Source organism: Mytilus galloprovincialis, chromosome 11 (genome assembly GCF_965363235.1).
Source record: "Mytilus galloprovincialis chromosome 11, xbMytGall1.hap1.1, whole genome shotgun sequence".
Taxonomy (NCBI): Eukaryota; Metazoa; Mollusca; class Bivalvia; order Mytilida; family Mytilidae; genus Mytilus; species Mytilus galloprovincialis.
In genome coordinates, this window is record NC_134848.1 from 30,177,990 (window position 1) to 30,250,078 (window position 72,089).

The 72,089-nt window shown below is 34.3% G+C and overlaps 1 pseudogene; it reads right to left on the bottom strand.

Annotated features, from left to right (window-relative positions):
- Nucleotides 1-18,973: 18,973 nt before the first annotated feature.
- On the bottom strand, nucleotides 18,974-34,442 carry LOC143050714 (uncharacterized; annotated as a pseudogene).
- Between the last annotated feature and the right edge of the window lie 37,647 nt (nucleotides 34,443-72,089).

Sequence of the window (72,089 nt, forward strand, 5' to 3'; positions counted from 1 at the left end):
ATATATGTGTGAAATCTAATTTGGTTAGTGTTGGTTATATAATTTCTAAGTTAATCCAGATTTTTTAAAGAGGGGTGCGGGTCAACAAGAAACAGAGGGGTGCGGGTCAACAAGAAACATGTAAGCAATACATGGTCACACAAAGACTTTAATGCAATTTGTCTGTTTTTATATCAAATAAGGAGATGTAGTATGATTGCAATTGAGACAACTATCCACCAATTGCAAGTTCCAATGAAATAGCTTTATAATTAAGTAATTAAACTATAGGCAAATACCTCCTTTGACAATGAGAAAATTCATACTGAATAGTGGGCTAAATATGGCTTGGCCATAAAAAAAATCAATTGAGAAACTTAACAGCCTAATGTATAAAGACTTCTGATTGAATTTGTATTACTGATTTTCAAACATATTTTGCAACTGAATATGTCAGAACTGCTTGTTTTCTTTTATATAATATTTAATGCATACTATTAGCATAAACTCACATATCCACATTTAATAGCAAGGATTTAAATATGTTGAGATCAAGGATTTATTTAGCAAAAGATCAGTGATTTATATAGCAAGATCTAGCTATACCCAAAATAAACAGTCTGACATAGTCATTAATCACCTGGGGCTGGAGGAAATAAATGGTTGACCAACAGGACCAAGGCCAACTTATAACATACATTGGCGGATCAGTTGGGGAGGGGGATGGAACCACCCTTTGTTTGGACGATCCATGCATTTGAATTGGAGCATATGGTTGGAATCCCCCCTTTTATTCTGGGTTGGGACCCCCACCCCTTTTTTTAAAATGGCTGGATCCGCCCCTGACATATATATCTAGAACTCAGACAACCAACATATACACTATAAGACTACTTTTCAAAGTTTAAGCGACCAAATTTGCATAGAGATTGGTATTACAAATTATGTATAAAGGTGGAACTGCACATATTTTGTCAGTCTCTTTTCCGGGAAAATTCGATTTTCTACATACAGTTGAAACCTGAAGAAGTGCGGCAAACACGCACAACTGGTTTTACTATCGTCGGTTATTACAAAGGTCGAATGATTTCAACGGATATTGTCAATAAGATCAATTTATGTTGAGGTTTAATAATGTAAATATTCCAGAATCGTTAACTGTGATAACAGAGTTGCGGTTCTTTGATGATTGTTCGGGTCGTCAGTGCGCTTGAATGACATAGACAATTTATCGAAACCATAGTTACGAAATCTAAGTTCACAAAAAGCGGGTTACCAGAGACGATATTTCTCAAAAAAGTCAACTGAAATAGAAAGCTATAGTTATTACCTAATAGAAAAGTGCTGCGCGCTTAATGAATATGAAACAGTAATCAAATTAAGAACGAAACTGTGTACAAATTTATCGTTATATGCTGCCGGGTAAACTAAAAATATTATTATAATTTAATATGTTCACTTCTGGAAAATCGCGCAGCACTTTTAAGCAACGGGAAAGCACAAGGATTCGTTTAAAAAAAAAGTTTGTTGATTTTTATTTAGTCTAGTAACCCGTTTTTTGCCAATTTGATTAAGGCATTTTACCCCTGTGGAAGTCACGTGACCTAGGCGATCATGACCAAAATTTCGGTTTACTGATAGTTGTTGAATTTATATATTCATGTAGTAAGGATAAGATTGATGAATTGTTGTTAAAACAATTTTATTCTTGATGTATCACATTTTACCCCTATTTACGTTTAAAAGTGTATCACTGTTCAACGTTCCTGCAAGCTGGCAGTACTTCGAAGCAAGTCACGGCAAGGGTCCTTGTGATGGTGTAGGTGCCGTGGCAAAACGAATGGCGGACAATGCAGTTAAAAGGGACAAACATGTCATTCAAGATGCCAAGTCCTTTTTTGCATGGGCTTCGCAGTCTGAATCATCAATCAATTACATGTGAGTTGGGAAGGATTCAATCGCTCAAGCTGATATAGACATTAAAGCTACTGAACTAAAACCTGTTAAAGGAACAATGTTGTTGCATGCCGTTTTTGGACATAATGAATCTACTATAATTACAAGGGAAAAGTCCTGCTTTTGCGAGGAATGCTTTGTAGATGGCAAGTTGTGCCCAAATAGTGTTTGCGGGGGTTGGCAACAACATGAAATCAAGCCTGTGTCCGCACCAGTGGCAGTTGAACAAAATGTCCAAACAGAACCAACAAATGTACAATACCACAATGGTGACTGGATTGCAGCAGTATATCAAAAAGACTGGTATATTGGACAAGTCATTGATATTGACATTGATGAAGGAGATTACAACATATCCTTCTTAACAAAAACCAAACTTCGGGGAGCATATAGTTTCAAGCACCCAACGAAGTCAGACATTATGTGGGTTTTTTTCTAGTCAGATTCTCTGTACAGTAGACGAACCATCACCTGTAGGAAAAAGTGGACGTGTTTTCTCTCTGTCACCGGACACAGTTATCAAAATTGAAAGACTTTTTCTTGAAAATTCCTCCGTAACAGAACATTGAATTTAAATTGCTTTTTCTGACAAATTTATTTTCGATTATTAAATTTCTTTGTTTGTCCATGTTTATTAGTATGAAAACTTACAACGTTGCTATTGTATACTTGCAAATATATATGACTGGCATGAATTATTTGTTCTAAAAATAATATGAGATTCCTCCGTAACAGAAATTGATGTGTGAATAAATGAGTAGATACTATCAATCATGAAACATAAAATACATTTATGAACTTCATCATCTTTAATGTTCAATAATACATATATATAACAACAAGGACGTCATATTATTTCACTCTCAAAAATCTTAATTAAACTGAATTCCTCCGTAACAATATCATTGATTACTTATTGATTATCATTTAAGTAAAATATATTTAAAATATGCATACATTATATCTATATCAGATAGAGGTTTATAACCGAACTTAAAAATGTTAATAATCTCATATTGTGCTTTTAAACCAGTTGTGTACAGATAATGGCATATAAGGTTCGATTTATAATCTTAAAATACAAATTTAATCAAATAGTTATCCATTAAACTCATAAATTTCACTTTTATAAACTTCATAGCGTACCGTTTTCATCAATTTAGATCAGTTATATACATATATACAAGTTTAAAAATCAGAAATTGGTTTGGCATTTGTTGATTGTTTTAAAAGAAAAAAATGCATCCTTGGGAGTTGTTTCGTTGTTATGGAGGAATCTGATGATAAAAGTTTAGCAGAAAACGCTTGTCTTTGGATATTCGTATCTTTAAAAGTAGTTGAGATTTGATCAAGATATTTTACAATTTTAAAATTCAATATATTTCAAAAATAACTAGAGGCTCTCAAGAGCCTGTATCGCTCACCTGATTCTACTTGGGTTTTTGAAATCATATGAAAAAATATAAAATTTGGCTAAAAGTGACAACACAACCTCATTGATAAGGAAAGGAACATGTTTAATTTCATTCAAAAGTCCCCCACTGGCGGCCATCTTGGATGGCGGATCGGCTACAAAGTAACAACACTTGGTCAGCACCTCATAAGGAACATTCATGCCATGTTTGGTTTTATTCCATTCAGTGGTTCTCTAAAAGAAGTCATTTGTATGCATTTCCCATAGGGTCCTATGTTAAACTAAGTCCCCTGCTGGCGGCCATCTTGGATGATGGATCTGCTACAAAGTAACAACACTTGGTCAGCACCTCATAAGGAACATTCATGCAATGTTTAGTTTTATTCCATTCAGTGGTTCTCTAAAAGAAGTCATTTGTATGCATTTCCAATAGGGTCCTATGTTAAACTAAGTCCCTGCTGGCGGCCATCTTGGATAATGGATCGGCTACAAAGTAACAACACTTGGTCAGCACCACATTAGGAACATTCATGCCATGTTTGATTTCATTCCATTCAGTGGTTCTCTAAAAGAAGTCATTTGTATGCATTTCCCATAGGGTCCTATGTTAAACTAAGTCCCATGCTGGCGGCCATCTTGGATGATGGATGGGCTACAAAGAAACAACACATGGTCAGCACGGCATAAGGAACATTCATGCAATGTTTGGTTTCATTCCATTCAGTTGTTCTCTAAAAGTAGTCATTTGTATGCATTTCCCATAGGGTCCTATGTTAAACTAAGTCCCCCGCTGGCGTCCATCTTGGATAATGGATCGGCTACAAAGTAACAACACTTGGTCAGCACCACATTAGGAAAATTCATGCCATGTTTGATTTCATTCCATTCAGTGGTTCTCTAAAAGAAGTCATTTGTATGCATTTCTTATAGGGTCCTATGTTAAACTAAGTCCCCCGCTGGCGGCCATCTTGGATGATGGATTGGCTACAAAGTAACAACACTTGGTCAGCACTCCATAAGGAACATTCATGCTATGTTTGGTTTCATTCCATTTAGTGGTTCTCTAGAAGAAGTCATTTGTATGCATTTCCCATAGGGTCCTATGTTAAACTAAGTTCCCCGCTGGCGGCCATCTTGGATGATGGATCGGCTACAAAGTAACAACACTTGGTCAGCACTCCGTAAGGAACATTCATGCTATGTTTGGTTTCATTCCATTTAGTGGTTCTCTAGAAGAAGTCATTTGTATGCATTTCCCATAGGGTCCTATGTTAAACTAAGTCCCCCGCTGGCGGCCATCTTGGATGATGGATCGGCTACAAAGTAACAACACTTGGTCAGCACCCCATAAGGAACATTCATGCTATGTTTGGTTTTATTCCATTCAGTGGTTCTCTAAAAGAAGTCATTTGTATGCATTTCCCTTAGGGTCCTATGTTAAACTAAGTTCCCGGCTGGCGGCCATCTTGGATGATGGATCGGCAACAAAGTAACAACACTTGGTCAGCACCTCATAAGGAACATTCATGCCATGTTTGGTTTCATTCCATTCAGTGGTTCTCTAGAGGAAGTCATTTGTATGCATTTCCCATAGGGTCCTATGTTAAACTAAGTCCCCCGCTGGCGGCCATCTTGGATGATGGATCGGCAACAAAGTAACAACACTTGGTCAGCACCTCATAAGGAACATTCATGCCATGTTTGGTGTCATTCAATTCAGTGGTTCTCTAAAAGAAGTCATTTGTATGCATTTCCCATAGGGTCCTATGTTAAACTAAGTCCCCTGCTGGCGGCCATCTTGGATGATGGATCGGCTACAAAGTAACAACACTTGGTCAGCACCCCATAAGGAACATTCATGCTATGTTTGGTTTTATTCCATTCAGTGGTTCTCTAAAAGAAGTCATTTGTATGCATTTCCCATAGGGTCCTATGTTAAACTAAGTCCACGGCTAGCAGCCATCTTGGATGATGGATCGGCTACAAAGTAACAACACTTGGTCAGTACCTCATAAGGAACATTCATGCCATGTTTGGTTTCATTCCATTCAGTGGTTCTCTAAAAGAAGTCATTTGTATGCATTTCCCATAGGGTCCTATGTTAAACTAAGTCCCCCGCTGGCGGCCATCTTGGATGATGGATCGGCTACAAAGTAACAACACTTGGTCAGCACCTCATAAGGAACATTCATGCCATGTTTGGTTCCATTCCATTCAGTGGTTCTCTAGAAGAAGTTCAAAATGTAAATTGTTAACGACGACGACGACGACGGACGACGGACGCCAAGTGGTGAGAAAAGCTCACTTGGCCCTTCGGGCCAGGTGAGCTAAAAACGAATACAGTTTCTATTGAGATTTTATTTCTTATGCCTTTAATATATCCCATTGCATGACTTATATGAGATTGGACGTTCAGCGTATTTGTAACATAAAATATTGTCCACCATGAAAATTGTCTGTCGGACAAAATTTCATATAAAATATTTTATTATGAAATATTGTCCTTGTCCATGAAATTTTGTCACCTCCTGCTGGCCAATATTTCACTATGAAATTCTGTTCACGACAATACCTCACTTAGTCACTATGAAATTCCAGAGGTGTTTACTTGTACGGATTGTCCCTATTTTAATAAAATTACTCAATACGGATTTGTCATGAAAAAGTACGGATTTTCTGGGTTACACTAATGACTGGACCGACATCATTCTCGATGTTGGTCCAGTCATTATCAGAGTTGGTCATGTCACGTTTTCTAAAGTTTCTTACAAATTTTTTTAATTTTTTTTCTTAAATCTATTTATCAAATGATGAAATCTTATTACATTTCAAATTTGAGTTCAATCCTTTGAGAAATGAAAAAGTTATTAGCATTTTTCATTTGGTCCTGTCATTCGGTCCTGTCATTCGGTCCAGTCATTAGTGTAACCCGGATTTTCTACCAACCCGGAAAAAAAACCATAATTGCTTCCGTTTACGGCGATCGGTATCTAAAAGGCGCTTTTCTGACCGGGAATCGCCACTCTTTAAAGCGCAAAATGATAGCGATCAGGTTTATTTCATGGTCGGTCAAATCGCAGGAGGTAAGTTTTTATTCTATTTTCTATGTGTAGGCAGGAGATGTGAATGATCCATATCTTATAAATGGATCTGTCCCACATGTCACTTATTTTCTTTCTTACGAAACCCAACTTTATTGGCCTGGGCATTTAGGGAGGGGGGTAATGAAATGTTAAAATCCTAGGAGGGGTACTGCCAAATTTTTTTTTAGGGTTGGACTTAGTTTTTGTGGGGGAGGGAGGTAGAAGGAGGTCCTGTACTGTAGTGTTTTGAAATGAAATATTCCAGACCTGCCTATTTGTCTGACAGAATTTGAATGAGATTTTAAATGTACATATCTTGTTTCTTTATAAGTAGTGAATACCAGATTTGCATGTATTGACTTATTCCAAACTTAAGCTCAACTTTTTTTCAAATCATGCAAATTTTAGGTTATAATCTTTGTTGCAAAAAATATCTGAATAAGACTGCAGATACTGTCAGAATGCAGGGAATTGCATCTAATTTTTCAAAAAAAATTTGGGAGTATCACTGACAACATTGTAAAATTACTGACAATTCTACTGAGAGACATCATGGTGGGTAAACAGGTCTGAAATTCTGTTCACGACAATACCTCACTATGAAATACTGATCGATACTGGCTTTGAAATCTTTTTTAATAAATTATTACACAATAAGAAATAGAACACAAGCATGCATCATGCACATTTTTAGATTTATAAGTAAAATGATTTTGTATAGTTAGGAATTTATATTATTACTAAAAGTGAGTTTCAAATAGATATAGAAAGATGTGATATGAGTGCCAATAAGACAACTCTCCATTGTATGTTTAATTGTATGTATTACAATATACTGTACAAATATAAGTAATGTACTGACTCACTTATCACTTATTTTGTAAATATATACTCAAAAATTCCTATATACCTATTACCTTCTCTAACATGAATATATGTTGATACCTCCCTTCATGAGACAAAATTCCATAACAATCTGTCTATAAAATATTGTCTCAATACTCACAAAATAAAACCAAAATATAACCTCCTTTTAACAGGACAAAATTTCATAGTATTCATCTGTGAAATATTGTCTCAATTCACACAAAATATAACCTCCCTTTAACAAGACAAAGTTCCATAGTATTCATCTGTGAAATATTGTCTATATACAGACAAAATTTCACTATGAAAATTTGTCCTTCTCTGGACATTTTTCCATAGCGGAGGACAATATTTCATGATACATAGTTATAAAATATTGTCTTGTGGTACAATATTTCATAGGACAATATTTTGCTTTACATATTCACTGTCATCTTATTTCCAATCACATACAAAAAATTCAGATTAAAGCTCTTTCTGCTATAAGTTTTATGACATATCAAACACTGACTTCTTTCTGTGTTATGATTTGCGGAGTGTACTTCTTTAATGTGTCTCTTGTATGATTTGCTACTACGGTACAATTTGAAACAATGTTCACACATAATCCTTTTTTCTGTCACCTTTCTATCCATTGTTAATAAAATATTTGTGTATATAAATTTTGCGTATTGTCTTATCGATAGCGCAAAGGTTTTCTGACTATCTCCCGCGCTTTGTCGTAATTATAGATGGTGTCACTGGTTTTGAACGGTTCCCGGTACCGTTTGGGGGTTCCAATGTTTTATACACACAATTATCCGGCGGTTCCAATGTTTCATCTGTTTGATATTCATCGGATTGTATGTGGGTCGGCTTAGTGTCATGCGTATTTTTCGATGCACCATTATTCCGTAGTCCATGTTCACTGTCGAAATAATTTATTAATGGTGGTTGGGCGTGTAAGATTGTCTTCTCTGGTTTAAACCACGAAACAGACTTCACTCCTGTATACTTTTTCAAATTGTCTGCATGCACAACCACATTAGGCGAATTCTTAGAATGTTTAATTTTAAACAGGACATCCGTTAGTTTTTCGATAATTACCCATGGGCCAGTCCAGTTTCTGTACAACTTTTTCTTTCCACCTTTCACTACTTGAGGCTGCCATCTCCTTGCCAAATCGCCATTCGCATAATGTATTTCTTTCACATTTCTGTCATAATAATCCTTTTGGCGGATTGCAGTCCTTTTCAATTTTTCACAAGCTATATCGTGAGCTTTTTCTAACTCCTCTCTTATTTTAGCTACAAAGCTATGCTCATTCTTAAAATGAGTCTCCTCGTCATCATCTGACGGTGATCCAGCAATCAAATCTAACGGCAATTTCATTTCGTCACCAAACATCATTCTATACGGCGTAATACCAGTACTGTCATGGGGTGTTGAGTTATATGCCATCACCATATAGTCGATGTATTTATCCCAATCGGACTGATTTCGGTCAATGTACTTGGATAACATTTCTTTTATTGTTCTATTTCCTCTCTCCACCATACCATCAGATCTTGGATGCATAGCTGTAGTCTGCGTCTTTGAAATATGCAAAAGTTTGCAAATACCTTGAAACAACTGACTCTCATATTGAGTACCCTGATCTGAATGAATCTCCACTGGACATCCGTATCTTTTAATCCATCCTTTTAAAAACACATTAGCTACGGTTTCTGCATTAATGTCACACAACGGATAAACTTCCGTTAACTTTGTAAAATAGTTTTGAATAACCAATATGTATCGATTCCCTTGTTCAGTAGTGGGAAGTGGGCCTGCAATATCGCTTGCGAGTCTCTGAAATCTTGTATCCATAACATAACTTTTCATTTTATGTCTTTTTTATCGTGCAGGTTGTTTTTTTTTTTTTCTTCACAGATATCACAGGTTGTAACGTAATCTTGAATATTTCGATTCATATGTGGCCAGAAAAATGGGCATAGGGCAGCTCGCTTTTTAGTTCTGTTGATACCTTGGTGCCCACCAGTTGGGGAATCATGTAGATGCCATAGCACATATCCCTGTAAAGCTTTAGGTGTACAGATTTTCCATCTTTTAGCTCCAGTTTGGTCAATAGTAACATAATATGTCAACCTGAACAGATAAGAGTTCCCATTTTTAAATAAACGTACTTTTACTTGAAAAATTATCGAATGTAGGTTTCTCTGCACTATCCAACTTTAATTTCAGTACATCACCTAGTTCTGTATCTTGGCGTTGCATTTCGTGTATCAAGGATGGCGTCAAAGTAATATCTGGTTGCTTCTTAGCTTGTGCACGTTTAGGAGTATTTGGCTTACGACCCCTCTTTATTGGCACATTAAATGAATTGTCAACTTCTGCATTCATTCTATTTACTGGTGCAATAACAACTGGTTTTTCAGTTTAATCTTGTTAAGGCGGATCCTCAAACTCATAGTCCCATGGCAATTTACAAAAGCACAATTTATCGCTTGAACATGATGATGCAAGTATATAAATATCGTAGGTAGCTTTTTCCATGTCTTCGGAATGGCGGTAGACGGTATGGCGAAACAGCTGTTGTCTGTTTCTGGCAATAGGACACTGCGATGACCTTGTATGATTATAAAAAGAAGATGCCAGTTCTTTCCCACAAGAGCTTGTAGAAGCCATATCATCTGCGTTAGCTGCATAGTGGCTAATCACTGATAGTTGGAACGACGAAAAAGTTTCATCATCATTAGGGAATACTGTGCAGTTTAAGTCGTCAACTAGGAAGCAGGAACTTGATCATGGTCTAAGAGGGATTTGGCAAAAATATAAACAGATTTTTTTGCAAAATTAGAAAATTTGTTCAGGTGAAAAGCACTCAGTCCACCTACTTTCACACCAAAATATCCGGCGTACTAGTCTATGAATATTGTTGTCATTTTTGTATGAAACATACTAGACATGTTCTCCAGATGCATTGCGTGAAGTGGAGGAAGCAGCCTTTTGCCTTAATGCCAGGAAATACAGAATATGCAGCATTTCGGATGACGACTTCATAGTCCAGGAAGATAGTGGGAGGCTGAAGTTGTAGTTGATGGCAGGGATCTTTAAGTAAAATCAGGAACCTTGTATATTCTAGTTCACTCTTGGCTTGAAGTAAACTTTGTACGAGCGGTTACATTGCCCCGTCAAGCATTGCATGAAAGGTGTACAGTTGAAAGAATAGGCTCGGACAGGTGTAAAATTTACCATCACCATATATGATATCTGCAGCTGATAAGGTGTTGAGTTTTTTTGCGTACTGATGTGAGCATACGCCCTACTGCGTTGTCTGTAAGCAGAAATGGTTGTACGTGTCCAAATACCATCTACGTTGATGTGATCAATAGTTGTTGGTAAACCTGGAAGGTCATAGGGGTAAGCCTACGGGAAATCGTATACGGATTTTTGGCATGATAGAGAGAAGTTAAAACACAATAGGGATGTATCCAGTCAGTAGACAGTAGAGGTGCTGATGTTTTGATTCCGTTAATTCAGAAGCATGTTGAACCGGGAAGCAGGATATTTTCTGATAGCTGGGGGACATTCTGGTCTAAACAGATTGGGGTATGAAAATTTCACCGTCATACACATAACCTAATTCAAGCAGCTGTATATGAACACTGAAATATACAAATAGGTACGGTGTTGAACAAACAGAATAGAAGGTGCGTGGAAAATAGCCAAAGACCATTTCCGAAGAAGTTATGGTACCAACTCCAACCTGTTTTAGCAACATCTGTGTGATGAAATCAGGTCCACAGAGCTGCGCAAAATATATATTCTTCCTTCTTAGACCTAATGAAAAAAAGTATACACTTTGATATGCCACCTCGATTAACGTACCCTAAACCACTTTTTGGAACTTGGACTCTTACGTGTAAAGCATATGAGGCGACACACAACATCACAATAGTGAAAGGGAGTTGGTGTGAACTTACTTATTTATAGAACAAACGTCCGAGCGGTTAAAATCATACATGGGCTTCACAACAAATATTTGTCTCATTAAACAATTACCACAACTTTATACGGCAGTTACGTTTTTATGCAAACAACATGTAAAAATACAAAACTTTATTATAATACACAATAAATATACAACACAGTTTATTCACACAGGAATACGCGAATGAATAATAACAAATGAACAACCAACGTTAATGTGTTTGAATTGCCGATCGCGCTATATTTAACAGGGGAAACTACGATCTATAAATAGGGCAAAGTATATATTTAGAACCTGATGCGGAGATCAGTAAAATAATACAGTGTGTAAAATGTATGCTGTTTACCTTTTATAAAATATATATCAAGTCAAATATCAATCTTCTTATTCTTCGAGGTGTATATCAACTTCACTCTTCAAAACAATATAAACAATTGCTGGGCGGAAGTTGACGTCAACAATGGGAAAGTGAAAGTACGGGAATAAATATAACGTTACGTCGTGTAAATTGTACTTTCACAACATTGCCCCCCCTATTCAAAAAATCATTTCGCCCTCGAAATTAAAACATTACCTATATGTACCTTATTTACAGTAAAAAAAAAACATCAACAATAACGACATGAAAAATTAACAATATGCAAAATTTCTAAATTTCAAAAATCACCTCTTCTGTAAATGCATATTCATAACAATTAAAACATAGCAATATCAACACATTTAAATCATAAAGCAATAAATCATCAACATATAAATATATATTGTTCAAACATTGTCAAATTTATTTATTCAGTTTATCAACAGGTGACTTATACGGAAAGAAAACCACACTCTTTATCTTTCTATTTTCTTTTCCCAGTCTTCTCTTCTTCTGTGGCGATGGTTTAGTTATGTCCTCTTCTGGCTGTCTCTTCATGGCAAGGACCTTTGCCTTCCAAAATGTTGCTTCCTCTCTAAGTTTCAATACTTCTTTTCTTTGATCCTTTAGTTGTTTCTCAAAATCTTCCATGTTACATTTTGTATCAGTTTGAGTCTCTGCATCTGTGGTTTTAATTGGTGTTTCTGTGTTTGTAATAATTTCAACAACCTCTTCTTGCACATCAATGACGATCCCGAGATAGTTGATAGCAAGATCTTCTGTACCCTGATTACCCCATGTAACATTATAAGGAGCAGTGTTCTTCTTAAGAAATGTATTGTCTTGACTATCTTGAACATCAGCTGCTAATTTTGCATGTAGTTTATATTTTGTTACATGGTTCTCCAAACGGTTTAAACTGTTACATTTGAAATGGCATATGGTACAAAAATAAGGACAGTGATTATAAGTTGTGTGATTAAATTGAACATGCCAGATGGCCTCTTTTAATGATTTCATCTCGTTTCCACATTTCCTACAGTTAAAGGTGGCTTGGTCATTCTCATCTTCCATCTGCAATAAACAGAAAACAAAACACATGGTAAGTATCGGTTACTATGGAAAATGTTGAACAAGTAAATCAGCTACATGGACAAAAACTGTTTCTTTACTTTTTTAACCCAGGATGGAAAAACAGAAGATTCATATGCTCTAAGGTTATCAAAATGGATATTAAAACTTTTTCTGGAATCTCTGATTTGATAAACTACAGGACTAAGTTGTTTAATAACTACAAATGGACCACTCCATGGACTTTCAAGCTTTTTAAAAAATGGTTTCTTCCTAAATACAAGAAATCCAACTAAAATGGTTTATCAATTATTCTCGTATCATGGTCTCGTTTTTGCTTTTTCCCTGACTGTTTAATATTTTCTCGAGCTACATGGTATATATCTTCCATATGAACTCTCAAATTATCAACGTATTCATTTACAGGTTTCTGGGCATTATGACGGGGTAATGGATATAGTAACTCATGGGGTAGGTTCACTTCTCGTCTTAACATTAATTTTTTTGGACTAAAACCAGTAGAGGGATGAACAGTACTTCTGTATGCACTCATTAATATTGGAATATAGAAATCCCATTTTCTTTTTTTTTCATCTACATAAGATTTAATCATTTTTCTTAAAGTTTGGTTGAATTTTTCAATTAGGCCATTAGATGATGGGTGAGAAGGGGTTGATTTCGTTTTATGGATATCAAGGAGCCTACACAATTCTTGGAATAAATTGCTTTGAAAATTAGTCCCTTGATCAGTATGGATTTCAAGCGGAATTCCGAATCTAGAAACGAACTCATTAACAAGTTTCTCGGCAACGATATGGGAATATTGGTTAGGCAATGGATAGGCTACCATCCATCTGGTAATGTGATCACCGATCACTAATATAAACCGATTGGCATTTTTGGATTTGGGAAATGGTCCCATGACATTCAACGTTACTCTGTCCATTGGATATCAAACATGATAATTCTGCAAAGCTGCATGGTTATTATTGATTGTTTTCCGAAGTTTACTGTACAATGTATTCTATATTTAGTAAAACTATTTAATGTGTATTTCAGTTTTTTTGTAAAATTCAACAAAATGATACAAAGGAGTAGGTCCGGTAAGGGCCGATTTTGGCCCCAAATTTTAGTTTCATCTAACGAGATATTTAGGACCCTTTTTAAACACTTAAGTGTCTATTTTAATTGATTCGATTAGTTAATGTTAAAGATTTTAACTGATTCAGTCATTAAAAACGCTCCGATTGAAGCTAAAATATGAAAAATCTATCAAATATGCAAAAAAACGTCACTTTTCAGATGGTTTTCGTCAAAAATGAAAGTGGCCGCATCCGTGTTCATCCTCAACCTTTATATATGTTATGTGTTATCATCAAATACAACTTACATTTCAATATTATGAATGAACACGAATGCGGCCACTTTCATTTAATACGGAAACCGTCTAAAATTTAACTAAAATGCTATAATTGTGAAGATTTTAGTAATTTAGCATGACTTAATGATGCTAGTACACGATATATGTGCATTGTATTGTCAAAAACAGCACATATTTATGTAGCAGAAGCATTCTACTTTCTAAAAAATAGCTAAAAGATTACATTTTCACAATTTTGCAAAACTGCTTAGTTTTGGGGCCAAAAAGGGGTCTTACTGAACCTACTCCTTGATTCTAGAAATGTCACCTTTTTTGGTCATTTTTTTATGCATCTATTACCCCTATTATTTCAATACAAATAAACATTACTCTTAGAGTTACCATTTGATTTTAAACCAGGTCCCATACTTTTAAATTTTTTAACAGTTAAAGTGATTTGTATTTCTAAATTAACAATTTATTATGCCATATTCACCTTAAATTTATAATGACCAAAATGTATTTACAAGTTCATTTCATCAACGTATATTACCAATTGACAGTTTTCACATCTATATTGTAATGAATAAAAACTACAACACAAACAATCTTCAGGACTATTACTTGATTTTTTGTATTCAAATATTTCTAAGAGACATTCTCGGTAACAGGCTTTATGCCTACAATAGCATATAATGTCGTCTTGAATTCCTGGCAGGTTTGTATAGTATTAAGTGGCAGTGGAAATTTGACCTCTACTTCCAGCTATTCCAATTTCCTGAAGGTAATTTGTTACACTTCTTGGTGGTTTGCAATGTATAACCTTGGTCACTGAGGGAGGGTCAAAACCCATACCAACTACTGTTGTAAAAACAAGCCTAAAACGAGGTTGAACACTCTGGAGATCAGTTATAATACAATTCAAAACTTCAGGATCTTGATTTGAGTACAGGCAACCAAAAACAGCATTAATTACTGTAATTTTGCTTACTCAACCAAAAGTATGATAAGCATAACTCATAGCATGTGCAATGTACCCCATTAGCATAAACATTAGAGTAACAGGAAAATTATTTCTCTCAACAAGTAACTTGTCATAAAGGGCAATAATTCCTTGATAGGGTAAATTGACCATTTTGGTCATGTTGACTTATTTGTAGATCTTACTTTGCTGAACATTATTGCTGCTTACAGTTTATCTCTCTATAATAATATTCAAGATAATAACCAAAAAAGGCAAAATTTCCTTAAAAATTTCCAATTGAGGGGTAGCAACCCAACAACCAGTTGTTTGATTTATCTGACAATTTTGGGGCTGATAGATCTTCACTTCATAAACAATTCAGCTCTTAACGCTTTGGTTTCAGATTTATAAGCCAACATCTACATCTTACCCCTATGTTCTATTTCTAGCCATGAGGCCATTTTGGTTGGCTGGCCGGGTCAAGGGACACATGTTTCACACTTGATACTCCAATGATAATTGTGGCCAAGTTTGGTTAAATTTGGCCCAGTAGTTTCAGAGAAGACTTTTGTAAAAGTTCACAGATGACGACAGACAACACCCTTTGGGCCAGGTGAGCTGAACAGATTAACGAAGTCAGTAAACAGACTTGCAACTGACTTAAAATTAGTACGCATGATTGGGACCCCATTACGAATTTGCAACTTGTACTCCGAAAAATAAGTAACTGTGAAAAGTAGTTTGACAAAAATATTACAAAAGTCTTGTTTCAGACGGAAGGAGAGACTAAGGTACCCCCTTTTTTTCGAAGTGGGAGTATATCTAAAAGAGGGACGAAAGATACCAAAGGGACAGTCAAACTCATAAATCTAAAACAAACTGACAACGCCATGGCTAAAAATGAAAAAGACAAACAGAAAAACAATAGTACACATGACACAACATAGAAAACTAAAGAATAAACAAGACGAACCCCACCAAAAACTAGGGGTGATCTCAGGTGCTCCGGAAGGGTAAGCAGATCCTGCTCCACATGTGGCACACTATTACAATGTTATTTACCTTTCAGTCTTCATTATTTTGGAAGATAAAGCATTATCTTCGTGTCTTCATTTTCTTTGGAAGTGATGGCTGTGATGTATCATTGTCTTTTGTTCCTGTTCAAAGAGAGAATGTATTCATTTATCAACAAAAAAGGCAAGAATATCAATTGTCCTCAAAATTAATTAAAATTGAAGCCCAGCTTTTTTCATCTCAGAAATTATATGCAGTTCAAATTATATGTTGACAAATAAAAATTCTAGAGTGCAAGAATTCAGATGGTCATGAATGCCCTGTATTTATTCTATATATTTTTTAAAAATTAAAAAAATGTACAATAGAAAAAAAATCTGATTATGGACTACTTGATATACATCACTTTGCTGCTTTCCAAAACAACATTTATAAAGTTTTTATCATATGACTAAAACATTTCTTCTTTCTTATTGACTAAAAGCAGACAAAAAACCCCTCCCCCCCCCAAAAAAAAAGTGTTGAAACAGCGCTGTAATTCTAAATATTCATATTCTAAAACAACGACAACATCATGGGGTCAGGACATCATTGCTCAAGTAAATTTCATTTAGTTTTACTTGTTGTTTTCTTAATGTTTTCGGTGTACTTGTTCTCTATCGGGGTATGTCTGTTTGTTATATGAAAAACACAAATACAGAGAATATTATTAGTTACACAACGTACAATTTCCTCATACTAGAATTTATTTATTCAATAAAACTCATATTTGGTGAGGTTTTGTGTTACATTCTGTACAACTATCCTTGGAATGTGGTCGATTTAAGGCAACATCAGAATGAATTATAAAAGGGGTGTCATTTACTGAAAAAATATAATATTTAATTTTTTTTTTTAAATTGGTTCACTTTTACTTCAGATACAATTGTCAATACATATTATACAATTATCTTGATCAAATGACCGATTTAAGGTAACATCTAATACAATTATCAAAAAAGTTGCTAAATTTACATTAAACTGTAGAAAAATCATTATTAAAACCGTTTGCAGGTTTGGTGTTACATTGTATACAACTATCTGTAGATTATGGTCGATTTAATTTACCATTATATTTAACATTGCCATTAAAGTGCGAGGTTTGGCATGCCACAAAACCAGGTTCAACCCAATCTAATTAAAAACCGATCTCTCATCGCTCCTGTTTCTGATATGTCGCGTGGGAGATCTAACGAAACCCGCTTTGAGGTCACATGTGAGTGACCTCGTAGGTGTGTCTTTTTCGACCAATGAAATTGAGTCTTCCACGATCTTGGAAGTTTAACGTAAGGCAAAGGGATGTAACTCATTTTATTTACGACGAAATCGTCAGTCAAAATAATTCATAAACTTTTTTGATTGGCTTATTAATAGGTCGTCAACTCATTTGCATATCTTTATAAATTCATAACTTTTAGTTCACTCACATGTGACCTCAAAGCCGGTTTCGTTAGATCTCCCACGCGACATATCAGAAACAGGAGCGATGAGAGATCGGTTTTTAATTAGATTGGGTTCAACCCACCCTTTTTTCCTTTAAAAATGTCCTGCACCAAGTTAGGGTTTTTGATATCACAAACTAGTCAAAACATTTACTAAATTTATCATCGGTATAAGGACATCATTCGTAAATATAGCTCAACATGCAGACTTCTTATACGTTCAGGTATTTCACATCCAATTTTTTATGGAAATATTCTTTATAAAGCACAAAGGTGTCAGTATTCACCTCAAAAACTAACAAAACCTTTGAATAGACTTATTAAGAAGGGATATAGTTACGATACTGTTGTCAGGTCATTAAAGATTGCATATTTTGGCCTTAATATTGATTCACTTATAGGGTCTTTGCATCGGAACTAAACACATTTATTCAAAAAACAGTTGTTGGCATGACACGGGTTATGATCTTCTCATATATGTTATGATGGTATGATATCCAAGGTGCATTAGCATCATAGACTGTTTCGAAGTATTCATCCAAAGACCAGCAAATTTTAACAGCAAGGACACAAACCTGGTCGAATTATAAACATCACAACACCATCAAGTTTTTAGTGTCCATAACACCTACCGGTGCAATATCATTTGTGTCAAAAGCCTTTGGAGGTAGAACATCAGACAAAGTTATAACTCAGCGAAGTGGTTTTTTTGGATAAATTAGAGCATGGGGACCAAGTTCTAGCCGACCGAGGTTTTTTAATCGCAGAGGAGTTAGCTAGTCGCCATGCATCATTAGTAATTCCTGCTTTCACCAAAGGTAAATCCCAACTTAGTGCAAAAGAAGTAGAACAGACAAGAAAAATTGCCCATGTGCGCATTCATGTGGAGAGGGCAATTGAACAGTTAAAAAACTTCAACATTTTAAGTAGTAATATGAGCATTTATTTGGTGCCTCATTCAGACAGTATTGTTACATTATGTTCAGCAGTGTGTAATTTACATCCTAAACTTGTGTCTTGATTTACTGATTGTACTTTTGATATATAATGAAAAAGAAAAATACATATTATATACTTTATGTAAACATTTCAAAGCAGTTACTATTTCAATATTTATATGGAATAACCTAAAGTACAAATTTAGTATGAAATAAAAAAGAATTGGTTAAATAAAACAATAGTTTTGATATATGTACATTGAAAAAAGTTTACCCTTCTCAAGAAATGATACATGTATACCATGTTGCCATTACACTAGAACTGTGCAATGTGAACTTCATTAAAAATGTACATGTATTATGATAAAATAAATGTTTATTTATTATTGGTCTTTATCTTTCTTGATAAGTTTTATCACAATAAATCTTGCAAGCAGTAATGAGACAATATGTGTACAGAAAAATTAAAAACCCACAAAATACATTGGTTACAACCATTAGCATTAATCTTAACATAACAAAGTCAAAATAACACAATGTTCAGTACAAGTCTATTCACTGCAGCTCAAACAATACCACTTTCCCTTTGGCTTTCGTCGGATATTTACACACTTATAGTGAAACCACTGATACGGACACTCAGATTTGTCGCACATGATCATTCTGCCGTATTCTGGTTCGGCACATAAACACCATGTCTCTTTTTCGTTGTTGTTTTCTTCTGGTGGTTGTGTTGTGGCTTGTTGTTGGTTTTCCAGCTGTCTGGTGACTAACTCTCTTATAACATACGTTTTCACAAAGAGTTCACATTTGCTTATTAAGGCATGACAAAAGTTCACATCAATGGGCACTCTTACTATGACCATACTGGGTGAAGGCTTACACTTAGTGTAGACAACAAAGTCACAAAATGTCAGTTGGAGGATGAACATCTGGCATTGAACCTGTGTGTAGTATCTGTGGTTGGTCTTGAGGTGTAGAGACTTGTCCAAACAAAAGTCTTTATCAGATGATGCAGATTGCATAACAGTAATGTCCTTATGCTTGTATGGGCACTTAATCTCAATTATTCCTTTACCACAACACTGACAGTTAGTAATGCCATCGGGACTGGCTCCCAAGAATGGGTGTTGATTGTTAATAGTAAAACCTGACAAATTACATTCAAAATCAATGTGTTGTGTGCTTTGGTTGGTGATATAGGCTTGTCTGCATTCTTCTTCATGGTCGACTCCCCACTTGACAGCAGCTTTTTTGGACAAGTCATATGATGAATACCCAACAATGCGCTTTACTAAAACGTCAGGTGATGTGGTGTCTTTGCGTGTCCAAACGTCATGGGCCTTAGATGCTGTAACACGCCCCATACGGTGTTGAAACCATAGTGGGCTAATGGCTTGGTTCCTTGTTGCGGCTTCTTAATTTGTAGCTTGGTAGTCGGAACACAAGTAGCCAGAGAAAATGTCTTTGCAATGACAGTCAATGTTGATGTCTGAAATATCTGGATCTTGTAGTGATTGCAATAGCTTAGGATACTTTTCTGTGTAAGTTGCTACTGGTTGACTCTCTACAATCTGTGAGAGTGCTGTCACTGATGTAAAAAATGCAGCATTTGGTACCAGAGCATATAGTTCATCAAGGACTTCAGGTTGTGGAAGAAAAGATGAGCCATCTGCTTGAATGGAGACAACTTCTTTGGTTCTTTTGCCTTTGATTTTGTCACAAATCTCTGTCACTGTAGCAGGTATCACCTGAAAGATTAAAATAAATGATAAGTATTTAAGGTAGATTTTTGAGACAGAATTTTCTTATACTTAGCCAGAATGAAGATTTTAATATGCTCTTTTCAAAAATATAATAAAAAGGAGGGGTCACCGTGCTATTTTTCAAGCTATGAGTCGTTGAAAATTGCCTAAATTTGGTTAGATTGTTCATGGAAAAACACATTTGTGTGCATAAAAAAAATCTATGAGATAGAATTTTGAAATAAATTGTGAAAAGATAGGTTTTGTAATATGTTTTAAGAAAATAAAAAGAAAAAACGGTGTCACCGAACTTGTTTTCTTGCTACAAGTAAAAAGAAAAAAATTCCCTATCTGTCCGGTATAATTTTTTTACTAAAAGAGTTATCTTCCCTTAAATGGCTTGTTTAAAAAAAATTATTCTTAAAGCAAGAAACATTATATTTGTTTAAATATTTTGGATTATACAATAGATTGCCAAGTTTTCTTTATATTATTTAACAGTCTAACCATTAAATTGCAAATCTGTCTTCCAATTTGCAGATTTAGGCAAATAACTAGACCGATTTTTTTACTGTGATTGTTCAATCCAAGATGGCGGTATACCATGAATCTACCTTAAGATCAAATAGTTTAAAAAAGAGAAATATTTTTCCTTATTCACATCATACATTGTAACTGACTCAGCACTTTTGCAGTGTGCACACACACTGTTTATAATTGTTAGGAAAATATGGTCCGGAATGGAGGGCTGTTTCCCATCTCACCTTATTTTTTTATAATCAACTTATTATTATTCATAATTGCGGAATGCTTTTAAATATATAATCATGATTTCTAGTAAAAAAAAAAGCATTGTTTTGATTCATTATTTCATTCATCTCAATCGATTAAATACAATATTGTAAAAATATAATCATGTACATGTATTAATAGTCTCATTGGCTATCATACCAAATCTTTGTTTTTATACCTAAATTGATACATTGTACATGTATATAACTATAATTCCTTTAATAGTGATTACACTTTATTAAAATATAATTAAATAACCTCTTTTCTAAATGTACTATTCCACTGACATGCCTTGCTTGTCGAGCTTGACAGAGTAAGCCCCATTTTTACTCCCATTTCAATCTTGAAGAGAAGTGCACCAACATGGCTGCATACTTCACCTAACCTACAAAGCAAGAACAAATATAGATTACTCTGTATTTCAATAAACTTATATCTTACAAATAACGCAGATATGTAAACATCATTCCCATAATTTGGCTGTAAACTGCCTATTTTGCTGTACAATACCCTTAAAGTATTGCTCCAAGTGATGAAATCGAGACAAAAGAATAGACGAGCGATTTTTATCGCTTTGAATCTGTACCAGATAGAAAAACTGCAGATAATTTTTCCAGTGTATCGACGATCTTTTAGATGCATTAGAAACACAAAAATGTAAGGCCAGACCTACATACATTAATATAAAGCTTATTTTGAAAAAAATCGCACATAAAGAAACAATTCAAGCTCAAAAAATCGTCAGTTTAACATTAAATATGATAGTATTATGTCTGTTTTGGTTGTTTATACCTTTACTTTTATTACATTATTTTTATTTTAAATACAATTACCTAGTCGTGATTAATAAATGAGGGGACCATTGAAAGGGACGTTTTAAAACCTCTTTTGGACGTTTTTTTTTTATAACACCTTGTATTTTATCAATTCTATATAAAAAAAAAATCGCAGTACCCTGGGGCGTAACACAAACTTCTTAACTAGAGCGCTTTTGAAAACTAGCTGATTGACTATTAGATTACAACTGTAAAAGAAGAAACTACATACTTCAAAACTAGGAATAAATCAATTTGGGAATATATTAACAATGCAATAATTAAACAGTTTGAAACTGAAGGGGAAAAGATTACTGAAATTCATCAAAGGCAACGATTTAGAAAATTAAAAACAGTTACTACTTTTTCAGAGCAAGCTTTGGCATTTGCTGAAATTTTAAACCACTTAAAATCTAAAAGATTAAATGTGTCTCTGTTGTGTTAGTCGAAGATAAAGCCGAAAAATTAAATAAAACTTCTAATGAAATAATAACTGTGAAGATTAAGACTTTACATCATGTTGTGTTTTTATTTGCTAACTTTTGTATAAGTGATGCAGCATATCACGAGTTTTCCGTGATCGTCCAAGGAGATATTTGGTAGTTCAGTGTAGGGAAAACATCAATAAAATTCATCACATAGAAAGACTGCCAGGAAATTATGATTAACGTAAATAGTGACATTGAAAGTCTAATAAAAGATGAATTCAATAAGGGGCAAAATTCAGATAAATATCAAATTAGATTTTCAGTTGATGGTGCTCGAGTCTAAAATATATTTAATTATGTATTTTTTTCACTACCCATTTTAAATGATGATTAAAATCTTTCTTATTCATAATAAGTACAGATGTCAAAGAAAAGTGTGATGAAAAGTATGACAATTTAAAATAACATGTAAACCTCTTTCCGATCAATTAAATAACTTGAAATGCATAAGTCTTGCATCATTGCAATTTTCGTAGACGGGGAGTGAATTTTATCACTATTCAAGGCTCAGGCAGTTCAGTAGGTGATTATGCATGTCCCTGGTGTAAGGTTCATAAAAACGATACAATCCTCTTTTCGATCATTAAATAATAAATTTTGAAAGTCTTATGAAATTGAAGTTTTCGAAGTAGGGGACATGATATCTTTATAGGCTCTTTCATGCTCAGGCAGTTCAGTAGGTGACTTCGTATCCCCGGTCTAACGTTTATTTAAATTACAGAATTGACATCAGGAAGTGTTTGCAACCTTTAACTGGACATATATATCAATACGTTAGCAGTCCCAAAATCTACAAGGAAAATCGTCAAAATTATTTCATATTTCTTTTTAGGCAGTTAAGCTGCCTTATGCGAGCACCCTGGATTTGTGTTCTACCTAATAAATGCTGAAATACATGCCATTGTTAATATCTAGCTGGATATTATGTTATTTATAACTTATTGGACAGTTTTTTCATAATTCTAATTCTGGATTACAAAAAATATGACCAGAAAAACCTTAAATGATCGTCGATTTTCCCAAAAGTTTTGAAGTTGCACATACGAAGTAGAGCACATTAAGAATCCTTATATAGTTTATTACCCCCCGAGCTTTTGGCTAAGATGTCAAAGAACAAATGTATGAAATATTTAATCGCCGAAAATCTCTGAAGACAAGTAGTTTAGATTTCCCTAATGGCAAAAGTCGTAGGAATATTGTTTGTCGTCAATACGTAGTCAACTACGTCAGTAGTCTATTAAAATAAGTTCATATGTTCACGCTGTTGGCGGCAATTTTGAATTAGAAGACAAAATTTTCGTATCTTTTCAATTTTAAGGCATGGATTCAAATTAGCGGTGGTCCGAGGTCTGCGACCTTCCACTTTTGCAGTCGGACTTTCTACTTGGTTACTAGCTACGCCCGACATGCCCGACGGACCTTGAAAGAAAATAAAAAAATAACTTTCAAACATTTTTACCAAAGTCTCCTAATAAACGATCTCTAAACTTATTTTCATCATTATTATTCATGACAGCGATGTTCATTTTGTTCAACCGCTAGCTTTATACAGAAAATCGCCGACAAATAATGTGTAAATCCGAGTAAAATCGTATCTCACTATCTGTCAAATTGGAAATAATATGGCTGCCGCGAGAAGACAATTACAATATCGGATCCGATTCCGGAAGTGGATAAGGGTAATCCCGGGTTTTGACGGTCAACAAAAAAAAATCTAGACAGGTGACAAAATACATCTATGCATGGTATTAATAAATAAATATAAACACTAGAATTGAAAACCAAAAGATATATGTAAAATAAATAAAAAGCAGAAAATATTTTGTACACAAACTCAAATTACTTTTTGACAAATTTTAATGTCAAAATCCAATACAATGTGACAGCTGGGAACAGTATATCTAACAATATATATGTTCCTAGTGACAGTATAAATTTTCTTTATCAGTATAAATGTTGGTAATGCATGTTAGATGCTTTTAAAGTTAAACATATTTATACTGCAATTTCAAAGGGTATTTTTTCTTCTCAACTTTGATGGGCCAGTTAAAATAGCTGGAAGTTTCTTACTTTATCAGTAACTATAATAATATATGATACCTGAATGTTTAAAGCAAATCATATGATATATCGGTGGTCAATTGGGCCACTCTACCCCTCCTGTTTGATGACTTTGAAAAGGATGAGATCCCCACCACTCGACCATATACATTCATGTATGAGACTAAATAACTAATCAAATGAAATATAGGGGAAGTCCCTAGGGTCACCCCACCCCCTCATGTTTTAGAACTTGGAAACGGTCGAGATCCCTACCCCTAAACCATATTTATTCATATATGGGACAAGATAACTAATCAAATGAAATATAGTGGGAGTCCCTGGTGATCACCCACCCCTCCTGTTTGTGAACTTGGAAACGGTCGAGATCCCCACCCTTAAACCATATATCTTCATGTATGGGACAATATAACAAATCAAATGAAATATATAGGGGGAGTCCCTGGGGTTCACTCCACCCCTCCTATTTGAGAACTTGGAAACGGTCGAGATCCCCACCCCTAAACCATATATCTTCATGTATGGGACAATATAACAAATCAAATAAAATATATAGGGGGAGTCCCTCGGGTTCACCCACCCCTCCTATTTGAGAACTTGGAAACGGTCGAGATCCCCACCCCTATAAACAATATATATTCATGTATGGGATAATATAACAATTTTAAATCATATGACATATAGGTGGAGTTTGTGGGGCCACTCTTCCCCTTCCTGTTTGAGAATATGAAAGCAATCGAGATCCCCAATCTTAAACCATTTATATTCATGTATGGGACAATATTACAAATCAAATGAATTATAAGGGGTTCACTATGGTCAATGTACAACCTCCTGTTTGAGAACTTGGACAAATTTGAGTTCCTCAACCCTAACCCATATTTATTCTTGTATTGGACAATATAACTAATCAAATGAATATAGGGGGAGTCCCTTGGGGTCACCCCACCCCTCCTGTTTGAGAACTTGGAAACGGTCGAGATCCCCACCCCTAAACCATACATATTCATGTATGGGACAATATAACAAATCAAATGAAATATAGGGGAAGTCCCTGGGGGTCACCCCACCCCTCCTGTTTGAGAACTTGGTAACGGCCAAGATCCCCATCCCTAAACCATATATATTCATGAATGGGACAATATAACAAATCATATGAAATATAGGTGGAGTTTGTGGGGCCACTCTACCCCTTCCTGTTTGAGAATTTGAAAACGGTCGAGATCCCCAATCTTAAACCATATATATTCATGTATGGGACAATATTACAAATCAAATGAATTATAAGGGGGTCCCTATGGTCACTGTACACCCTCCTGTTTGAGAACTTAGAGAAAAATTTGAGATCCTCATCCCTTAACCATATATACTCATGTATGGGACTATATAACAAATCAAATGAAATATAGGGGAAGTCCCTGCGGTTACCCCACCCCTCCTGTTTGAGAACTTGGAAACAGTTTACCTCTAAATTAAATATAGGGGGAGTCCCTGCAGTCATCCCACCCCTCCTGATTGAGAAACTGGAAACAGTCGAGATCCCCACCTTTAAATTAAATATAGGGGGAGTCCCTGCAGTCATCCCACCCCTCCTGATTGAGAAACTGGAAACAGTCGAGATCCCCACCTTTAAATTAAATGATATATATATTCAAGTATGAGACTGAATAACCAATCAAATGAAATAAAGGGAAAGTCCCTAGGGTCACCCCACCCCCTCATGTTTTAGAAATTGGAAAAAGTCGAGATCCCCACCCCTAAACCATATTTATTCATGTATGGGACAATATAACAAATCAAATGAAATATTGGGGAAGTCACTGGGGTCACCCCACCCCCTCCTGTGTGAAAACTTGATAACAGTTGAGATCCCCACCCCTAAAACCATATATATTCATGTATGGGACAAGATAAAAAATTAAATGAAATATAGGGGTAGTCCATAGGGTCCAACCCCCTCTTGTGTGTGTTTTGAGAACTTGTAAAAGATTGAAATACTAACTTCTAAACCATATTCATTCCTGTTTGTCATTTCAAAAAGATTGAATGACATACAAGGTCAATCTCATATGCGTCACATATGCATGTCACTTTGATACCAATGTGTACTAGACCTTACCCAATTTCAGGCGACCATTGAAATGAATAATTATGGGAGCTTTGTTTGGGAGACTTCGTAACAGCATTATGTTACAATCATGTTTTTGATTATTATAAAATTTTATTGATGGAAAAAAATTAGTAGGTTTAAAGAATTTACCTTAATTATAATTTGAATTATTTCTGGTCCTATAAAAATTTTCATTTTCATATGGCTCATTTTAAAGAAAACATATCTTCCAAGCCCAAGAATGTTTGACCAACTGTTTTTATAATTACCTGTCATTTTATTCCAAACTTAGACATCATAAACTTGGGGCGAAGGTGGGGGTCATTTACATTTACTATGGACAGGTCAGTCAGACCTAACCTTTGATCCCTGTAGTAGTAAACATTAGTAAACATTTGTTCTGATTTGTGTCTCATAACTTTTGTACTGTTGAACACAAATTCAGTTTTTTTCCAGGGAAGCAAGTCTATTCATACTTTTACAAGCTCGTACTAAAGTCAACGTGAACTACTAAAAGTCATATAATGCCAACGTGAACTACTAAAAGTCATATAATGCCAACGTTAACTATCAACTAGAAGAACTGCAACCATTGCAAACTTGTATCACTGCAGACTAATGACCATGAAATAAATATACTTGATATATGCGTTGCTTTTAAAAACTTTGACAAAATATGAATTATTTGCCCTTAATGATGAATTCATTAAATGAAAATAAATGTACAATATATGAATGTTTAATGTTTGTTCTTTTTAAAAATCTTTAAAAAAAAAAATTGAAGCAACATTGCCACAGTTTTCATAATTATGTTTGCCTTGGTTTTTGGTTAACTGCCTACAGCGCTTACGGTGCTTTGATTTTTTTTTGTAACTTCACAAACGAGTCTTATTTTTATTTCTACCAAGCAATGGAAAAAAACACCTTAAATCTCGAAGCGTATGAATCGTTGACCATTAAAATGTCATATTTTATTTCAGTTATTTTGAAAACGTATGGTAGCTAATTGGAAACAAACGTTACAAAGGTTTGATAACTACAATTTCACAACTAATTTTCCTATTTCAGGGTTCGATATCCAAGGATTACAGAAGAAGAGTAGTAAGTTTATCCACAAATAGATACAAACAGACATGGTATTTAACCTTTTTGGTAGTTGTGTTCGTTCATTGACTGATTGGTGTGTGCTTTCAGCCACATGAGCGCAAAAGGCTATTATTATTGGTTGACCATAGGCATATATAATGATAAGATTACCGTATCTTAGTTGGTCATCAGTTTGGCTCAAAGGTTGTGTCGTATTATCAGCGTGCTCATATTTAGTGAGCTGTTATCTAGATGAAACTCATTAGTGACAGAAAGTTAATTCGGATATGTTAATGGAACTTGCAAAGTTTCAAAATTATGTACATGTGTAAGAGGGAGGAATTACATGAATTTACTGAAGAATCCTTAGATACACTTGATCGCGACGATATCATCAAATCTATAACAAAACGTTTCGGTGTTGACATTCAAAGAGGAAGCAATTCAAAGAAAGTCACTAGAAACCAATGCTTTGGTGAAGATTATCGATATCATATCAGTTGAACAACTTCCACCAACACAGATAAATTAATTAAAACCAGTGGAACCACACAGCCAACAAACAACTACCAGTTGAACCAAACACCAATGCTACAACATATGTCATATCAGAAAAACCGACCGCATGTGAACATGTCTGCTTTTGTTAAAACAAGAGAGGTGACTGTCATTAATAGTTGCAGTCAATAAAAATGCCTTTCCATTCACAAGAGATTTTTTTTCAAAATGTATCGTCAATAAAAGTTGATGTATTAAAAATACATCTTAAATATATGTACACCGTGTTTTTCTTACTTTTAACTTTTCTAAAAGATTAAACATATATATCATATCTGGGAACACATCATATCTATGAATATTATGTATCTCCGAAGAAGAGGTGTGACATGTGAAACAGTTGAATTAAAAATGTGCAATCTAGGGCATATGCGTTGATCAGAAAGTTTTTGAAAGATAAACCAACATGAATTTACTACACGACAATGGTCTAATCGGGAATAAAAAACGTACACAAACAGCCGAAGAAAAAAAAGCTAAAGACGAGGAACAAGAGGTTGATGACCCGAACCATCATTTAACAAGAAAACTAGCGACGAAATTGGAGACTCAAAATCGTGTATATATCACTTTCTAGTCTTATTTTTCAAATAGAGGCAAGCATTGAAAAATAATGTCGGTACGATCTACAACTATTTTGATCGTACCTTTGAAACTTGTACCGGTCCTTTAGCTTTGTTTACAGATGGAAGTAACCCGAACAAATGTATAGCTACCTTAAAGTCCACGTTGCGACTTTATTTATGATGGATAAACTATTGACAATATCTGAATCTAAACTTTTTAACACCTGTTAAGCAGCACGGTTAAAGTTATCATTGTGATGTACCATCAGTTTGCAAGCTGTTACATGTGTCAAGTCAGACAGCATTACGGGGATGTTAATACTGAAAAAAAATTGGTGAATACTGTAAAAACCTGCACACAAATTGTTAACTGAAACAACAGATCATTTTACGTTCCAAACCAATATCAAGATTGGATACTTCAAATTATGCATTGGATTGAAGACACATCAACTGCAATCTTTCACCTTTGTACACTTCGGTAACTTAATAGGTCATACTAGAATTAGGGAGCTACCATTTGATTTTTATGGGGGGGGGGGGGGGGGGGCTAGGATGAAAAATTTTGTCCTGCATTTTTTTTTAGCAGTAATCTCTGTCCTGCCTTTTTATTTTTCACTCTGTTCGGTCCTGCATTTTTTTTTTTTAGTTTATCCTGACTTTTTATTACCTAAATTGTAGTCCTGACTTTTTTTTTTTGCAAGTGTCTCATCCTGCCTTTTTTTTTTACTCAAAACTCCTGTCCTGCCTATTTTTTTCAAATTTCATCCTAGCCCCCCCATAAAAATCAAATGGTAGCTCCCTTAGACACCTCAAATGTGAATTTAAGTGGAGGGTCAATTTTGTTCGCTATCATGCCTGTAAAGACCATAAAACCGTCATCTCCGTATTGACAGTGTAATTTGATGTTTTCTCTCCATTGGAACTTATCTAAAATATTTATTTATAGTACAGACAGATGTAAATCTGTGCATGTCGGAGAAAATATACCACCCATAGGCGCTCCTATAATTTGTTTGTATAATTGTCCATTGAATTCAAATTCATTGTTTCTTAGTATTAATTCAACAAATGCTGTTAAATCTTTTAAAGATTAAATATTCAAATTCTATTAGGATCTCAATACATAAGAGATCATGAGACATATAAGTTTAAAATTCAATTTTACATGTGTACATCTACCAATGCTATACGCAATACCAACATCAAACAGGTTAGCTGTAAATAAATCTGATTAAAGAATGGAGGACAGAAAATTACAGGACAATAAGTAACAATAATTTTTCGTACGTCACACAGGTAATGGAAAATTAATGTGTCGTTTATAGTATAATGACCTGCATGTTAATCTAAAAAAAAATCTATGCAGTTGTCCATTCGTTTGATAAGGTAAAGCTTTTGCCTTTGGTATTGGTCTTTCCGATTTGAATTTTTACTCTTGAGTTAAGTATAATTGTACAGTAGCTTTATGTTGTGGTCCTCCATGACCTCTTCAACTTCGTAAGTTGGGGCCTTTAACTTTTTTGGATTCGAGCGTACACCATTGTGGAGATAATAGAATAAGAATGGAAATATACTATACGTTAGGCTTTATTCATTGTTGAAGGTCATACGTTGATCTGTAGTTGATTACGTCTTTGTCAGTTGGTCTCTTTTGGAGAAATCTAGATATACCTCAGATTTGCAAACATGTCATCAGGAACTTTTCTTTTCTCATGTGGTTGTAATGACGTGAACAATTTATTTTTCATTACGACATAATTTATTCGCTCTCGGAAGATTTTTCGGAAGAGGTCACGGTCTTATTAAAAGGCAAGGACGTCAATGCCCCTAATTTTTTTTTATAGGTTTATTAAATTCAATACTATGAGACAAATACTAGGCTGGATCTGTTAAAACAGTTCATTTGAATTTTCAGCATAACATCATAAACAATGTATTTTAATATTTCCCATAAATCCAAACCATGTAATTCTAATTGAGATGCCTTCCGAACCCTTCTAAAAAAAATCAAGACCAGTTTGTAATCAAGGAAACAAAAATGTAGGTTTCTATTTATCATCTTTGTCTGAATGTCTAAATCTATTAATTTAAAAAAAAAAAATTATGCATCTGCCACGAACTGCTCAGAAATAGGTCCTTAGCGACCACGTCTTGTTCCCAGTTATAATTTTCTATGTCCTTGAGAACTGAATAGGTTTTTTCTAAAGCTGAGTGGTGCTTGTACTTGGCTAATAATCATCTGAAGTACTAAAAACGAAGAATTTAACTTAAGTATTAAATTGAGCATACACTAATATCTGAGGTTTATCATGTTTGTCACCCTTAAACCCTCCCATTATCATTCCTCTATTTTATTTTCCACTAGGTTAACAACAGATTTTTCACTCAAACTAAGATGTAATTATTAAGTATTCAGATCGTAAAAGACTTGCAAATTCAAGTATAAATCCTCCCATCCTTGTATCATTTCCTTCAGTTGAAGTGTTTTCAAAAATTACATGTGCAATCAATTTGTCTATCATTTGCCAAAATACTATTATGTAAATATTCAAAAAAAAAAGCTTCTATAAGGGAAAAAAAACAAGTAAATTGATAAAACTTGTCTTAACTAAATGAACATGTGATAATTAAGCTATATTAAATATATTAATTTTGATAAAAGTATGCTAACAATGCCTTATTACATTCATGTAGATTGTTAACCAATATGTCTATTTTTATATATTTATTTTTTCAGAAACCTGCAAGATGAATAATATATTAAATTAAATCCAATAAAGGAAATGTGCCATATACCACACCTCTGAAAGTGAAAGTTATGACAGTGTCCCTCGACATAGAAATTCAAAAAGGAGGGAAAAGATAAATCCTGGACAATTATGGGGCTTGCTGATGTGTCATCAGCAGTCAAGCTATTGTTAACGATGAGGAAAAGCTTAGCTCCATGAAGACAGGAAATTCAGTCATGTTAAGAAATTATATCTACAGGGATGAAACAACAATAATAACATAACTAGTCGCCAAGAACTTTTAGAGTACAAAGATAAGAATAAAGCAGCTAACAGAACACCCCTTGTACTCACTTACCATCCATTGTTCAGAAGCATTGGAAAATTATAGTAAATGATTCAAATCTAAAAAAAAATAAATTTCATCACCACCAGTCATGGCCTTAGAAGACCCAAAAACATCCGTGACAAATTAGTGACATCTGTATTAGCAAAGCAGCCTACTCCATCTCCCGGTTACTACCAACAATGTGGTCGAAGGAATTGTTTGTGTTGTAAAGCTGCCAATACAAGCAGTTTTTTCATCAGCTACGTTACTAAACAAAATTATACCATCTACTCTAATTCCAACTGTAAAACGGAGAAGTCAATTTAAATAATAACATGTGACACTTGTGGCATTCAGTATGTCGGAGAAACAATGGACAAATTTAATATTCGGCTTAATAACCATCGTTCATCGTACAAAACCAACAAAAACTGTCCTCTCACAAGACATCTTCGTTCAACGGAACATCCTTTTGAAAATGTTTCTTTCCAGATCATAGAAGTGAACACAGAGTGGGACACCACGGCGAAAAGGAGAAGAGAAAACTTTTGGATCCACCAACTCCACACTTTAGAACCTAAAGGTCTTAACGAAAAAGACGAGAAAAGATATAGGAAAAAATAAATAAAGCATCGTCCTTTTTATCCCGTAATATTAGCCAATGGACGTTGCTAACTTCAACTACCAATTATGTATTTTCAAGGCAGCTAAATCTAATTGCAACATATACATTGAGCTGCAAAAGTGTCTTATCATCTGCAATTCCGATTTCACCTAGATAGATGTACGTTGATCTAGCGAAATATTGCGTATATTTTCATCATTGTGTAAATATTTCAAACATTCTTATATTTACATACTAATTAGTGTGTTAAAACTACATTGATAGGCAATCCATAATTTTATTTGTGTAAGTAAATTAAGCTCTGTACTGATTAATCCACAATCCCATAGATGGGTATGTCATGTGCTGCTAATTATATATATATATATACTTAATTATTTTCCGTCCACAGTTCAATACTATCAACGACAAAGTTATTTTCAATCTACCTGTGTCACGTGGGCTATGTTTATTAGGATATTCAGGCATAACTTAATACAGGCAACGCACGTGGTCATTAGATAACTTCAATATGAACCGGACTACTAAACATTTATTTTGTTCACCCTTTTGTCCTAGAGAACATTTTAAACATATCAAATTATAATTCTAAAGCACAAGCGGATAAGTAATCAGTAGTCCGAAGTTTGAAAAGCATTGATTCTAATTAAGGTTCATGTGGACCCTATGGCTAAAATGACCGTATTTTCACCTGAAAATTTACTCTGAGTACAGACAAACCTGCGCATCTGTAAAACATTTAAGGCATAACATGCCCTAGATAAATGAATTTTAAGTATGTTTTATGTTTTAGAAAAATAAAAACTTACCAGGATTTTGCCGTGCACTTTTTTTCATTCCTCCAGAAGGTGCCAAAATAAACTAAGTTGGGAAACAGGTTTGAGAACTTCCCCACAGGTAAAAATTAAAGTGAGCATTTTTAATTGACATGGACATTAGATGGACAATAGATACCTGACAATAATTGGTTATTTAAACTGTGTACCTGAGTGGACCATTTCAAGGTAAACTCAACTGTTTGTTAATTTAATCATCTTCTGCAGAGACGAAAAAAGTGTACGGCAAAATCCAGTTAAGTTATGAATTTCTAAATCATACAATGCATTTGAATTCTATTTATCTAGGGCATGCTATGCCTTAAAACTTTTCCAGATGTACAGGTGTGCCTGTACTCAGAGAAAATTTTGAGGTGAAAATACGGCCATTTTAACCATAGGGTCCACATGAACCTTAAACAGGCCATATTCAGTATGTGATTGTGCTATATCCTTAAAGTAAAGTGAACGACCATTTAATGCATTGAAGGGGAGGGGCCACGTGTTATTTTCCTCCCTAATTTTACGAAAAACGCATTCATTAAACAGGTTTTCGCAAATACTATAAGCGTTTAATTTTGTAATTGAAATCGTCGATAAAACAAAGAGAAAGGCATTTGAATCCGAACCAAAAAAAAAATTATCGAATAACCACCGCTACCTTTTAGAAGTGAAATGGTTGCTTACTTGTATTGAATATTTCTATGAAAATGCTAACTAATCACAAAGTGCTTAGACATGTACCCGCTATCGTATACTTTACTGGTCGGCGAATAAACTGTTCTTTACACCTCAATTGAACAATTTTTATTACAAGGCCATGTTACTGTACTGTCATACAATAACTTTCGTAATCAATAATGGAGTTGATTGGTAGTAAATATGTGTGTTGTCCTTTATTTAAAAAAAAACACATATATTTTATAGCCTAACAGCTTCTTAGTTGTCAGTTTGTTTTTGATTTATGAGTTTGACTGTCCCTTTGGTATCTTTCGTCCCTCTCTTTTCTTCCTGTAAAATATATATTTATGCCAAAATAATGAAAGTTGTTGATCTACAGTTGAAAGAATGAGGTTTGAATCTGTGATCGCATACATATAATACAGTAATAACACCTTTTCGGCACCTACATGGATTGACAGTTTCGCGTGCGTGAATAGTGTCTTATCAGGGAGTAAGACGGTTCATCCTAAAAAATTTCATTGACTTACCATCATCAGTAGCCTTCTGTTGGTCCTGTGTAGACTGTGTAAAGAGGCTCATGTCTGCAATAAAGTTATGTCCATGTTATTATTGATGAGTTGAGGAGAAATACCCCAAAAATACAAGAGTCCCGAAGTCACGCGTCAGTGTACAGTGTGTTTGCTTACTACAATAATATCATAATAATCCTTTGAGGTGCCCCCCCCCCCCCAAAGTCCCAAAGGGTGACTGGGGTATAGAAATAATGTCACTTGGTGTTCTCCCGACCGGCAGTAAAACGCTTGCCGAAGTGGGGCATCTGTGCGGGATGTATTAAGTTCGCAGTCACGTACGGTCAGAAGGGGGACGATAAATCCGATGCCTCGTGTAAAGAAAGTGCCACGCTCTTTGCACGTTAAGAACCCTTGCAACAACTCTGTACTCTCTGTATCCAGATTTTTTGTAACAGGTCACCTACGGACCCCTCAAAGAGTTGTTGCATGGGGCTTTAACGTGTTTCAGTTGATAGTGACTCATGAATGTGTGGATCTATGGTTGATGAAAACGCTATTGATGGTGAATCAAGAGGTGCTGATGTTGAAGCTGGTAAAAATAGTGGAATGTCCTGCTCATGTGAACACTCATTGTCATTTTCATTGATTTCCATTGAAACTGGTACATTTTGGGTGTTTTCAAGTTGAATTAACTTTATCAAATTTTGCTTTAAAGAATTAATGTCCAAATTACGCCTAAATAGAGATTTGTCAGGCACTGATTGCATACTGTACATCTCTCCTATACATGATTTGATTTTTAATTGCACTGATTTTATCTTTCTTAAATTTCAAATTATCAATATATGATGTCATTTCTGGTTCACTTTTCCATTTATCTCCCATTTTATCTATTTCATTTAATAATTCTTTGCGCTCTTGATTAATTTTTATACATTTAGCATCTTTCTCATCAATTCTTTGATGAAGTGTTGCTCTTCTCTCGTTATTTAGATTAATTTCATCTGATATTTCTTTTTCTTTTAGTAGTTGGGACTCTTGTCTTGCTTTTGCCATAATTTGAATTTTGTCTTCTTCATTTTTCATCATAAGTTTTGTATGTATTGTTGATGTGTTGATATTTGGTGATATTGTCTTTTGCTTGCCTAGTGGCCCAACATTCGCTCTAGTGCAATGTTGTTTGATGGACAAGTCAAGGTCTCTTTTTTTTGCATTTTCGGATGGACAATGGTATTTACATTCAGGTAGGTAATCCATAAACTTTTTCTGGCATTTCCCTAAAATACCAGATGCCATTTTCTGAGGCATCGGATTTAACGCCCCCCTTCTGACCGGACGTGACTGCGAACTTGATACATCCCGCACAGCAAAACGGACGCCCCAATTCGGCAAGTGTTTTACTGCCGGTCGGGAAAAGACCAAGTGACCATATTTCTATACCCCAGTCACCCTTGCGGATACTCCATTTCATTTATTTAAATACAAATATATATTACTAGAACACACCAGTGATATCGCGGGTCCGTGACTGAATTAAAGTATATAACTATGCGCAAGCCTTATTTTAGTATTAGTATTGTCATCTGGTAAAGTCATGCCGATTATAAGATACACAGTTTTCTCTGCTTTCAAATCTTTCTGCTTGATCCCGGCGAACTGGAACTTATCAATTATTGGTATTACTAATATTAATTATTTGGAAAACAAAAGGTCCTGGAATAGAGTATTTTTTAATCAACAGCATTGTCCTATATATATGTTATAAATAAAGTTGAATTTTTTGATTCGCTGTTTTACGTCATGTCCGCTAACAAATTGAAAACTGTACCTACAAGCCTTATATTTAGTCCAGATTTTTAGTATTCGTATTGTTATCTTAGAAAGTCTTACTGATTAAAATACTACAATAAGTAACAATTTGACAATTTAGTAGTGTCAATCTTGTGATTATGACCCGTGTATATAGCTTATTAATCCTGAATACACCGTTTGTTGGTGCGGCGTACAGATAAGGGAATAGGTAACAGGTGAATATACTATTGGTATCGGTATCGGACTCGACCCGGAACTTCTTAATTATTGGCAATATTAATTACGTGGAAAACAAAAGGGCCTGGAGTGGTGTAATTTTTAATCTACACCTTGGTATTATATTAGTTATATATAAAGTTGAATTCTTTGATTCATCGTTTTACGTGATGACGGCTGACAAATTGGACCTCGTAATTTTAGTATTATAGATGTATCACCAGCCATAAAGCTTTGAATTTTCGAAAAACTAAGGAATTTCTTATCCCGGGAATAGATTCGATTATCATCAAAGGGAAATATATCCATTGTTTAACCGTAAACTTGTGTCATTGGTTTGAAAATAGACTTACAAATCTCGGAAGTGCTTCGGATCTTTATCATTATTCAACGCTTTTACTGTTTTCGTGTTCGGCAAGTGTTTTACTGCCGGTCGGGAAAAGACCTAGTGACCATATTTCTATACCCCAGTAACCCTTGGGGATTCTCCATTTCATTTATTTAAATAAAAATATATTCACATATTATGTATATAAGACACGTTTATCAGAAATAAATATTGAATGATTGTTAGTTGCTTTAATATTAATGAAAAAAGGAAATATTGTCACTTTTAATCATTAAATGAATAATGCGAACCCTACACTTATACAGCTCTCTTTTTTGTTCATTCTTGGGGACCACAAGAACATCATTTAAATGTTGTTGTATCATTTACTAGCAAGATTAAAATTTCTTTTTTTGGCAAGTGACTACAAATTGTGCAATTATAAACCTATTTTTTTCACCTATATTTTCCTATTTTTTTTTACCTATATTTTTAAAAATCATTTCATTTACAACACCTTACTTTTAAGTTTAATTTGCGCATTTTTTATAGGTTCATGTGTCAGGGGAGAATGAGGTAGCTGACCATAGTATAAAATTTGCTTTATCAAGTACTAAAGAGGAACACTTCAAGGATAAATGCAACCATGATCACAATAAGGTTTGTGAATCTTGTGAGCAGCTAAAGGATTTATTACAAAAATTTTGAAAGAGGTAGAAATAGCTAATTTTACAGATCAACAGACAAAAGATGATATTGTATATAGAGCTCAGCAAGCAGTGAAGAGCATTTTCTTTGGACGAGTCATATCTTAAGAGCAAGAAACCAAGAAGCTGCGAAATAATTTCTTTTCAATTCAATGAAAGAAGATGAAGTTTTTGTTGTATTTGATTGGGCCATGAAGTATCTACCTCGCAAATATAGAGAAGATCAACTTGATTGGTTTGGAAATTGCAAATTGATGGAAAAAGCTTACTTGGACTTTTAGGTAAGCTAAAAAGTTAATATTTTTTGTAACATTTAAAATCTCTCTTATCATAAGGAATTGGATAATTATATTTGGTATGTGCATACCTTGCATGGGGCCATGGAAAACAATACAGTCCAGCGTGATTATGTCTCTACATATCTCTGATAAAGAAATATCTAATATAAGTGTATTAAAGAAAACACCTTCAGTAATGGAATTCTGTCTACAGACTAACAAGAACATATTGGATGTATAAGAACACTTAAAGGGTTTTAAGAGGAGATTGTATGAACTGCATGACAGTGCTGCAAAACCAACTAGATTTGAAATTTAGCAGTTTGTAATCGAAGGAGATGTTCCTATTTTCACGAATGTGCATGGTAACACAAAGACGGGAAACACGCCGTACTTACATACAAGTAAGCGAGTACTGGCTGATATAGGTGAACATCTTGACGCTGGAAAACGCGCAAAAGAAACTTTCGATGTATTTTTGAAGATGCAGATGGTATAAAGCAGGTCAGTAGCCCTTGAGAATTGCCGAGAAACACTAAACAAATTTACAATGTAAAGCAAACACTGAAAAGCGCAGTTGCCGGAAAGGATAGGGACAGTAGTTTTCAGCTGATAAAAGCATGCAAGTTTCAACAATCACTTGCAAATCCGTACATTAGACTAGTAGAATGTGCACCTGAATTCTGCTGAATTTGTTCATCAGATTTGCAACTTATAGAAATTGATAAGTTTCTTACTTATCCCTTAGAGTATACAATTATGAATATAGACCCAACGTTTAACCTAGGCAAATTCGTAGTAACGCCCATTGTGTACCAGGATTTAAAGCTAATTCATCGCAGAACAGGTGAATGTCCCACGTTTTTGGGACCAGTGCTTATTCATCAAATCAAAACGAAAAGAGCCTTTGATTTCTTAGTCTCCTCAATTGTGTCCCTCCGAAACACTCTAGCTGACACACTCTTTATAGGAACAGATGATGAATGTTCGATTTTTAACAGTAATTTTAGTAGGTACATACCAATTTCCAAAAAATATGCAGTGCCAATGTCATGTGCGATTAAATGTTGAGAGAAAGTTGCATACTTTAGGGATAAATAATCCATATACAAACCAATTCATTAGATATATTTTTGATAAAAACGTTGGACTTGCAGATTGGTTAACTGACACTGACTTCGTAAATAATTTGTTGGAATTGAAGCCAATTTGGAACTTAAAAGAATGTGAATCGAGAAAAACGACGGAGCCATCGTTTTATACATGGTTTTCGAAGTCTACAAAAAACCTAGTGCGAAACTGCTGCGGTTGGTTCAACTTTGTTTCTAATACAATTGTCAATACATAATAGTATAAGAAAATGATCTTGATCAAATCACCGATTTAAAGTAATATTATATACAATTATCAAAATAGTTATCAAAAGTACCAGGATTATAATTTTATACGCCAGACGCGCGTTTCGTCTACGTAAGACTCATCAGTGACGCTCAGATTAAAATAGTTAAAAAGCCAAATCAATACAAAGTTGAAGAGCATTGAGGATCCAAAATTCCAAAAAGTTGTACCAAATACGGCTAAGGTAATCTACTCCTTGGGTAAGAAAATCCTTAGTTTTTCAAAAAATTCAAGGTTTCGTTAACAGAAAATTTATATAAATGACCATATAATTGATATTCATGTCAACACCAAAGTGCTGACTACTGGGCTGGTGATACCCTCGGGGACGAAACGTCCACCAGCAGTGGCATCGACCCAGTGGTTTAAATAGTTATCAAAAGTACCAGGATTATAATTTTATACGCCAGACGCGCGTTTCGTCTACATAAGACTCATCATCATCATAACAAAAAAATTGTCAAATTTACAGTAATATGTTGAAAATTATCAATACCCAAATTGCATGTTGGGTGAACTTTCTATGCAACTATCTATAAAGTATGGTCGATTTAGGTTTCATCAAATATAATTATCCAAAAAGTGGCTAAATTAACTGAAAAATGTAAAATTGTCATCAAAGCTGCGGTTGGTTCATGTTTACATCAGAAATAAATAAACTCATCATAGATACCAGGACTAAATTTTGTATATATGCCAGACGCGCGTTTCGTCTACAAAAGACGCTAGAATCCAAAAAAAGTTAAAAAGGCCAAATAAAGTACGAATTTGAAGAACATTGAGGACCAAAATTCCTAAAAGTTTTTCCAAATCCAGCTAAGGTAACCTATGCCTGAGGAAAAAAAGCATTAGTATTTCAAAAATTGAAAATTTTGTAAACAGTTAATTTATAAATATAACCATATCAATGATAATTCATGTCACAAAAAGTGCAAAAGTGATTACTTGGCCGGTGATACCATCGGGACAATAAATCACTAACGGTAAAGTTCTGCTTTGAGGCATATGCCTCGACAACATTAGATTGACTCTCAGTGAAAGATACTGAAATAGTGTGCAGATGAAAAGTTTAAAAATTCGAGTAACTCGTGTACCGTCTCCTGATATTTTAATTTTTTTTTTGTCTCTGATGGCAATGTTTCAAATTTCTTCTAACATTTCCCCAGCGCTGACTTTAGACTGACATATGCACCTGAAATATTGCCTGTTGTATGATATATTGCGAACGTACTATTCGTTATCTCGTCAAACGCACGATTGATTGGTTTTCCTTACTTTTTCATGGTTAGCCTGGTCACTCATTTTAAACTCGTCTAAAAAGAATAATACTGCCTTCATTTTCTCCAGATACATGCTCCTACGGGTTGACTATCTTTATTCGCTAGATGTAACTGGTTTGTTCCCCTGATATAATGGTAAGTTTCAAACTAGAAGGTTTCAGTCCAAAAGATTCGAGAAACCATGAAGCTTTGTCGACTTTGTGAGTGTTTTGATTTTTTCGTAGCGTTGAGTTTTACCAGCTTCTAGAAAGTTTTTTCCATGATTAATCAAAATAGGGTATATTTCATAACACATGTAGTGTAATTCGACAATGCTAGAGAGCCATCGAATATAATTAGTAAAGGGCTCTTTGCTATATCTTTATTATAAGTTGTCATCAAAGTGAGAGGTTTAGCGCTATAAAACCAGGTTTAATCCACCATTTTTTACATTTGAAAATGCCTGTACCAAGTCAGGAATATGACAGTTCTTGTCCATTCGTTTTTGATGTATTTTGTTATTTGATTTTGCCTTGTGAATACGGACTTTCCAATTAGATTTTCCTCTAAGTTCAGTATTTTTGTGATTTTACTTTTTACGTGAAAATATGGTTGCAGAATATTCTGTCAACCATGCAGTCCTGATATTATCGTAGACTGAATTTGACAAATGGTTATAGACGTCCAAATAATTGCCGTTAAATTCTCTTTGCAACTTGCAACTCCCATGCATGACAAATATCTGTCAATCTAATGTTGTATATTCTGTATGGCAGTTGTCCATGGCTTGTTCAGAAAGTGCTTGTTTCGTTATTAAATATGAATTGGTTTTGAATTCCACGACCGCAAAAAAAAAACTGGTTGCTTCAAAATTTAGCTGATCTCAAGCATCCAATAACATCTTTCCCCATGGCTTCCATGTTTTCGAGGTGGTCAGAAGATCCAGGTTTTAAATTTTTATGGACGAAAAGCTCTTTAGATTTAACTGGACCATGTCTTCTAAAAACCAAAGTTTTTGCATGTGCTATCTCTGCAGGATTATCTTTGAAATTAATTTGTTTAAAGGAGATTTGTGTGGCCTTTTTTTAAGTTGATGAACTTTACAAGTCTTACCAAGAGCATTCTTACAAGTGTACTTGCTGGTGCCTCAGATGGTCCATTATCTACTACAAAAATCTATTTTTCTTCAAAGTATGCGTTGAAGGATTTCTGAAAAATATATCTAATGCTGGAATTGAAAGCAGAAAAAAAAGTTCATGAAAACACCTACAAATTGTTTCTGGCTCGAAGAAGGATGTGTTTACTAATGTAACTGGTTACCCTGTCCTTGCAAGATTCAAAATAAGTTCAACTTTTTGTAGGAATACTTAATTATATATGTTTATCTGTTTCAATGACCAGATTCCGGAGCAGACAATTTATATGCCCAAAAATGGTAATATTAAAAAGCAGTAATTCATGAAAGATTTTCACCTTTTCCAATAATGTTGTATCATACAAACACGATATACAAAACGTGCGTTACATAATAAAATCGTTGTCGTGAGCACCCGTATAGATATTGTTAACTCCTTTACTTAGGTAATGGGAAGAATAGTTATTTATCTTTACATTACCTGAACCTCAGCTGGAACCTCGGGAGCAGCTCTTGCTTTGACAGTCTTGCTGGTGTGGGTCTCAACTAGCTTTCCAAAATCCGATCTATTTTAATATCCGTGTTCTTCACGGTTTGATCCAAATCAGTAACTTTCTTTGAGAGAATCTTCAGCTCTGAAATCACTCCCTGCAACAAAAAGTGTTTTTAATATATAGTGTTTTCTATAGATATTGTTTTCAGCTAAGTACACGTACGAAACTATCACTGACAGTATTTTATGTATATGAACCGATTAATGTTTCTGTATCTGAAGAACGTTATACCCATTAAAACCATTTCACAATAAGCATATGAATCGGAGGCGAATACAGGACATTATAAAAAATGAGCGGGAAGTAGCGATAAGAGTTGGTCTTGTAAAAAATTAAACTGCGAAAGATTAATGAGACTAAGATTAACTTGTTCTCAATAAGCTTTATTTACCTTATCATTTTTCATCGCACTAGCATTTGGGATGCTTGTACTTGAAACCGCACTGACTTCTCTTGCAGTAACATCTCTCTGCAACAACAAAGCATGTGCTATTGATAGTTCAAATAACTAATAGTGGATTTTAGTATTAAATTGTGCATGAAGTTTAACTTCTTTAAAGCCTGACATTAAAACTACATAAAATGAAGATGTGCAGATAGAAAACTTTTTTGTCATTTTTATCAAGGGGAGATACTTGCTCTTGTGTGTTTCTAAAAAGTTTATTTTAGTTCTCACAAATCTAATCAATATAATTTTCAACATCTTCATCAATTTCAATGTCTCTATCTTTGTTAGCTTCATCCTCTTCTATTGGTGATTGTTCTAAATCTCTGAGCTCTTTAAGGATTGAATGGAGGTCATCCGATGTTATGTCTTCCAAACTATTTACATGTTGCGATGATTTCAAAATCTCAATAGATCATAACCCATGAACTTTTTAGGAATATTAAATTCAATATAATTTTTAATCAAATCCTTACAGTAATATCCAAATAATTCAAGATTGAAATATTTGTAATATAGATATTGACGCTTTCCTACTGCTATTACGGCTTTGATGAGCCTCAATAGTTGACAAACATTCCAGTATTTCAGTGCTTTGCTTTAAAAAGTATTGCAAATAAAATCCGACTTCTTCATAAATAGCTTTCTTCTCTTCTTTTGCACGAAGAGGCAAAGATTCGGCTTCAACAGCTTTTTGTTGCTTGGGAGAAATCTTTACACAATCAAGCTCATCAAATATCGGTGAGGTAGGTGAAAAAACGGAATTTAAATTCAGTGGTTCACTGCCCAGGCATTGATTTAGATTGACTAGCTCTCTCTTCATTTTATTAGCATTTTGAGAATTAAATGCTTATACGTAGCCTTGACTATCTGAAAATATGAATAAACATATTTGTAAAGATAAGGAAAAAATTTAACAGAATATTAGCAATTAACAATTAATTCCTGTTTTTTAAACAAACATCTATATTGAATAAGTAATCGTTTTCATTATATAATAGAATAAGCACATGTGAATTTCTGTATCTGTACAAATAACCATATTTCCAGATAAGGTGGTTGGTTTGAGAATAACTTGAAGTTACAAATGAATAGTCACTTCAATTTGAGTTTACAAGATGCTTAGCAACAACCTAACAACAGAAATATTCCCCAACAACGGTTAATTAAAGTTGATTTTTGTCCTTAGCCACTACCCTGAATTTCCCAATAAGGTAAAGGGTGGGCTGTTCTTAAACTCCGCTTGCAATCTTATATTGATAAATGCAGCTTTTATTTGAATTATTTTCATGACTTTATGTGCAAATATAACATGAAAAAAGACACCATATAAGATATATTTTAACATTCATGCGCTGCGCGTAGCTTACCTATTGCTACATTTATTACTGTGACTGCAACGTCAGAAATCCCCCGCCATTATGAATATTGATCCAGGATGGGGTAATAACTCCTGTACTATTTTATAATTCTGATTTGCGGGAAACCACCTTCATGTCGCTGCGTTGATACATCAACGGAATCATCAAACCATTTCTGCTTCCTGCTCATTCTAGAACAGAAACTTGTGATTTGCTGTACAGAAAGGATTTCATCATATGAACATCTCTATTTCAATATTGCTGCTAGCTGAAAACATAAATTTCATAGGATTTATCAGTTTGTTAGTTTTAAAATGCAATCAAGTACAAAAAAAAACAAATATGATGAAAGTATAACAAACACCAACTACCGAATTACAGGCTCCTGACTTTTGACAGGGACATACACAATGTGATGGAGTTAATCATGTATGCCAACGCCTAAGCCCTCCTCCCTTTCCCTTGACTGTGGACAATGTCCAACAGCATGCAATACTAAAGCCTTTTTAATCTTACAATTGTTACATACTCAATACAAATGATTGTGCTTACTTTACATCAGATTTGATAATTTAAGGTAAATACACATGGAATTTAAGCTTTATTTGACAAGAAACAAATATTGTTATAAAAAATTGCTGAAATAGTTATTGTCCCACATGGACATGATGAATAACAAGAGTGCACACACTGAAATGTCTCGCCTGTTTTACTAACCATGATTGGTTACAAGTATCACATACACTTTATATTATCAATGGTCCATGAAAATGAGGTCAAGGTCATATAAACCAAGGCAGACATACATGCATCAAATATACTTGACCTTATTGCTTATTGTATCGAAGAAGACAAACGGGAAAACTTAACACTGACCAATGAAACCATGAAAATGAGGTCAAGGTCAGATGAACCCTGCCAGATAGACATGTACACCTTACAATTATTCCATACACCAAACATAGTTGACCTATTGCTTATAGTATTAGAAAAACAGACCAAAACACAAAAACTTACCGTTGACCAATGAACCATGAAAATGAGGTCAAGGACAAATGACACCTGCCAGACTGACATGTATCCCTTACAATCATTCCATACACCACATATAGCTGACCTACTGCTTGTATCTGAGAAACGGACCTAGTCACGTAACTTTAACCTTGATCACTGATCCATGAAATGAGGCTGAGGTCAGGGGAACCCTGGGCGCACTTGTTTCTAGTAAGCCGGTCATGTGACCGGAGTACGCCTATTCGTGCGAGAAACAAGTGGAACGGCTTATATACCGGCAAATCTAACATGGCTGCCCAAGGACCATTACTACCAGCTATAATAGGTTATGGCCTATTCCAGCTGTTTGAGATAGACGAAGAAGGAAAATTGCAACTATATCTTTTACAGACTGAATTGTGATATTTATTAAACGTTCACAACTGTAACAAAAACGTTCTCAAGAGCGACAAAGCATTTATACGGTGCTCAATTATTTACAATTAACAACAGGATAAATATGATAATAATAATAACAATAAATAATTTATTTATAAAGGCATTAGGGTGACTACAATTAGTTACAAATACTTATCTTCCTTGAGACCTCGGCAATTCTAGTACAGTATATAAATACAAATGTTAGTTTGTTTAGTTGGGTTGCAGTTTTTAGCGCGTTTTGGCTATTTCGCGATGATTAACAAACAATACAGTTTTAAATGAACAAATTCGGTTCTTACAACAGTCAGCCATGTTTTTCGCCGCTTAGCCGGTCAAATCAAACCGGCTCGAGCGGCGTAAGCCCGGCATGCGCAGTGCTGAATATTTTTTACAAACAAGTGTCATGCCGGTTTGCCGACGGCTAGAAACAAGTCCTACCCCTGTCTGATGGACATGTTTACGTTGCAAGGAACCAACATACCAAATATAGTTATCCCATTACTCATAAGTGAGAAATTTACAAAACAAAAATAAATATTTTTAACATTTTACAATCATCACCTGTGTATTGCGAAATTCCAGTTTTTTTCATCTGTTACATATAATTAATGTATTTTCTAATCAGAAAACTTTACAGATTTATTTCTTTATTAATGATGTACTTTTGTGAGGTTCGGGAGTTTTTGGCCAGATGTTCGCCTTTTCCTGTCATTTTTTATATTGCAAATATCTCAAAAAGGAGCCTTGTCTACCTAGAAATTTCAGATTTGATATGATGGTTAGAAGACAAGACCCATTTAATCACTGACCTGTGCTGTAATAGCAATACTGATATCTTTATTTGATTTGCCTAAATTCATTTTTTTACAGACTCCAAGTGACAATCTGATTGTTCGTGTTTCATAAAATCCCTGTTAGCATCGTTCCAATTGGTATATCCTGTTGCTATGAATGTTTGGCTATTTTTTTATGATGTACCAAGACCCCTTCTGGAATCAGTATGGCATAAATGAGCTTTATCTAGGGTTTCATCATGAATCCATTTAAACTTCTGAAACCAGGTTGGTTGAAAAGATCTGTACTCAGTACTTTTTTTCCAAAAGGTCCTTTCGGAAATTTAAATGTTTGGGATTGGTTAGGTTGTTAATTTTCTTTTCGGGAATTTAAAGTTATGGGGTTGGTTAAGTTTTTTTTTCGGTATTGTAATAACGGAACAGATGAAAAACCTATTTCAAAAATATCACCCTTTGCATTTGAGAAAATAAACTCGTGTTAAGCTCAAATTGCCCATAGAAAGTTTTGGCCATTTTTGTTTACTATTTTGCTGTTTCTATTACTTCTACATTAGAAAATGCCTGTTCCAAGTCAGGAATATGACAGTTGTTATCCATTCGTTTGATGTGTTTGGACTTTTGATTTTTGATTTTCCTTTTTGAATTTTTCTCGGAGTTCAGTATTTTTGTGTTTTTACTTTTCAATGCCAGTTTGGTCAGCTTGGCAGCCCGCTAACCTCGATAATAGAGTACTGGTAGATGAGTCGTGGACGTAGTTCTAAAGATGACAGGAAGCGTTATCAGGACCAAAGCCGTGATGCAGTGAAATTAGGGTCAAGCACCCAACACCTAGAGTACAGCCCTCGGACGTTAATCGGCATAACACTCCCCATAATATAATGGTTTTGGAGTGCATGTTAACGTGGGTACGCCAACTACTACGTCTACTGTACGGCTTGGATTGGTTTCTGACATCATCTAACTGTAAACCCTCACCCAAGATAGCGGGTAAAGGAGAGCTGGCCCAGCACGTCCGTTCAGCTGTGATGACTGAGACGTGACTGGAAATTAATGATGACAATAACTCGGTGTGAAAATATTTTGTGACAGTAGCTAACATTTCGTGTTGTTAGGGAGGCCGATGCCTGAGTAAAGATTTAGAACAAGTTTCCAAAACTGAATTGTGACGTTCTGTCCGACATTCGTGTGAACATCTCTGAAAAAGAGTTTACGTGGTACCACTAACGACAAAACTATTTTACAATATTTATGAGTTTCCCATTATGTAAATATAATTATATTCAGATTTTTATTACCGAAACCCTTATATGACAGCGATATCAATTAAAATAATTTAGTCACAATTTAACACTAGTATTAAGGTTTAGCATAACAGTCAAATTGGCAAATATGGCCTTAATAATAATTATCACCTAAAAAATACTGTGTACAGACTGACATGTGCGGTTTTGGAAGTTTTTATGTTTTTGAAAATATATAAAAGTTAAATTTATTTTGCATATCTGAAAGATAAAATCATTTTTGGTAAAGATCTGGATTCAAAATATTTTTTTTGTCCTATGATTGAACAGATTTTTTATTTATCAATTTTGGAATCAGAATATTTTTAGGAAAAATAGCATAACCCCTCATGCCTTGTCAAGTTCTATGTTTCCCTAAACATTTTCCATCTGAACTTTATTTTAGACATAAACAATACGTTAATGTAGCCTTCGACATTCGTTCTGAACATGCATGAAATATTTGCCACTGGACGTTAAACAACAAACAACCATCAATACATAGGACATTGTCTTAGTATAAAGCTGGCATTTAAGGTAGCGCCTTCCTCATAATACAGTTGAGCCATCAATTTAACTTGAACCGTGCACATGCAAGTTTTTTCGTCGTGTACCATTTACAGGTTGATAAAAGTATTGACGTTAACAGTATGTGAATCATTTCTTCCTTTAAAAATGTCCTGTACCAAGTTAGAAATATGGCCATTGTTGTATTATAGTTTGTTTCTGTGTGTGTAACATTTTAACGTTGCGTCGTTAGTTTTCTCTTATTTTTAGTGTAAATTCACATTGCGATAATACGTGTCATGGTACTTGTCTATCTCAAATTCATGTATCTGGTTTTGATGTTATATTTGTTATTTTCGTGGGATTTTGACTGATGCTCGGTCCGCTTCTGTGTGTGTTACAGTTAAGTTTTATGCCGAGGTTCTCTTATATTTAATGCGTATCCCTCGGTTTTAGTTTGTTACCCGATTTTTTTTTTATCCATTGATTAATGCGTTTTGAACAGCGGTATACTTCTGTTGCCTTTATTTATCAGTGATGTCTTTAAGTAGACGAAACGCGCGTCTGGCGTACTAAATTATAATCCTTTTATAACTACTGATACTAAATATTGTAAATCATATTAAAATTTATTAATAGTGGGTACTTCAGATTTGACGTCATATTATAGATAGTAAACAATACATCTACTCAACCAGTTAACATCTTTTAACACTGAAAACGGCTCAAAGGAATATACAATAAAATTGTCGTCGCAAGTATTTGTAACAGGAGCTAAAGGTGATATGCATATTTTTTTTTTAATTTGAGGTTTCTAATGACTAATTGAAACATGATAAAATAAGCTTATTTATATTGCTGTTTTTTGCTCCATTTATAACATTTTTTTTTGTTTTGTGTATTTATAGGTCAGATATCTTGGTTTTTATGATCATCGTCAGGTCCTGCAAGTCTATACTGAAGAGGAAACTTATTTGTTAATACTTTTCTACATAATGTGCTAATTGGAGTAATTAATGTGAAATGTACTCAAGTGTGTGTTTTTCTGGAAAAAGAAATAGAAAAATTCTACAAAATTGCTATAAACAAAATGGAGTACTATCAAAAATGCACAAGAAAACAATGGTGTAAAATGTAACAACCTACATATTCACTGATGGATTATGGAGAAGTTAAGGGGAAAAAAGTATCTTTGTGATGTTTGTTGTCGAAATAAACACCTGCGTTATCCATTCATGTACATAATATTATGTACATGGCTCTCCATCATATCAAACATACAGAGAAGATGTTTGAAGAACAAGTTGCCAAAATTTATTCAACCAATTGAAGGAAGATGTCTTGTGGATTGAATTATTTATGCACTGAACTGTAATGTCGGGGGTAGAATAATTATACACAGCAGCTGAAACAGAAGACAGGTTAATTTGACATGAAAGTGTTTATTTTATTTAATATCCAAATATGAGCACAATATTAATAACATTACAAATAGTATGATATTCATAGTGTTTTGCTTATTTTTGTATTGTCTTAAACATGTTAAACAGTCAGCCTTTTGTTTTTGTATGTTTAATACTCACCATGAAAATTTGTATTAAAGTTTAAATTATCAACTGGAGTGACAACAGTGACAAGTTGGGACATATGGCATTTTTAAAATTTTTAAATAATCTATTCCTGGGCAATAATTTTTTTTTTGATATCTTGTAAACCGACAAAGTCAGATTTGCCGATACCGGAATGGCAAATTTGTCCCGCACAGTGTTATTTGGTCTGTCTGTCTGTCTGCCCTTTTATTGATTGTTTACCTTCAGGTTTATGGGAAAGGTGTTAGTTTTTCTCTAACCAATGCAGATCTATAATATATCTGAGCAATAAAAATACTTAATCATACTTCTTAAAAAGGTGCATTATATTTCTGGACTACTACACAAACTATGGTGTTGAGACTGTGACCTCTCTGGAAACCGGGTATTGACAGATCCTATATTTGTTACAAAATCTTAGAAATTATTTTAAATTAAGGAATGTATCACCCTCATGCAAAGCTCTGATTCCTTTCCCTGATTTGGCTATACTTTTTGGACCTTTTGGATTATAGCTCTTCATCTTTTATATAAGCTTTGGATTTCAAATATTTTGGCCACGAGCATCACTGAAGAGACATGTATTGTCGAAATGCGCAACTGGTGCAAGAAAATTGGTCCCGTTAATTTTATTTGGTATCAGTCCAGATTGTCAAGTCAGTGGTTCATTTAGTCCTTCACTATGATAGCCTGACTGCGGTCAAGGTCGAAGGTTAGGATCTGGTTGGCCCTCAGAATAGTCTAGCTAGTCTTTATTTACCATTGGTGACCGAATCCAGAAGTCGCACTAAACTGAGACTTGAAGAGTACTGAAAGTCAAGAGAACTCGTTCCAGAAACACTTTATTAAATAAATTAAAATCTGGTGGCATAGACCGGTAAAAATTACACCTAATAAAAATCTTAATATATTCTAGTCGGGCATCACTATAATAGAAGTCCAAGAGCAAAAGCATAGGCCGAACCTACCCTCGAGATAGATTAAAGGAAAAATTGGGTTGCTGTTTAGTTTACATAAAGTATACAGACAGTACCCTAGTTTCGTTTCAATAGTTCAACAATCTACATTTACTTAAAAGAAGAAGTACTGTTTATTTCTAATGCCAATTCAGGATTAACTCAATTATTAAACTACATCAAGGCATCACTACTACCTCCCACTCAAGACTTCAACATAATGGATAGCTTTTTCATGTTCCTAAATCATACCCCTGGTACCTTTGATAAATCCTATTCCCCTTTACTGAACCTCATACGTCCTACGAAAACAACCGATGGTACTCCGGGATTACTTTGATACCCTATTACCGCAGCTCGGGTGAACAAGGGCAATATTATCTACACTCTTGAATGAGAAATTGTCTAAAATGCAGGTTGCGGGTTGCCACAAGGGTATATAATAAGCATGGAATGGTGTAATCTACATAATTTTACTTGTTTCACTTGTTATAACAATTTTATGATCAATGTTTAAGGCATGGTATTTAATTACAATACACATCATTCTTATGTAAATAATAGATAATCTTCAGGCGCCGATCCAGAAGGGGGGGGGGGGGGGTTTCCGGGTGTTGGAACCCCCCTTTTTTTTAGGACGATCAATGCATTTGAATGGGGACATATAGTTGGAACCCCCCCCCCCCCCCCATTTGTCCTGGGTTAGGAACCCCCCTTTTTAAAATGGCTGGATCCGCCCCTGATCTTACACCTAAAAATAGAAATCTATCAATTTACATTAATTACAATACATGTATCTTGATGGGTTTATGTAATATTATACACACATTTTCGTATGAAAAAAGAAAGCTTAACAAACATTTGAGTAAAATCTTCAACAAACGCGTAGATTCTCACCACTTACTAATACATATTAAGCATCAAGACTTGACAGGGTTTTGATTTTAAGTGGTAAATTAAAGACTTTTTGCCTTTAAACTAGATATATATGTACATCATTGTATATATTTTTGATTAGCAGTGTTTCTGGATTCTTTAGCTAAGTTCTATTGCATTCTTAGCAAAGGTCCTTCTCAAAAGTCTACCTATTCAAAAGTCTTGTTTTCGCTTGAATCAATTGCTCTTTTAATTTTTATAAATACGCTATGAAAGGCATTTTTTTAGTAACGTGTTGCAGGGGAAATAGAAATACCTAGCGTCTGTTAGTCCTTTCTTTGCCGGTCTCAGTGAGGATCCGTCTTTTGTTATCGCTCCCAAGTGTACAACTTTTGCAATTTGTTTTTATAAAACTATTCTATAAATAGGTTATAATAGGTTAATATCAGCAACATCTATGACAAGTTCTAAAAAGGTTGACGTATTTAAAAGAGTTATGCCCCTAAGAAGTATTATTTTTTTTAGAAAATGTCCTGTGAGCTGAACATATACATGTACCTCTGGGTTTTTTTGTTGTTGCTGTCCTTGAGTATAAAAGTTTCAAAGAAACAAAGTTTCAGTTTGACTTGAGAGTTGAGAAACTATGATAATTGCAAAAGACAAGTAAAAATTCTGAATCACTGAATATAGACCATCAAACAGAGATGCCTGCCCCTTCTGCCAAAACAAATCTCAATTTTTCGCAAAAAATTTGAAATACTCTAGAGCCACCAGGATTACTTGGACATGTCTTCCCATTTGAAAATTTCTGTATTCGGTCCTGTCTTTCATGTATTGTCAAAATATTAATTTACATGTATATATATATATATAAGAATTGCGCTTCCAATTTTCATCAGGACACAAAAATAAGCCAACTTGAAGGTTTTGTGTTGAAGGCTGTATTGTAAAATAATACTGCTTACTTTAACTTCATTGTCTTGGATGGAGAGTTGTCTCATTGGCACTCGTACCACATCTTCTTATTTGTTTACTAGTGTTGTACTCATGTTGTTTTTGTATCAGGATTATATGTTCTACTAACCTCTAGTTTTCAGTAAGTGTTTATTTCTGCCAATTTAAAGCACAAAAGTGCACACGCTAAAATGTATGGCCTTCTTTACTTGTCATTGATATTATGTTGATAGTCCTAAATATATAGCTTTATTACAACTGTCACATAAATTTAACATTTACCAAGAATACTAAACATTGACCAATGAACCATGCCAGACAGACAAACATGTACAGCTAACAATTCTTCAGTCCAACAAATATAGTTGACCTATTACTTATAAATTAAGAAAAACAGACAAAACACAAAAACTTAACACTGAGCAATGAACCGTGAAAATACATATAATATTTATGGATGACCTGCAACCTGCAAACTTCAACCCGCAACCCGCAACCTGCAAAATAGCACTTCCCCTTGAATGAACAACACGTGCATAGGTACCATTACCAGAACTTGGTTCCTGTGTGCAGTTTACCCCACGATTTCTTAATTAGGTAAGCTAAATGCAAACGATTCAAGTCTTCACCTTCACTACCTCAATACTATAAACGACAACTTTTTTTTCAATTACCTGAGTGACGTAAGAAAATATAATAGTCACTTCATGTCCTGTAACTTGCTCAATTAATTTCGTCCAATATATTTACATGATAAACAAATAAGAAAATTGTTAAAGATATATCATGTAAGTGTTTTAAGTTGCAGTAAATTTACCCTTTATGACATTCGTTCGGCGCATGTGAAGATGAGGTTGCGTTTGACAACAATTGAACCGATTTAAATTTATTCGTTATTTACATATCGATGCACTTATTTTTCAAAAGGTATTCGAAAATAAATTTGTCATTTACGGTATGACGAGATCTAATTATACGGTTTCTACAATAAGTGTATTGCTGCAGGAGGGGTCAACGACAAGTTAACAATGCCATAATATAGTCCTCCAGGGACATGTAGTGGTAGTATTTCGCTTAGGTTCGACCAGCAGGATACACTCTACCTATATAAGTCTTGCTTTTCAATGTTTCAGCAAATTATCTAAACAAGAATTTTCCCACTAAAAAATTTATTATACTAATAACATCAGTAAAGTTCAATACATTGCATATATTAAAATTCAACAATAGTAAAGTAACACAAAATACAACAGGTAACTGTTCTGACCAATAGCCTTTCTTAGAAGAGAGCTATTAAATATATTCAAACTTTATTTATTCACCAATTCACTTTATGGATATAATTCCACCCGACTTATCCTTAAAAATCAATAGTAACTACCTATGTTCTATGTTAAACGGACTTTATTTAAATTTAGCGCCGGAAAAGTATACCTTTGTCTCTTGAGACGGTCCCTCACATTTAACTATCAATATATACATACCTTTAAGGTAAAGGACACTGGAGTGTTTTTGCACAAAAACGTGTTCGGCCCAAGTAAACTGGTAGTCTGAAGGGTTTGAGGGTGGCTTGATACAAGCCGGCTCAATGCAGCAACTCCCAGATGTAGCAAACACTCCAGTATTTATACTTTTTTTAAACAATGGAATCAAACACCGTGAAAAACAACAAGTATATTACGTAATTGAGGAGATAAACACCGAGATCTTCGAATTAATGAGTATATTAGATAGATAAATCGTACATGTATTTTAGTATTTTTCCAATTCCTGTTATAGACACAGGTTCCTGTTCTGCTGGATCATCTTCTTAAAGATCCTGCTCATTGTTTAGCAATGGTTTCAGCTCTTGGTCTTCTGGTATGATCTGTGATAAAAGAATAATAGCATACATGATTATAGATAGTCTATATGGTTTTGATTAGTATACTGCAGGGCATCATGGTTATATAGACATTATATTAAGATATATGTACAAGATTTTGCGTATATTGATAGTCAATCTACATATAAATAGATATGTAGTACAGTCAATCTACATATAAATAGATATGTAGTACAGTCAATCTACATATAAATAGATATGTAGTACATTTAAATAGATATGTAGGATATATATTTTCATGTATTTTAACTTAGTGTCAGATGAGGCATGTGGTTGCTATATTCATTTTTAATACACTATGTGTTATATTTATATTTGCCATGGTATTTACCTGAAGTGTTGCTGATGCATTTTTATTTGTGATTGCTGGAACGGGTTTGTTTTTGTTGTCAGTCACCATAAAATTGCGAAGTTACACAATCACCCTTTGATACCACTGTCTGTGCCAGGTCACCCAATTAGCAGACTTCAACATCGACTTAAAGGTCCCTCACTTTATTTTAATTTCTTGAAGGGCACTTCTTTTCCAGTAGCTCTGATTCTTTTCTTTTCTACAGGTGATGCCTGTAAAATTACATATACTATATATCTGTGTATAAATATGCATTTAAAGCTAATATGTTTGAACATGAAAGGCACAACTAGCATTGTTATTTGGATCTTTTGACCTGTCAGTGAATACTTTTAAATGGTGTTTATATCGAGTTTCTATCATAATATTGGCTTCACTTTTAATCAGATGTGGTAAATCCTTTTTAGAAATGAAATCTTTTAAATACATGTTTACTATAGGTATGTAAAATGCCATAAGGGATTTGACTAGGTATGTAAAATGCCATGGGGGATTTGACTTTCTCTATATATGACTACGTTATTTTCTGAGAAATTAATTCCTTTTAGAGTCTCTTTTACAATTAATGTAAATAGTTAACGTTTAATATTTTTACTATAAAATTCAAAAGTAGCTGTATTTTGAATTGAGTTTTTAGCTGAATGGTTGTTTTCGAATGTAGAAATATTTTAATATGATTTTGCGATTAAAGCTTTTCTTCTGATTTTGTGAGGGTCTCCCATTTCCACCTGACGTGCATTTAACGATGCTGAATTCATGGAATCTGTACATAAACGTAAAGATTGTGTTTGTATCTTATCTATTTTTTTTCTTAATAGATGCAGAGGCTGTATTGTATACCTCACAACCATAGTCAATTTTTTTACCTGATTAAAGCAATATAATTTTTTCTTAGAGTATAACTTCTTTAACAACAGCTATCTTCTTAATGCACATTCCCGTTTGTGGTAAGTAGGTTCTTAATTGTTAGAAGTATTTAATCTCGCAGGTAATTCCACGCTTCACATTCTATAAGCAAATGTGCTAATGTCTCTTCTTTACAGTCACAGGCTATACACTGATCTTCAGTTCCTTCTTTGTTTATGTTATATCTTGAAGGTTGTAATATATACGTTGCAGTTAATAATTCGATCTTGATTGGTACGCTCTTGCTGTCTCTTGGAGATTTGTGCTTGATTCGCAAGATTAAATGTATTTTTCCTGGCATGAATATATCACTGTTAAGTTTTCTCCATGATTTTTAGACCCACGCAACACGTAAAGGAGCAGCTCAAGTCTGTTTGAGAAAAAGTCCTCTGTAAAAACCGGCTTTTGATCTGGCTGCATTCTCCGTTATACTACTATTGGGACCCGCTTCTCCTGTTTGACTAAATTGTGTCACTTTAATTAACTCTTTATGTTTTCGAGTTGCTAAATGCTTCAAATAATTACTCTTGTTTTTCCGAGGAAAACTCGCAAGAAACACAGTGATACATTATGTTAGATGCCATCTTTCCATGTGGTAGTGCTTGCAACAAGCTGTTATACTTTGCATTTTTTAAAACGTTTACAGAACCTGCGTTTACGAGCGAAGGTGAATTGAGAGTAATTTGACGATAAAAGAGAGAAATAAAAAAACGAATTGTTCTTTTCTTATTAAATTTATACACACACGCAGTTACAGGTGAAATAAAAATTGCATGACAAAAAAAAAACCTTTACTACCCTCATTCAACAAATAAAATTCCATAAGTAAGATAATTGATTTTTACATTACCTTTACACAGCTCTATGAAAAGTTTTAAATATCTACCATGCGAATATTTTTTTGGGAAAACTTTTTTTTCATATTTCATCGCAATTATTCAGAAGTTGTTTATTTAAAATACATTGCAGAGAAAAGAATAAAAAATCAAAAACGTTCCGCAGTTATAAAGATCTTGGACAGAAAAAATAAAATTTTCCTTTGTACCGATAATGATACAACCCCATTGAACAGAAAATTAAATCACCAAATCACAACTAACGCGGAAAAGATATTGCACGTCTGAACATAAATAATGATAAAATAAAATAGCTTAATCATCATAAAGAGAAAAACCCGTCTAATATGTACATGCATTTTACAATTTTTATACGACCGCAAAATTTGAAAAAATTTTCGTCGTATATTGCTATCACGTTGGCGTCGGCGTCGTCGTCGTCGTCGTCCGGCGTCCGAATACTTTTAGTTTTCGCACTCTAACTTTAGTAAAAGTGAATGGAAATCTATGAAATTTTAACACAAGGTTTATGACCACAAAAGGAAGGTTGGTATTGATTTTGGGAGTTTTGGTCCTAACATTTTAGGAATTAGGGGCCAAAAAGGGCCCAAATAAGCATTTTCTTGGTTTTCGCACTATAACTTTAGTTTAAGTTAATAGAAATCTATGAAATTTTGACACAAGGTTTATGACCACAAAAGAACGGTTGGGATTGATTTTGGGAGTTTAGGTTTCAACAGTTTAGGAATTAGGGGCCAAAAAAGGGCCCAAATAAGCATTATTCTTGGTTTTCGCACAATAACTTTAGTTTAAGTAAATAGAAATCAATGAAATTTAAACACAATGTTAATGACTACAAAAGGAAGGTTGGTATTAATTTTGGGAGTTTAGGTCCCAACAGTTTAGGAATTAGGGGCCAAAAAGGGACCCAAATAAGCATTTTTCTTGATTTTCGCACCATAACGTTAGTATAAGTAAATAGAAATCTATGAAATTTAAACACAAGGTTTATGACCATAAAAGGAAGGTTGGTATTGATTTTGGGAGTTTTGGTCCCAACAGAATAAGGGGCCCAAAGGGTCCAAAATTAAACTTTGTTTGATTTCATCAAAATTGAATAATTGGGGTTCTTTGATATGCCGTATCTAACTGTCATGACTGTGTATGTAGATTCTTAACTTTTGGTCCCGTTTTCAAATTGGTCTACATTAAGGTCCAAAGGGTCCAAAATTAAACTTAGTTTGATTTTGACAAAAAATGAATCAGTTAGGTTCTTTGATATGCTGAATCTAAAAATGTACTTAGATTCTTGATTATTGGCCCAGTTTTCAAGTTGGTCCAAATCGGGGTCCAAAATTAAACTTTGTTTGATTTCATCAAAAATTGAATAAATGGGGTTCTTTGATATACCAAATCTAACTGTGTATGTAGATTCTTCATTTTTGGTCCTGTTTTCAAATTGGTCTACACTAAAGTCCAAAGGGTCCAAAATTAAACTTAGTCTGATTTCAACAAAAATTGAAATCTTGGGGTTCTTTGATATGCTGAATCCAAAAATGTACTTAGATTTTTTATTATGGGCCCAGTTTTCAAGTTGGTCCAAATCAGGATCTAAAATTATTATATTAAGTATTGTGCAATAGCAAGTCTTTTCAATTGCACAGTATTGCGCAATGGCAAGAAATATCTAATTGCACAATATTGTGAAATAGCAATTTTTTTTTAAATTAGAGTTATCTTTCTTTGTCCAGAATAGTAAGCAAGTAATATCTAATTGCAAAATATTGTGCAATAGCAAGATTTTTTTTTAATTGGAGTTATCTTTCTTTGTCCAGAATCAACTTAAATCTTTGTTATATACAATATACAATGTATATTCACTTTTTACTACCAACTGATAAATTATAATAAATAACATTCAGTGATAACAAGCAGTTTTTTTTACATCTTAATATTTTATGATGTATTTAAATGAGTAGTTATTGTTGCAAACTCCATTAGAAATTTTGATTGAGATTAGTTTTGGAATAAGGGAAAGGGGGATGTGATTAAAAAAATTGGGTTCAATTTTTCTCATTTGAAATTTCATAAATAAAAAAGAAAATTTCTTCAAACATTTTTTTGAGAGGATTAATATTCAACAGCATAGTGAATTGCTCTAAGAGAAAACAAAAATTTTAAGTTCATTAGAACACATTCATTCTGTGTCAGAAACCTATCCTGTGTCAACTATTTAATCACAATCCAAATTTAGAGCTGAATCCAGCTTGAATGTTGTGTCCATACTTGCCCCAACCGTTCAGGGTTCAACCTCTGCGGTCGTATAAAGCTGCGCCCTGCGGAGCATCTGGTTTGGTATATTTTCAGCATAACCGATTGCAAAGTTCAACAAAGATCCAAAATTATTGACCTACAATTAAAATATAAAAAAACAAACCAAAAATTGTTTTGTTTTTCCTGTATATATGTACATACATGTCTGTTTCCCTGTTTTCCATTCTTTACAAACCAATGTCTTCTCTTATTTTTCTTCTTGTTGCAATAAAGTCTACCAAAAAAAAAAAAAAAAAAATAACATAAGAAAATCACATGAAATAAGTTATATTTAATTCTAAAAAAACATTTAAAACTACCATACAGGCTTATATATATATATATATAAAAGTTTAGTTCTAAATCCTTTAATTCGGAAACTGTTTAACCATGTATTTACATCTGGTAAATATCCAATGCAGTGGTCATCAGTTTATTTATCTGCTGTTTTTAAGTCTGGTTATCCAAGTTATACAGATAATTGTGGTGGCATAGCCCTATGGAAAAATGCATAAAATCAGCATTTTCTCAGAGAGTAGTGCATCAAAGTCAATGAAGCTGTACTGACATATAACATGACATGTGGCAATGAGATGTCTGCTTTTAGAATTTTGGAATTATCTACTGTAACCATGGTTGCAGCACAAATGTTCAAAATTTCCAAAAAAATTTAAGTGCTGCAAACTGCATAAAACCTTACAGGAATTGTGACTGGCATGTGCGGAGTTGCATTTTGAAGTTGGAATTTGCCGCCGTAACCATGGAAACAGCAAAATTGTCCAAAATTTCAAAATGCTCCAAACTTAATGAAATTTTGCAAAAATGATAACTTGCAGGTGTAGATGCACTCTTTGACTTTGGAATTTCCAAAATGGCTGCCGCTCGCCTGGCAATGGGGGAACGAGGGTGCCATCCGTTATTGCTAGCAATTACAAATCTAGTTTATTTTTATTTTTCTTCCACACTTTTTTGTCCAGTCTGGAACTCTTGATTTGAATGAACCCAAGATGATGGAACTATACCATAATGTGAACCACCATATGAAGAAAGGGTCTATTCTTATTTATATTACAAACTTTTATTTTTAGAAAAATATAAATACACTAGTGTCACGTGACTTTAAACTGAAAGTAAAGACATTTCCCAAAAAGTCAAAAGTGCAGGTGCAAGATGAAATCGGATCGCCCTGATTTTGGGCTCGTTGTAATCAGGATAACTTGTTTTACTGGAAAAGTGCTGCCACTTAATTTTCATTAGAGGTTTTGTAATTAAAAAACAATAAAACATGGAGAATTTAATCGATTTATTGATTTTTTGGCACTTCGGGTTGTGAAATTTCTTTTACACGAACGCTATATAACTAGTAGCAGCACTTTTCGAAAAGTTTGAAATGTGGCCTTTCTACCAATACCAGCATGCAGTGGGTTGGTATAGCTCTTGCACCTGCACTTTTCAATTATTCTAACATGTTGTAGCATAATCGCCCTAAAATGCACGAAAAAAGCGTTTGAAAGACCCTCTAGTAGTCGGATCGGCTGACGGGAAAACTACGGTATATTTTGTTTTCACCGGCGTTTCATTTGATAATATGTTTGTGCGAAGTTTGAAACAACTATTGTCTTATTGCTATTTAAATTATTGAAGGCAAAAAACATAATTATTCAGGTCATTATTATACACCCCAAACGTGGGTTACATGCATGTAGTGTTGGGGCATGCAGCCTTCCCCCCTTTTTTGTTCAAATCCGGAATCGCATCTCGGGTGCTTGTATAGTTCTTGTTCTACAAATCAAAGTTCAATATATAAATTAATTTAATAGATAAGCCTACAAGGTCATTATTATACACCCCATACGTGGGTTACATGCATGTAGTGTTGGGGCATGCAGCCTTCCCCCCTTTTTTTGGTTCAAATCCGGAATCGCATCTCGTGTGCTTGTATAGTTCTCGTTCTGCAAGTAAAAGTTCATTATATAAATTTTAATAGATTAGCCTACTAGGTCTCTTCTAGTGTTTGTGTATTGTGAATCATTAACATTTTAATGAAAAAAGCTGCATTAATAAAGAAATTCATTGGTAATGTTTAAATTATAAATATACTTAACTCCTACCTGCATCACATCAATAGATGGAGATTTTATTTGTTGAATATCTCCTGCTTATCAAGTGTGACTGGTATCAATTGTAAATCATGATTTGTCACTTTTAGATTCATTCTGGTGATTCTTTTGCATCTATTTTCACCAGCTGCTATGTCAGTTTCAGGGGCGGATGCAGGAATTTTCGAAAGGGGGGGGTGCAGGGGGGGGGGTGCAAAACATATGTCCCATGTCCCGATACAAATGCATTGATCGGCAAAAATAAAGGGGGGGTGCTCACCCCCGGAACCCCCCCTGGATCCGCCACTGAGTTTTTTTGTATGGCTTGCTTTTTATACGACCGCAAATTTTGAAAAAATTTTCGTCGTATATTGCTATCACGTTGGCGTCTGCGTCGTCGTCGTCGTCCGGCGTCCGAATACTTTTTCGCACTCTAACTTTAGTAAAAGTGAATGGAAATCTATGAAATTTTAACACAAGGTTTATGACCACAAAAGGAAGGTTGGTATTGATTTTGGGAGTTTTGGTCCCAACAATTTAGGAATTAGGGGCCAAAAAGGGCCCAAATAAGCATTTTCTTGGTTTTCGCACTATAACTTTAGTTTAAGTTAATAGAAATCTATGAAATTTTGACACAAGGTTTATGACCACAAGAGAACGGTTGGGATTGATTTTGGGAGTTTTGGTCTCAACAGTTTAGGAATTAGGGGCCAAAAAAGGGCCCAAATAAGCATTATTCTTGGTTTTCGCACAATAACATTAGTTTAAGTAAATAGAAATCAATGAAATTTAAACACAATGTTAATGACTACAAAAGGAAGGTTGGTATTGATTTTGGGAGTTTAGGTCCCAACAGTTTAGGAATTAGGGGCCAAAAAGGGACCCAAATAAGCATTTTTCTTGGTTTTCGCTCCATAACGTTAGTATAAGTAAATAGAAATCTATGAAATTTAAACACAAGGTTTATGACCATAAAAGAAAGGTTGGGTTTGATTTTGGGAGTTTTGGTCCCAACGGGTCCAAAATTAAACTTTTGTTTGATTTCATCAAAATTGAATAATTGGGGTTCTTTGATATGCTGAATCTAACTGTCATGACTGTGTATGTAGATTCTTAACTTTTGGTCCCGTTTTCAAATTGGTCTACATTAAGGTCCAAAGGGTCCAAAATTAAACTTAGTTTGATTTTGACAAAAAATGAATCAGTTAGGTTCTTTGATATGCTGAATCAAAAAATGTACTTAGATTCTTGATTATTGGCCCAATTTTCAAGTTGGTCCAAATCGGGGTCCAAAATTAAACTTTGTTTGATTTCATCAAAAATTGAATAAATGGGGTTCTTTGATATACCAAATCTAACTGTGTATGTAGATTCTTCATTTTTGGTCCTGTTTTCAATTGGTCTACACTAAAGTCCAAAGGGTCCAAAATTAAACTTAGTCTGATTTTAACAAAAATTGAAATCTTGAAGTTCTTTGATATGCTGAATCCAAAAATGTACTTAGATTTTTTATTATGGGCCCAGTTTTCAAGTTGGTCCAAATCAGGATCTAAAATTATTATATTAAGTATTGTGCAATAGCAAGTCTTTTCAATTGCACAGTATTGCGCAATGGCAAGAAATATCTAATTGCACAATATTGTGAAATATCAAATTTTTTTTTAATTAGAGTTATCTTTCTTTGTCCAGAATAGTAAGCAAGAAATATCTAATTGCAAAATATTGTGCAATAGCAAGATTTTTTTTTAATTGGAGTTATCTTTCTTTGTCCAGAATCAACTTAAATCTTTGTTATATACAATATACAATGTATATTCACTTTTTACTACCAACTGATAAATTAAAATAATCTTTACCATTCAGTGATAACAAGCAGTTTTTTTTACATCTTAATATTTTATGATGTATTTAAATGAGTAGTTATTGTTGCAAACTCCATTAGAAATTTTAATTGAGATTAGTTTTGGAATAAGGGAAAGGGGGATGTGATTAAAAAAATTGGGTTCAATTTTTCTCATTTGAAATTTCATAAATAAAAAAGAAAATTTCTTCAAACATTTTTTTGAGAGGATTAATATTCAACAGCATAGTGAATTGCTCTAAGAGAAACAAAAAATTTAAGTTCATTAGAACACATTCATTCTGTGTCAGAAACCTATGCTGTGTCAACTATTTAATCACAATCCAAATTTAGAGCTGAATCCAGCTTGAATGTTGTGTCCATACTTGCCCTAACCGTTCAGGGTTCAACCTCTGCGGTCGTATAAAGCTACGCCCTGCGGAGCATCTGGTTTTATTATTATGTCGGACTCCATAGTTATTTCCTGCGTCTTATTACACAGAATATTCCCTTTCAACCAATCTGGAGCAGTATTTGACTTATTCTAATATCCTTACAGTTACTTGGTAAAATTATTCTGCCCTACTTTTACTGATTTTATTATGTTTGTAATTCAAAGGCATACATTTTAAAATTTGTACACCAGCATTAACATTGGGGATATAATTCCTTTTTTCATAGAATGTGTGAGTTTCAATATTTGCACAAACTACCTTTTGGAGTAAAGATTAAAAGATAAGACATTGAGTACCCCAAAGGAGTAGGTCCGGTAAAGACCGATTTTGGCCTCAAATTTCAGGTTCATCTGACGAAAGATTTTGATCACTTTTTAAACACTTAAGTGTCTATTTTATTTGAATTAATTAGTTTATGTGGAAGATTTGAACAGATTTAGTCATTTAAAACCATCCGATTCAAGCTCAAATATGTAAAATCTACCAAATATGCCGAAAAATGTCATTTTTCAGTTGGTTTTTGGTAAAAATGAAAGTGGCCGCATCCGTGTTCATCCTCAACCTTTATATATGTTATGTATTATCATCAAATACAACTTACGTTTTAATATTAAGGATGAACACGAATGCGGCCACTTTCGTTTTACACGAAAACCGTCTAAAATTTAACTAAAATGCTAGAATTATGAAGATTTCAGTAATTTAGCATGACTTAATGGTGCTAGTACCGGATAAATTTGCATTGTATTGTCAAAGACAGCCCATATTTATGTAGCAGAAGCATTCTACTGTCTAATGAATAACTAAAAGTTAACGTTTTAACAATTTTGTAAAACTGCTATATTTTGGGGCCAAAAAGGGGTCTTACTGAACCTACTCCTTTAAAAAAAAAAACTTTGTGCTCTATAATTTATGCTTCCACTACATGTATATACCAGTTTCAAAAATTATTTCAGATGCATACATTGTATACGACTTATTTTAATCTCATCTGATTTGTTTCAGATTTAGGTATATATGTACAGTGTACATTGTACCTATGATTCAATCTGCAGCCTTGTAAATATATCATCTTAATTTCTCAACCTCAAAAGACATCAAAGAATACAATTCTATCATGAAGTTGGAAATAGGGACCTATTTTTTACTGCCGCTCATTTCATATTAAATTCCTGCCTTCTGTGCAAAGTGTCCTCCAATACAAATGGACAGCAAAGAAATAGTCGTATGTGCTTATGTGACATTCAGCACAATCAATCAATTGTGTTTTCATTATTAAGTGCCATAATATTTTAATTCAGGTTCATCATGTTCATCTCAAAGATGTTAAAATCAGAAAACTTATTTCTTATCAACTGCTGAGATTGGAGTCAACTGAAATGGTATTTCTTTTCTGTCCTAATAGAATAAATTTTATGTACCAGGATATACATCTAAATACAGAATTAACTAACTTAATATAATTTATACATAACCACAATCCCGGAGTGTCAGATCAATCAGAATGAATCGATTTCCATGATATAGGGGAAAGGACAATTAGTCAGACGGAAACTCATAAAATGATACAATGTACATTTTTGTATGTACATGTACGTGTTAACCATGGTAACGGTTATAGAACTACAATGTACTGCCTACCAAAAATCATGGGTTAATCTTTACCTGACCCAATCACAAAAAATAACACAACTTAATTGTTAATCAAAACTTCATTGGCAATTATACCACATCATCTTTTTTTTTAAATGAAATTCTAGCTGTACTACATATACATACATGTAATTACATGTATGATGCATTCAAATTTAAAATATATAGAAAGTAATTTCTGTCTGTGTGTTGGAAATGCTGTCTCATTGCCATACAAATGTACATGTAAAATGTATTATGTATGCACATGATGCATATGGTAATATAATGCTGTACATAACATATATCTAACATCAGTTGCTAATCTTGCTAGATATAAGAATTTGTTATACTGTGGAAATATTCCATCACAAGTTTCCAAGATTGCTGCATTTGTGAAACTTGGTGTGTAATCTAAAAGATACTTTATGAGGTTGTCAGGTTCAGTGTCAACCTTTCTCCTGACAATATTCCCAAACTTTGAAGCCGTTAGACGCCCTCTGCGTACCTGTTTCCATAGAGGGTTTTTGTGTTGCTCTCTTGTAGCTACTTCAATTTTAATACAATCATTCTTTGTTATTTTCAAACTATCAAAATAGGATAAAAAATGTTGAACACACTCAATACTAGTAATATCAACTGTATCCATGTACGAAAAGTTAATGCTATGAAGTTTTGGCAATGTTGATACACTTGTATTATTCTCACATGAATCTGATATTTGTGGAAAGTTCATTAACCAGCCAGCATCAGGGTTTACATTCATAAGTCTTTCCTTAAAGCTCAGAATTGCTGGAGTTGACAGATCTTTCGAGAACGATGCATTTACACTGTAAAGGGAAACTTTTCTATCGGGAGACTTAAATTTATTGAATACCATTTCTTGAGATTTTTTTGGAGACAGGTTTCTGTTGCGTGGCTTTATCCATTCACAAGCCTTTGAGGTTGGTGCAATCTTGCCAGAATATTTTTGTTGTGTTATGTCTGCTATGCCATATAGAAGAGCTGCTATGTGACTACAGGATTCTCCAGCCCTGCAAAAAACTTCTATATCAATACTTGTAGTCAAATAACTATAAAAACAAAACAATTGTTGAAACACTTCAAAATAAAACTTTAGTAACAATATAAACATTAATTTATTGGAACTAGATTAGAAATAGATAGGAAATGTACATTAAGATAATAAAAATAAACTTAATTAACAAACATTTGGGTAAAGTCTTGAGGTTTAAGAATGTATGTTGGTGATGGGAATCTTTGCATTTGTGGAAAGTTTACCCAAATGTTTTTGTTAAAAGTCTTCAGGTTTAAGAATGTATGTTGGTGATGGGAATCTTTGCATTTGTGGAAAGTTTACCCAAATGTTTGTTAACTTCTACATTATAAAAACGGTTATTATATTATTTCCATGCTCTAATTAATGATTAGTAAGTACATGTAATCATTTCATGTTGCTTTAAATATTTAACTTTGAAATGATTTAATTTAATTTACAACATGAATCTTGATTGTGAAAATTTGTAAAATTAATCACATGTTCTTCCTATGACAATATAATATATTTGATATATTTATTTATTACAGGAAAACATGCAATTTTTCAGGTACAAAATGTAGTCTGCCTGCACAGCTTGGTCTCATTACCAGCTGATAACAGGAAATAACATATACAGTGACAATGAAATTGAATATGATTATTCGATCTAAATGAGATTAAAAAAAAATAGTCATTTATTATGTGCAAATTTTTTTTAATGAATATGTGTAAATATGCAATAGTAACTGTACTAACAATATAAAAAAATGTATGTAAACATAACTCAAATGGTTGAATAATGAAGAAAAAAATCCAAATAACTTAATTTTGGAATAATCATACTATTAAAGTCATAAAATGAAATAATAGAGGAGATTAAAATCATTAATATTGAAAATATTTTTTACGGGTTAATTTTTAAATTACAAGATCAACAAAATCAACTTTATCTTATTTCTAGCAGTAGAATCGTTTTAAATAACTAGAGGCTCTCAAGAGCCTGTATCGCTCACCTGATTCTACTTGGGTTTTTGAAATCATATAAAAAAATAAAATTTGGCTAAAAGTGACAACACAACCTCATTTATAAGGAAAGGAACATGTTTAATTTCATTCAAAAGTCCCCCACTGGCGGCCATCTTGGATGACGGATCGGCTACAAAGTAACAACACTTGGTCAGCACCTCATAAGGAACATTCATGCCATGTTTGGTTTTATTCCATTCAGTGGTTCTCTAAAAGAAGTCATTTGTATGCATTTCCCATAGGGTCCTATGTTAAACTAAGTCCCCTGCTGGCGGCCATCTTGGATGATGGATCGGCTACAAAGTAACAACACTTGGTCAGCACCTCATAAGGAACATTCATGCAATGTTTGGTTTTATTCCATTCAGTGGTTCTCTAAAAGAAGTCATTTGTTTGCATTTCCCATAGGGTCCTATGTTAAACTAAGTCCCCCGCTGGCGGCAATCTTGGATAATGGATCGGCTACAAAGTAACAACACTTGGTCAGCACCACATTAGGAACATTCATGCCATGTTTGAATTCATTCCATTTAGTGGTTCTCTAAAAGAAGTCATTTGTATGCATTTCCCATAGGGTCCTATGTTAAACTAAGTCCCACGCTGGCGGCCATCTTGGATGATGGATCAGCTACAAAGTAACAACACTTGGTCAGCACCACATAAGGAACATTCATGCCATGTTTGGTTTCATTCCATTCAGTGGTTCACTAGAAGAAGTGATTTGTATGCATTTCCAATAGGGTCCTATGTTAAACTAAGTCCCCCGCTGGCGGCCTTCTTGGATAATGGATCAGCTACAAAGTAACAACACTTGGTCAGCACTCCATAAGGAACATTCATGCTATGTTTGGTTTCATTCCATTTAGTGGTTCTCTAGAAGAAGTCATTTGTATGCATTTCCCATAGGGTCCTATGTTAAACTAAGTCCCACGCTGGCGGCCATCTTGGATGATGGATCAGCTACAAAGTAACAACACTTGGTCAGCATCCCATAAGAAACATTCATGCTATGTTTGGTTTTATTCCATTCAGTGGTTCTCTAGAAGAAGTCATTTGTATGCATTTCCCATAAAGTCCTATGTTAAACTAAGTCCCCGGCTGGCGGCCATCTTGGATGATGGATCAGCAACAAAGTAACAACACTTGGTCAGCACCTCATCAGGAACATTCATGCCATGTTTGGTTTCATTCCATTCAGTGGTTCTCTAAAAGAAGTCATTTGTATGCATTTCCCATAGGGTCCTATGTTAAACTAAGTCCCCCGCTGGCGGCCATCTTGGATGATGGATCGGCTACAAAGTAACAACACTTGGTCAGCACCCCATAAGGAACATTCATGCTATGTTTGGTTTTATTCCATTTAGTGGTTCTCTAAAAGAAGTCATTTGTATGCATTTCCCATAGGGTCCTATGTTAAACTAAGTCCCCTGCTGGCGGCCATCTTTGATGATGGATCGGCTACAAAGTAACAACACTTGGTCAGCACCACATAAGGAACATTCATGCCATGTTTGGTTTCATTCAATTCAGTGGTTCACTAGAAGAAGTCATTTGTATGCATTTCCAATATGGTCCTATGTTAAACTAAGTCCCTGCTGGTGGCCATCTTGGATAATGGATCGGCTACAAAGTAACAACACTTGGTCAGAACTCCATAAGGAACATTCATGCTATGTTTGGTTTCATTCCATTTAGTGGTTCTCTAAAAGAAGTCATTTGTATGCATTTCCCATAGGGTCCTATGTTAAACTAAGTCCCCCGCTGGCTGCCATCTTGGATGATAGATTGGCTACAAAGTAACAACACTTGGTCAGCACCCCATAAGGATAATTCATGCTATGTTTGGTTTTATTCCATTCAGTGGTTCTCTAAAAGAAGTCATTTGTATGCATTTCCCATAGGGTCCTATGTTAAACTCAGTCCCCGGCTGGCGGCCATCTTGGATGATGGATCGGCAACAAAGTAACAACACTTGGTCAGCACCTCATAAGGAACATTCATACCATGTTTGGTTTCATTCCATTCAATGGTTCTCTAAAAGAAGTCATTTGTATGCATTTCCCATAGGGTCCTATGTTAAACTAAGTCCCCCGCTGGCGGCCATCTTGGATGATGGATCGGCTACAAAGTAACAACACTTGGTCAGCACCTCATAAGGAACATTCATGCCATGTTTGGTTCCATTCCATTCAGTGGTTCTCTAGAAGAAGTTCAAAATGTAAATTGTTAACGACGACGACGACGGACGACGACGGACGACGACGACGACGGACGACGGACGCCAAGTGGTGAGAAAAGCTCACTTGGCCCTTCGGGCCAGGTGAGCTAAAAATGGAATGCAGGTGATGCATGAACAAATTAATGTTTGCTTTATATTGAGGATTGTTCATACATTTTGCAAAAAAAAAAAATTCTAAAGAGACTTACCCTACTACACAGTTGCACTCAGCATTATGAACTCTCCCAGTAACCTTCGACAAATACACCCAAGTCTGGTATGCTGGCTTCTTTTTCTTATCCTTTGTTGGTATAGATGGGAGACAGTGGCACTTTTCAGATATTTGGTGGCAATTAATGTTAGAAATGTGTCCTTCTTGGTAAAAAACCTTTGCCTTCAGTTGACGTCTAGCTCCCATTTCACTGGCATCGTAAGATCTATGTCTACTTAAAACTAAAAAGTTATATACTAGTAGTTCTTTCTGTGTAAAGTCCGGAAATTGGTCACAATTAGTTGACCAACCCTCTTTTAATTCTGTTGGACTGGGTAAATGTTCACCTAATGGCGTGAGAAGAGGCGACTTTATATCATCTCGGGGTGCATTATTGTTTATGTCTAGGCTCAGATCTTTAGCCCCTTTTGCCCGCTCTATTAATTCAGGCTTATTTCCGAAAGTTGGTTGGTTACACTTCTTCAGAAAATGCTGCAACTCTTTCTTTTTCCAAGTATTGAAGTCACTTGCCATTGCTATCTATAAAAACTATCCTGGTTCGCGTAGATATCGATATATAGTAAACTAGTAATTGATGAAGTGGGCGTTGTTATGGACGCTGGTAAGTGTACCTACCGGAAGCAGTAAATATCCGATAGCGGAGAATGCCTAAAGGGAAATAACCTAGTTATCGGAAAGGGCTATAGTCTCATAACTTTATATGTAGTGTCATTGTATTATTCAATCTTTTGTTCTCTGCTGTCTCTTCGTGTTTTACATTATGTAGTAAATGTTGTTAATTTTGTCATAGAATGTCTGTGCTTTTGCAATAAATATTTATTCATTCATTTTATTGTAACGTGATCGAGGGGAGGTCAACACCGACACAGACGAACGGACATAACCATCTATGGCACAATATATTATGTGCTAAATTCCCAGTAACTAAATAATACGATATTTATATAAACAAGTTTATTAACAAATGTACATTACTTTCGACTTATTGACAGTTAGCTACAAAGTTTTCACATATTAACTTTAAATACTAGTCCTTCAGAATCTAACTGATTCAAGACTTAAAATGCTTAAGGAATACACAACATCCTTACAGTATCACAGCTGATACACATTAGCTTGACCAACTGAGCTTATCAAAGCGTTTAATTACTTCATCTCTATAATTCAATATGCATATTTACTTAAAACACCCTCTGGTGTAGATTATCTCAATTTCTGTTACACTGGCATCCGTGCTCCCTTCTGATAGTATACATATAAATTTGGCCTTGTGAATATTGTCTTTGATGGTGTTCATCTGGACTCAAGCAATGCAGTCTGTAAATTATTTTGCCCGTTTCCTGTTCAAAATTTTTAATTTTTTTTAAATAAGTAAAAAGTTGAAGAGCATTACTAGGCTGGTATACAATATTTTCTTTAAGTTTTCTTTAACCAATTATTGGCAGTTGACACCAATTCATAGTATACAAGGAACATCAACAGAACAATGAAAGCTAGTTATGCCACCTCTTGCTACTGGTAGTTTTGCTTAAAACAAAATGGTTGTCAAGTGAATTATAAAGCATATTTTATTCATAATAAAAGTCACAGTAAAATACAAGAAATATAATTTTATTTTCTAAGCAAATATTGTTTGTCCATGAAACAAATACAACTTTTTAGCAAAACACTGCATTGAGACATGGCCTTCAACTAAAAAAAGTGATAAGGATTGATTGGTTGTGGGTTGTTTAAAGTCTAGTGGTAAATAATGAAATGAAACTTCACCATTGTTGTTCAAACTGAATGAATAAATAATGTAAATTAAACATTGAGAAATATTTTTTTTTTAATTTAAAAGACGATTGTTAGAAAACCATTGACTATTTAACGCAAACATAACAAAGATAGAATTCAAAAAGTACAAATAAAGAAGTAGGATTATCTTGGCATTGAATTTGATATCATGTAAAATTGGCAATGATTATGTATGCTTTTACCATTTGTCATTGGGTTGATGGTCGAGGAAATTTTGACTGCCACTGGAAAATAAGGGTACATTGGATAGGGACAGAAATTGCAATAGGCCATCTACGTACCCCTCCAAGAGTTGTTGCAAGGGTTCTTTACGAGGTACTCTCTTTACACAAAGCATCGGATTTAACGTTCCCATTCTGACAGGACGTGACTGCGAACTTGATACATCCCGCACAACCAAACGGACACCCCACTTCGGCAAGCATTTGACCAAGTGACCATTTTTCGTTTCCCGAGTCACCCTTGGGGGCTTATTTATGTTTGAAAAATCTTGATGCAACTATGAATGAAGGATTTGAGAAAAGAAAGTGGGACAAGTTCCCAGAAGGAAAAAAGGGAAGCCAACGGAATCAAAAGGATTCATCACATGAGAAGAAATGCCATATATAAGGAATTGCTCCATCTAAAATGGACACCCAGTTGGAGGGGATAGTAATTTTGAGATCGAAAGATAAAACAAAAATAATTTGCGGGGGAACGTATCGAAGAAAGTTTTTTTCCAGCAGGAAATTCTAGTTGACAATTTGGACAAAATAAAAAAAAATATAATTTGTGAAACGGTTATTCCATAACGGTCAACCAACTCGAGATTGCGTCCGTAAAATTTACGATGGGATGATTTCAACTTCACCATTTCGAACTCGTGGTTTAATAGCTTCCTTGTGCGCAGCAACCCTCAATCACGAAAATCATGATAGGAAATGCAAACACGGGAATATCGTATCAATTGGGAGATATATACCCCGTATGCAGGTGCTGCTGGAATGTTGCTACTTAGAAATGGAAAGTTCACAATTGGAAAGCTGAAATCATCTCTTTTGTCGTAAAGTTTTGTTTTCAACATCATAACATGTATAAAAGGCCCCGAAATGACAATGTATGCTTACAGTTTGTCATCAAGCGTTTCTGATTAGGTTAATCCAGAACAACACTTTGTCAACAGCTAATCTCAAATCAATTAGTACTTTTTTCAGATGCATGC